The following is a 60,261-nucleotide window of genomic DNA, read 5'->3' as shown; positions in this document are numbered from 1 at the left end:
CTATTTTCGAAGGCCTTATTTGAACAATTTATTATAAGCATTTTACTGGAAAATACACGCTTGTGAAACCTAAAATCATTACAAACAAGGAAACGTGAACAAACGATGCTAAAATGTGTTATATAAGCCATTTTTGTATACTTATAAGTCATATAAGTACAATTGTCATTTAGATTCATCCAAACCTATCTAAATATTTTAGTGTAAATAGTTTAAGCATGTCATTTGTTCAGTTTGCTCCGCTCTTTTACGTCAATTTTATAGTGCGATTATTCATGAGAACGGCAAATGATGCCTTCACCTAGAGCGATTCGATCCAAAACAATTGTCGTATTTTTCCTAATAGAATCGAAATAATTCATGGGGCTTGAATATTTCGTGATTTTACCACGGGTTGTCCCTTTATGCCGATATTTTACCCCTCGCTATCACCTAGGGTAAATATTTGTCATAAAGGGACAACCCCGTGGTAAAATCACGATATATTAATCAAGCCCCCTTGAATTATTTCTTAAGTTTGTTTGGAGAAAATATTCTTCCGATTTTATTTGTTCGCGTTAACTTGTTCTTATCATTGACCTTTTGTTTCCGCAACATATCGAACATGTGAACATGACAGACGGACTGCATTGTTAGATAACTACATGGTTATGATTCTTATGTGCATTCTTTATTAGTTGTTTGATTGAAAGGAACGCTTGATTATCTATAGTAAGAATTTGTTTATTTTTCCTCAATTTTCTTCGAAATCTTATTCATGAAAAACCCATAAAATTGACTTGTGTATACAAATATGTTATGTACTGTACGTTCCATCACCTTCATGGTGTCGGTCTTTTGTGAACAAAATGCAAGTCAATAAGACCATGATACTATCAACGAAGACGATATGGCCAAAATTATAAGTTTCCCGTAGATTTATTGCCCTTAACGGATGACGTTTCACAAACAATTGTTAATTTTCTTTGTTGACTCTAAAAAAAAATAGATATAAATTGTATTTTACCAAAAAGAAACATAAAGAAACATAAACAAAATTGGTTTAATTATTTTCCATGGCAAACAAGTATTAATGTTTGGGGATTTGTGGAAAGTTTTACCGCCACCAAATTTTATTATAAAAAGTATTAATTTACTCTATCGAAAAACAATTAAAAAAAATATATCCAATAAAAAAAAAATCTGAATCCATGAAATTTGTTATCATCGATCAAATATGAATATACAAATCCACAGTAAACCAACTCTTGATTTAATTCATACAAGCTAGTCATTCAACTAATAAATAACAGTTTGGGTTAAATATTTGATTTCTGTGAGCCCTGTTACATGATATTTGAATAATTCTGTATATTTGTATATATAGTTATATATATTTATGATTAATAACTTACGATTCTTATATAATTTTACCTACATATAATACTTCCAGATATGGCATGCAGCAAACTATCTTCTGTGGATGTCAAAAGCGATAAACATGCTTCATCTTCGGGTAAGATTGATTTCAATAGGTGTTTTCTTTCTCATAAATATCATCTCAAGTGCATTTGTACTAGTGTTATGTGATTAGGTAGGTTTTCAACTTTAATGCGTTATACAATGGTATAACCTTTTCATATACTAATGTTCATGAATAAACTCGTTAGAGAAATATTGCATCTTGCACCAAATGTAACCAGGTTCAAGGACGGAATTACATGTTTCGTCTACATGTTAAGGATGTTTATTCAAACGACATAAATAAATAACCCAAAAAGTACACAAATAACAAAAAACATATTAAATAATTAGACATGACGGTGTACAAAGGGATATAACTAGAATTCTTATAACGGAAAGTACATGTATGAAATATGATAAACTGGCTCGTTTTTATAGGCATACAACCAATACTAATGTTTAAATTTTCCAAACACGGCGCAAAGACTACAAAGATATGCCAAAATAAAAATAGTTATTTACGATGTGAACTGGCACAACTCTAAATTCCCAAAGGTGGTGACAGTTGAGATGTTAAACAACTGCGTGGAAATACAGTTCCCATAAGCAGTGTTTGTAAATTTTAAAAATTGTTCCAGCGTTGTCTCAAATTGTATAAATTTCAAGATTTTGATAAGAGTCTTCATTTAAATTGACATGATTCATTTGTAATCGTGCAATAACCGAGGAAGGATATCTGTTATCTGAAATATCTAACATATTGTTCGTTTTATTGTGTTTTTTTGTGATGTTGTACCCTTTTAGACTTGTTATATATTATATTTTGTGGTGTAGTGTAGTGTAATTAAATTAAAAAACAACGTTCAAACTTATGATGGCGTTGGATAAAAACCTCAATTTTCATAAGTGTGCATGTAAAATATTACGTTGAAGTTGGGTCTAAATAAAGCACAAACAACATTTTCAAAAAGATCAAAATAAGAGAATAAATATGTTTTAACAAAACGTATATGACTAACAGGTCAAACTACTGATGTTCCTAAACCCTGCTGACTGCCATTTAGGATTGCTAAAAACTTTAATCACAAGGTGTCCCAAAATGGATCTCTATATTAAATTAATACCAAATAGAAAACAATAAACTTGCGGCAAAGATTATAAACCATAACATGAGGTGCTAATTATTTTACACCATATCCGGATTTTGACAATTAATGTCTCTTCAGTGATGTTAGGAATCGAAAAGTGTTTGGAAGGCCATTTAATTTAACTCAATTTAGGATAGACCCTTGAATTTTAAAGAATTAAAATAGGATAAACGGATTAAATTAACCGGAGGGAAAATATAATACAAGCCGAAACGAAATAAATATAATTTCCCGTTTAAATGGTTTTACACATGTTATTTTTCGGGCCCTTTATATCTTTCTGATCATTGTGAGCCAAAGCTCCATGTTAAAGGCCGTACCTTGACCTATAATGGTTTACTTTTATAAATAGTTAATTAGATTGAGAGTTGTCTCATAGGCACTCACACCACATCTTCCTATATCTATCTACTGAATTGAAAACAACCTTCAAACAATGATTGCGTTGGATAAAAACCGCAATGTTTATACGTATCATGTAACAAATTTCGTTGTGGGGTCTAAATACAGCACAAACAACATTTTCAAAAAGATCAAACGAGTGAAAAAAGGTAAATTTTAACAAAGCGAATTTGACTAACAGGTCGAACAACTGATGTTCTTAAACCCCGCTAACCGTCATTGATGATTGCCAAAAAAAGTAATTACAAGGTGTAACAATATGGATCTCAATATTATTTATAAGTTTGCTTATTCAAATATAGCGCATTCAAACATTGACACAAGCTTAATTGTAATGAACCATAACATTTATTATTACTTCAACCATGATATGAGTAGGATGAGGTTATCTTCATCAGACAATGCCTGTACCAAGTCAGGAATATGACAGTTGTTATCCATTCGATTGATGTATTTTGCCTTTTGATTGCGACTTTTCCGTATTGTAACTTATTTGGAGCTGTGTATTTTTGTGTTCTTACTTTTAACATTTAATGAATGTTGGCTGATAACGTCGACATGGCTAATTTCTTTCTTTCTTTATTTAAATTTGAAAAATATTTATTTTACCGCTTGTTTTAATGTGCAGCTTGTATAAGTATACGTCTTATATATGGTTGAAAAAATTGTTGATTTATCATCAATTTTGAATGATAGAATGACGTCAAATGTTATAAGATGAAACCAATTTACCTTAGAAATCATCAAAGCTATAACAGCGACAAACAAAAATACATGAAGTTTTATCAAATTATTTATGCATCGTTTTTTATTCAAATAAGGTTAAGGTTAAATTTACTGATTTCTTTAAATGCCATCTGGTATAAGTTTACATCTTTTATGTTTGATTGAACAAATAAGGATGAATCAACAATTGAATGACTTCTTATGCTATAAAATAAAACCAATTTACATTTAGATTGGACGCTGCAATGACAGCGACAAACAAAATATATGTGTAATTGATATTCATCAAATCCTTTATGCGTAAATGCTATATGGCTTCTTTTCACATTTGCATTACATTTGCAACATATCCAATCAGGGCAATTTACTTTTTTATATTTATACCATTAGTTGAACATAATTAGTTATCACAAATTAGTTCAAGTATTTTCTTCTTAATTTCGTCACAACATTTTACTTTGAATAGTTCTTTAACATACGTTCACAGTTTTTTTTTTTAACAGTTTGGCTAGCACCTATACCAGTAAAAGTCTAAAATGGCCTATATATGCACTCCACTATACTGATTTTACTGGACTAATCTGATTTTGTCTAACATTTATTTGATAATACTCGACTTTAGTCTGAACAATATTTAACAGTCTGAACCTGTACTCTGCCCCTACTCGACCAGTACCATGTTCGACCTTGTCTGAACCATACTCCACAAAGTTTGAAACAATAATCGACCAAGTCTTTACCAACCTGAACCTATTGTTCGTATCTGTATTTTTTATTTCAACAATTTAGGGATTGTTTTAACAACAATTAATTCCCCTGTCTAGACATTTTAAATTTAGAATGTATTCAAATTGAATATTAAAACCAAAATTTCACAATAAACTTAATACTACTTCAACACCATATTCATCAACTCTTATTTTTATATATATATATATATCAGTCTAAAGATTTGCACAACGGTACTGATATAAGATGTTATAATACGAAAATGTTGTTATTAAATCGTGTTGACAAATATTTCGGCTCAACAAATGGCCTCCTTCAAGTGTCACAAGTTTTAACTATACTGATACATAATGTACAAATGATGTATAAGGTGTAAATATAGATCAGTAATAATACAGGTAAATTTTGGTCGATTGATTTTAATCCAAAATCCTGAATATAATAATATAAACAAAACACTATAATTCAATATACGTCACTGTGTATATTAACAATAAAAATGAGTGAAAAACAAAACTGTTAGTATTTCTTATTGATGTCGTTTGGATGATGTACATTAAGTTCCTTTATCCAAAAGCTTTCCCGAACCTGTCGCTGAACATCACTCCAGTGAATGTTCTGTTCAATCACTAGAATTTTCCTGCGGTTAAAGTCATCAGGTTTGTGACCCAACTGTCTGCAGTCCTGAGAAACTGGGAGAAGTGGCTTCTTATAGATATCACTCCTATGGCCATTGAGGCGTTTGTGGAAAGGCTGCTTTGACTCACCAACATATTGGAGGCCACAAACCGAACATTCTAGTATGTAAATAACATTCATAATTTTGCAGGTAACATTGCAAAATATCTAATAGTTGTTTTCGGTTGCCTTACTGTGAAATGTTGATGAATGCTGCATCTGTAGGCAGCATTTGCAGCGTTTTTCTTCACACGAACGACATTCTCCAGAAGTACTTCTATTATCAGACACTTCAGCCCGCACCAGCAGGTTCCGCAGACTACTAGGTTGCCTAAAAGCTATCATTGGAGGGTCGGATAGTTTGGAATTCTTTTCAACTGATTTCCAATGCTCACGAATGACACCAAAGCTGTTTTTGAGAGATGGATTGTAAGTAAGAACACATGGAGTCCTTTTATTTTTCTTTTTAACTTTGTATTCCAATAGTTCACTCCTCGGAATTGACTCCGCTTTCTGGAAGTTTTTTTTGATATTTCTGTGTTTGTAGCCCCTTTGCTTCAAGCGAGTTTCAAGTTGACGTAATTGTCTTTTAGTTGTCATTGTGTTAGTACATATTCGCTTGACTCTAAGCACCTGACTGTATGGGATGCTCTTGGTAAGATTAGCAGGATGGCAACTTTTAGGGGACAAATATTGATGAGTGTCAGTAGGTTTAAAATATAAATCTGTAGATATGATGCCCTCTGTGAGCAAACTTGAAGTATCGAGGAAGACGATTTTGGATTTAGACTTCTCATGAGTAAATTTGATACTAGGATGTATGTTGTTGGCATGAGTGATAAAAGTATCTAAATCCTTGTCGCTTTTATACCATTTCATATCCACATCATCTATAAATCTAAACCAGGAAAGCGGTTTTTCGATGGAAGTTTTAAAGACCAAGCAGCCTATTCATTTCTATCAGTGATTTTTCCTTAAAATTTTGTGTGAAGGTGTTGCATGATTTGAGGAACAAAATATGATGAAAAAAATTGGGGGTCACCGACTTAGTTTTGTCACTATAGCAACCTCAGTTTCGTGTTTTCCCGAATATTAACATAATATTTGCTTGTTATCTAAACTCTCAAAAAAATGCTTTATATCAAACCTACAAGCATAATTCTTGTTTCACGTTAAACAGTAGATTTGTATCTTTCAAATAGAGGTTCAAGAGTTTAAGGCTCATATTGATTTGATCTTTAAAAATATGATTTATCTCATTCCCGCCAAAAATTAAACGTAAAACTGAAAAACGTTTCCAGTATTAAAAAATATCTACCAGTGATTTCTTCATAAAAATTAAAAGAAGGAAAGTGACATATGTACTCTTCAAAATAAAGCAAAAAAAAGTGTATGTCACCGACCTTTCAAAAAAGTTAAGAGTAATTTTCACGTTTTTTTCTCGTTCGTTTTGAAGAAAAGAGTTGTCTTTCTTCAGAACATTGCATCTGACGTCATAGTACAAACTTTCCTTGCTGGTGCACTATTTGAAAAAACAAATCGCAAATTAGACGTTTGAAACCCACATTTAAATTTCCAAGAATAACAACTATATTCACCTCCTTTGTTTTCTGGTAATACTAGAGATTAAGCATGTATCAGTTTCAGATCTTTATGATGTTGTTGCCGCACAATATAAACCTTCAGAAACACCATCCGCCGGAATGGAAAATTGTTTGAAATAACCTTTCACGCCGCTTTTGTATTGAAAGTCTGTTTTTGTCCTCTGTCCCACATAAGCCAAATTATTGAAAATAAAAATAGAAATGAAAGATGGCACTGGTTAACTTACAGAGTATTTGAATATACCAGACTAGATGTGCTTGTTTCTTTTTCGGGTCAATTTCAGAAGTTTGCCGTAACGAACTCATTCGGTACTGTTGAAAGACGGACAAACAAAAGCATGGACGGAGTTCTTTATACCATTATTTTTCCCGACTAAGACGAACGTTTAGAAATTATTCCATCGAGTAAATTCATTATTTTAGAATATTTAAGATATAAGGAAATTAAAAGTATAGGTATAATATATGAATGAAAGTTTTGATTCTAAAACGTTATACATCTATCTTAAAATACAATCCTTTTATTACTACCTCATGTGTTTTCAATAAACAAGACAGTATTTATAAAATACAAAAAGTTTTGATTCAAAAATTAATTTAGAAATACTTTTCCGTTGAAAACTACAAAGTAAGATTTCTCCAACAGGATAAAATATAATAAATCTAAATTGCTCATTTTGGAAATTAAAACAAAGAAAAGGTTGTTGCCGGCATTGAAAATCGAAATTTGTTTTCAATCTTTCCGGTCACAGTTGTAGCTAAATGAAAGGGAGCGATTTTATGTAAGATATTATTCTTGGAGCAATTGTTTTTGTCATAAGTAAAATTTACAACAATTTAGTTTTAAACACCGAAAATTTTGATTTTAATTCACATTCGCAGAGTATTAGTTTTATTAATATTTTTTACCTTACAGCTAATTTCCTAATGCATGTAGGGTAAAACTTTGGTTGGCTTCCTTGCTTTGTTTGTATAAATGTTTACTCAAGCTCTGTAATTAAGATTGACATCTTTATATATAGGTATGTAAACCTGTATATATGCTATTTAATTGAATTGAACGTTATCAAAATATATTTATACAAAATATACAAACAAAGCAAGCAGACAAACCAAAGTGTTGATCTACATACAGTAGGTAATTAGCTGTAAGCTTCAGTGAGATTAGACAATATGTTTATCATTTCTCCTTAAGACAATTTGAAATGAAACAAATGACAAACAAAAATGACCCTTTGTCATCATTTTATTTTTACTATAAGATTTTAAGCAGTATAAATAAATTTAACTTCATTGCAAGATCGGACATTATTTTACGAGAATCATCCAGACATCAGTTACATGCACATGTTGCCAGTATGTCAAAACGTTTAGGAATACTTGATTATCGGCCTAACCTTGTGAATACTCAATTTTTTAAAAAATTTTAAAATTGACACTAAAATGAGAAGGTTCATTGCATAAGGAACATGTTTACTAAGTTTTAAGTTGATAGGACTTCAACTTCGTCAAAAACTACCTTGACCAAAAACTTTAACCTGAAGCGGGACAGACGGACGAACGAACAGACGCACAGACCAGAAAACATAATGCCCATAAATCGGGCATAAATTTTTTTTTCACCTAACCTGTACACAATCGGCGCAAACGAAAGACAAAATCTACGCAAGTGAAGAAAAAAAAAATGAAATGCAGATAGCGCAAATATAAGACAAAATCTACGCATGTGAAAGAATAAAAAAAATGAAATGCAGAACGGCGCAAATGCAAAAAGTCGAGATCAAAATTGATATTTTATTATTTTTATTAGAATGAAGGTTAAATATAGTGTAGTATCTTATGTGTCCATTTGTGTTAAATTTCCACAGGATATTAAAGTAGCGTGACGCATAATGGTTCCTCTTTTCTTGGGAGACGTAGCGTACCTACGTAGCGTACACCATGATGGAATCCGCGAAATAGGACGTTATAATTTGACGTTTTTTCGTTGCTAGAAACAACGTCATAGAGCTTTTATGTCACTACCAAGTTGCGTTAGCTGATGCGCATAAACAATAGGCTGTTTGGTCTTTAAGGAGTTGTTTCTCTCATTTGCCCATGAATATGTTGGCATATGACGGAGCCATTTTGGTGCCCATGGCAGTTCCATTTACTTGCAAATAATGATCTCCATCAAAAGGGAAGTCGTTTTTCTTAGGTACCAGCGTGAGCATTTTGACCAGGCATTCAGTAGGTGGATATTTCACTGGTCTGGAATTCAAAACTTCTTTATATGCATCGATGCCATCTGCATGTGGAATATTAGTGTAGAGGGAGGTGACATCCATGGAAACAAGAGTCGTGTCGGAGGGGAGTTGATTTAAGGCCTGCATTTTTCTTAGATAATCGGTTGTATCTTTGATGTGAGATGGTAAGTCCTCAACATATTGACGAAGATGGAAGTCAACAAATTCCGATATTTTTTCCGTCGGATGACCGTTCGCTGAAACTATAGGTCTTCCTGGGTTATTGGCCTTATGAATTTTAGGTAAAAGATAAAATCTGCCCGGTTTTGGATTTTCTGGTTTCAAATATTCAAGAGGTTTGTCATCGATGAAGCCATCGTTATGCATTTCTACCAAACTATCAGTAATTTCTCTGCTAAAAGATGTTGTAGGATCAGAGTCTAGTTTTTGGTAGAACCTTGCATCGCCAAGTTTAGTATAGTTGTCGTTCAGCCTCTTGAATATAGGCAGATTTATTCATGACAACCACTGCACTGCCTTTGTCTGCAGGTTTAATGACGATATTGTTATTGGATCTTAAGTTTTTCAGTGCAGTCCGTTCTTCAATGGTAAGATTGTCAAAAGGTTTATTGTTATTTTTAGTATTTCTAATAATGTCCGACTTAAAGTTATCAATAAATGATTCCAGGGTAGCATTTATATATATATATATATATATATGGTTTTGTATTATCATAACTGTCGTCACCGTTTAAATATTATAATTGTGCTAGTTCATATAGCACATTATCATTTTAATTTGAAGCATATACTTGCAGACTCTGTTGTAATTAGCCATATAACCTATGTCATGTTAAACAAACTTTTAAAATGGTGCTAGCGTCTAAAGTGATGTTCGGTTTAACTTTTTTTATTATATAAGGATTGTTATAGTTTAATAAAAGTAGACTGATATGATTCATTTTACATCACAATCATACTATGACGGGTATCTGTTATCCGCAATACATTACATTTATAGTTTCCTTTTTTTTTTATGTTATTGGTGCTGTTTTGTACACTTTTAGGCGTTTATATATACCTTTAAAATATAATTATATAATTAATGTTACGCCCGTCGTCTTGTGTGTGAGGTTTCATACATGGTCGAATATAGTTCAGATATATACCATTTCAAACGTTAACTTGTTTGTAGTATAGAACATCACACAAGAGATTCTTAATTTGCGTCTGGTTCAGTAATATCGCTATCATTAATGTTATGTAAACAGATTTCTATTATATCACTACAAACCAGTAAAAGTCTGTAATAGCCTATATATGTACTTGACTGTACTGATTTTTACTCGACCGGTCTGAATTGGTCTGATTTTTATTATATCTAAGATCAATCCAGACTGGTCGAGTAAAAATCAATACAGTCGATATAGATATAGGCCATTTCAGACTTTTACTGGTTTGTAGTGATAAATCGAGGTATAAAGTATGTTTTTGATTATAAAAAAACTGCATTCCATCCTTAAGGTGTCTTTTTGTCATATGTGTTGCAAGGTAACAAAAAGGTTCGTTCTTCATATCCTCAAATATGTATAAGTTGTCCATAAAACAAAATGTCACAAACAATTTTTGTATTCAAAATTCAAATCATTATGTAGACAAAACGCGCGTCTGGCGTACTAAATTCTAATCCTGGTACCTTTAATAACCATTGGTATTGATGATCAAGATTTACAACAAGCCTTTATAGCGAACAAATTAAATGAGACACATATATACAAATAAGCACATAATCATAAGCAAAACAGTTGTTTCTGATTTTAAATGAAAAGTTTTGCAGACTTTCATCGGTAGTTTTACTGTCACAAATACCCGTTCCCTGTCTCCGCTACGCGTCGCCAGGTAAACTACATTTGCGACTGTACAGCTACCGAAGGGCGTCCGCAAAGCTTCAAATACAACTAGAACACACCCGCGAAATCGCGGGCATTCAGAGCGTGGTTGAAAGTATGTAAAGTGTTGTAGGAAGAATTTTGTAAAATATTTAATGACTTGAGAATTTTAGGAAAAGTATCAAAAGTCATAGGTACTTAGGGACAGGAAAACGTTTTTTGTATCCCTCCTCCTATTTCCAAAATTCCCAATTTTTGGTTTTCTATTTATTTCATTATGAACATACATTTAGTATATTATGAACATTCAAGGCAGGAGCCTGTAATTCTGTGGTTGTCGTTTGTTTATGTATTATATATTTGTTTTTTGTACACACATAAGGCCATTAGTTTTCTCATTTGAATTGTTTTACATTGTCATTTCGGGGCCTTTTATATCTGACTATGGGTATTGACTTTCCTCATTGTTGAAGGCCGGCAGGTGACCTATAGGTGTTAATTTCGGTGTCAATTTTAGTCTCTTATGGAGAGCTGTCTCATTGGCAATCATACCACATCTTTTTTTTTGTAATCAATGAATTTATGTAAAGGATTTAAAGACTGGAGAATTTCAGAAAAGGTATCAAAAGTCATAGGTACTTTGGGACAGGACAATTGTTTTTCTAGCCCGGCTCCTCCTTTTCCCCCAAAAAAATGTTATCTATTAATTTTAATAACACATGAATAATTTTAGCGCTTAACTGTATATTATGAACATTCATAAAGGGGGTGGTGGTGTCGTAGCGTTCCTGATCCCGATATCCCGGGCTTACATGTACAAACATGAAATCCCGAGGTCCCGAATTTAATAAGAATTAAATATCCCGTCATCCCGAAATTCCGATCTTAAAAGCACCCGATCCCGACGTCCCGAAAAGGTCCTGCCCCCCTCTCATTCATTACTATAAAGTGTATTTTGTTTTTACTTTTAATTCTCAGTTTAATAATCGATCCACGGCGGTCATTGATATATTATACAGACCATCTCTATCTAATAAACTATGTGACCGCCGTGGATAGTTAACTTGAAAATGATATCAGACAGAAAATGCTCTTTATTCGTAGTATATGTATGTTCAAGGTATACAGAAAAATGCAAACCGGAAGTCTAATATGACTTAAAATTTCGTCCAATGACTGAAACATATCCGGACGCCTTTTTTCTCGTTTTTCTTCCAAAATAACTCAATCTGAATAACCATATGAATGGATGACAAATATGACTATCCACTGTACCTAGACATAGATACATGATGATTGATTTATTGTGGAAGGAAGAGAAGCGACACCCAAAATGAGGTCTTCTGGTTTAATAGTATAGATACAGATATCTTTTAATTTTAACATGTGCACAAGCTAGTGTATATGTAACCCTGACATTTTATTTTTATCTCACCTCCAAGTTATAGTGAAATAAATTAATGAATATTTCCGGATATGAGTGACATGAGATTAAAGTAGGAATATTTTTAATCGTGGTATCAATTCCATTCAATGAATTGTCGTCAACATAATTAAGTTTTCTCTCTATTTATTTAATTCAAATTAGCTTAGTGTATATTTTACCGCCTACTTTAAATTACATATGTACAGCTGGTATAAGTTTTAAAATTCTAAAATACGACTGAAAAAAGTGTGAAAGAAATTAACATTTTAAATGAATGAATGACGTCAAATGGTATCAAATAAACCCATTTACATTTAGAATGAACGCTGGTATGACATAGTGGGTACGGCAGATGAAAAACTGATAAGTGACGTAAGACGTGGCATTGAGGAGACGTGAGACAAGGTGCCCTCGGCAGTGCCTCAAAGTTCAGATAAACAACATAATATGCCATCACATTTAACCGACCTATACCAACGTTTAATAAACTCACTTGAACCTATTTAATTCCAACCATTAAAACTGAAAGCGATTAAAGAACAATTACAATAACATATTGATTAACATTTTGATTTTCACTCCTTCCTTTTGCATATGCAGTTATATTTGCAAATGTATGCGTTCTAGAAATAACCAATCTATTTAATTTACATTTTAAAATTAATTGATAACAAATTCAAGAACATGAAGACCATTTTTAAAGAATCATTACTTTAATTTCCGAAATTATAAAGGATATCTTGCTGACAATCTTGATATCTATAACGTTTTTTCGCCATCTTGAAAATGGCAGCCATATTAGATTTTTCTGAGTGGGTCCATAGCTGATATCAAAGGGTATACAACAAAGAACTACTGTGAAAAGTTTCATGTTTTCCTCATCAAGTGAGCAATTCTGCTCTATATCTGCACCAATCGGCCGGACTATGATACCGGCAATCACAATATATGTGTAATTGATATTTATAAAATCCTCTATGCATCAACGCTTTATGGTTTCTTTTCACATTTGACTTTCATTTAAACTTATCCCGTCGTTGTCATCAACTCTTTATATTTATGTCTATATAGGTACAGTAGTGCTTATTAGAGCAATATTATATAAAATTTAGGTGGTACAATAATAATTCAGTTATCGACATTTATGGATTAAAACACATATCGCGATAGAAGGTAAGTAATTCTTATCTATCTGATATAGTATGATCTGCAAAAGAAGGGAAGTGAAAATACGACAAGTAAGATATTTCAAAATGAGGATCCTTAATCGAGATGTTGTAAGACAAGAATGCTGAATTCAATAAAAGTAATACTAGTACTAGGCTAGATCATATAAATAAGTTACATAAAAGTCTGCTACTATGAGTTTTTTCTAATGAACTGTTACACATAATAAAGTGAGCAAGAGGTTATACTATACTAATAGCTTTTTTAGCGGTGTAACATGAATACCAGTTTGTAGCCGTTTCGATATATCTGTTTGGTTTATTATTATTGCAAAAATCTTAATATCAAGTCTTAAATGTGTATGGTAATGTTTTTTTCTATATTTACATATTTGCAAGAAAACCGAACTTGTTATGGATGTTTTATAACAGTTTTCAAACATTTTGATTGCTGTAAATATTTGTAGTTCATTTGCGAGAAAGACAACTTTCAGTCGAAATACCAAACGTAATCGCATCTCAAAAATATATGATTAGTTTGATCCACATGTATTTGTATCAGTTGGAACATCAAAATGTCATTTTCAATGCAATAACAAGAATTTATGTCAAGTGTCTGTTTATCTAAGGATATAATGATTCCATGTATGTATTTCCACCGACATATCCATTAGTATGTGTATAAAATTGGCTTTTCCTGGTTTTTTTTTAATAAAAGCATTGTAAGGCTAAATTCAACGTTTTTACCAAAAATTAATAACGGATTAATAAGATATTTAATCTTAAATATTAGCACAAGTTGTGTATACTTGTATATTAACTCAAGCGTCTATACCACGTCTTGTCAGAAAGGAAGTCTATTTGTTTACATTTTTGATCATAATCACTCGAAAAAAAGGTGGTCACACAAGAAAAGCCCGATCAAAATCACGATCCAAACCGGACACTATACCTACCGTGACGCCCGTTTCGTTTTCATAAGAGAATCTTCAATGATATACGATATTCAAATATCATAATAAAGACACCAGGAGTAAATTTAGTATATACGCCATACGCGCGTTTCGTCCACAAAAAACTCATCAGTGACGCTTGAATCCAAAAAAGTAAAAAAAAAAAAGGCCAAATAAAGTACGAAGTTGCAGAGCATTGCGAACCAAAATTCCTAAAAGTGTTGCCAAATACAGCTAAGGTAATCTATTCCTGAGGTAGAAAAGCCTTAGTATTTCAAAAAATTCAAAAATTTGTAAACAGTAAATTTATAAATATAACCATATCAATGACAATTCATGTCAGCACAAAAAGTGCTGACTACTGGGCTTGTGATACCCTCGGGGGAATAAATCTCCACCAGCAGCGGATTATACACTTATATTCAATATAGATTAGACCGTTGGTTTTCCCGTTTGAATGGTTTTACACTAGTAATTTTGGGGCCCTTTATAGCTTGTTGTTCGGTGTGAGCTAAGGCTCCGTGTTGAAGGCCGTACTTTAACCTATAATGGTTTACTTTTTAACTTGTTATTTGTATGGAGAGTTGTCTCATTGGCACTCACACCACATCTTCCTATATCTATTTGCAATCAAATTCAAACAAAAGTCAAACGATATTAAAATCACTCTAACAGGGAAAAAACGAACTTTGAGCAAAAATAAAATACAGCGGGTTTAAAAGGGGTAATACCATCATGAATTTCCCTCTATTAAGCCTCGGTCACACCTTACCGGATGCACGACCGATGCCTAACGGATGAAAATAAAAGTTGTCCGTTGACAAAATTGTTATCCGTTGGGAGTCCGTTTATGTACTGACCGAATAAAACGGACGTGTAACGGATGCATAACGGCCACACAACGGATATACAACGTACGAGATTTTATCCGTTATACGTTCGATAGAAATCCGTTTCTCATCCGTTCAACATCCGTTTTATATTGTTTTTATATCGTATTACTTTGATTTGTCAGCTTACTTGACATGGGTTCCTTTCGGTTAAGTTATTGTATTTACTGTTGAATCTTCTGTTTTAAACAAGCATACATAAATACACATTTTTTTCTTTCATTTAAGGTGACGAGAAGCGATATCCAATCACTCAAGAAACTCCGGTAAGGAAAATCTTTATTTTATCAAAGTTATTCATATCAATAATCTAATTTTGAATCAACGCTTCTTCTGATTGGCTGACAGTTTTTGTCTATCAGCTCATAGACGTAATTTATTCATGTGACCGTGACGTCATCAACGTTTTTTCATGATTCACTCCGCTTTAAAATGGAATTTAGAACTTTATCTACTGTAGAAGTGTTGACTGCTTAAAAAAAACTAGCAAACATTGGGGTTTTTTTTCAAGTATTATTCACGATTTTAAGATTTGAACAATTCGATTTGTTTGGAATTCGACCTTTTAGAACTGTTTTCATAATTTGTTCGACTTTTTTTAATGTCCCATACATTTGTAATGCCTCCGCATTTTTTTTATTGACATGGTCCATGTCTCAGCCTCTTCGTGTCATTGTGCAAGACTTTTTAAAAAGTCTACGGTTTTTACAGGAAATTATAACATATGTACCCCACCTGTATATCATAGATTAGACAGTTTGTTCTAACTTGCACATTACATCTTATATCAACCAAAGGGCTTCTCAAGTTTACATACGGTATGGGTGTTGCCAATAGTTTTTTTCCTTTAATAACTCATCATATATAACAGGATTGAAAATTGGTATTTGCGCCAGACGCGCGTTTCGCCTAAAAAAAGACCATGCTACGTCAGTCTTTAATGACTCAAATGTTGCAAAACACTTATCCTACCTCCATGACAAATATGTTGTTGTCCCGCAAATAAAGCCCAAACCAATATCGTTTTTATGTGTTAAAATCATTATATTAACTGCTATATAAATGAATTAGGTATTGACAACTCACTTGGAATTTCAACATATACCCTCACAACACTTACCAAAGAGGAAATCCAGAATAATCATAGGTCTGTTCTCTGTTTCTTTGGAATTTCAACCAAAGATGAAAAACTGGATCTTCCATCACTGTATTGGATACCTAAACTACATAAGTGTCCTTACACACAACGGTATATTGCTGGATCTTCCAAGTGCTCCACGAAACCTCTTCTAAATTATTAACTTCTATTTTATCAGCTATCAAAGACGGGCTTTAAAGTTATTGTGAAACTGCCTCTTCTACAGGTGGCGTGAATCAGATGTAGATACTTTAAAAATTCCAAGGATCTTTTAGAGCACATTCAATTTAACTGTCTTTCATTTTGTATTAATATTAAAACATTTGACTTTTCTAAATTTTACAGAAGTATTCCACATTCCAAACTAAAAGACAATCTGAAAGAGTTGGTATTGCTTTGTTTCATAAAAAAAGAATGCCCAACGTAGATACAAGTATCTTGTCTTAGGGAGGGATAAATCCTACTTTGTAAAGGATCACTCTAATTCAAACAAAAAAATCTCTAAATCTGACATTATCAAGAAGCTTGTTTTCCTGATTGACAACATATTTGTGCCCCTCTTCTTGCCGACTTTTTTCTGTATTATTATGAGACTGACATCATACAGGAACTTCTTAGGAAGATAGATAAGAAGTTACCGATATCCTTTAACTCTACTTTCCGCTATATAGATGATGTTCTTTCACTAAATACTTCAAAATTTGGTGACTATGTGGAACGCATCTATCCCATCGAATTAGAGATAAATGATACTACAGATACAGTTAAGTCGGCCTTATATCTTGACTTTCATCTCGAAATTAACAGTGAGGGTCGGTTGAAACAAAACTTTACGACAAAAGAGATGATTTCAGCTTTCAAATTGTGAACTTTCCATTTCTAAATAGCAACATTACAGCAGCACCTGCATACGGGATATATACCTCCCAATTGATACAGTGGAGATCACTTCTAACCTCTCATTAGAACTGTCAGGAGAACTGTCATAGAACTGTTCTAACCTGTCCTAGAACAGTTCTACCTAGAACAGTTCTACCCTAGAACTGTTCTAAGTAGAACTGTCAGAATCAGTTCTAGGTAGAACTGACTAAATCAGTTCTAGGTAGAACTGTCAGGGTCAGTTCTAGGGTAGAACTGTCTAAATCAGTTCTAGTTAGAACTGTCCAAATCAGTTCTTACCGTAGAACTGTCAGCAGAACTGACTAAATCAGTCAGGACTGTAGAACAGTTGTAAACTGACGTCACTGCAGTAAGGGCACTTTAGAATTTAGAAGAAATAAATAACTTCCAATTACTTTGCTATATAATAGCAGATTTTCTATATTTCTTTCTGATCATACGTTACATGTACACATATCGAAGTGAATAGGAGGTTATCAAACTCATCGGAGAAATATTTTTATAAGATTGCATAGGAAACATCATTGTTTACGTTTCTTCGTTCCCCGTTTTTAACAGTCTCTTCATACATGTCATAAATATATCTCTGCATTTAATTCATGGAATTTTAATCGTAATTTACCTTGTTTGCCTTGGATTTACATTCATGTAAGATTCTGTTTTGACAAATGTTCATACGAAAATTGTACAGTGGATGAATTATGGGATATTAATGATAAAAGTGTTGTATTATAACGTAAAAAAACTATATACATTTGCACCATCTCGTCAATTTAGCCAGACTTATCCATAACGATTATAAATGATATCTGGGAGTCTGAAACTCAGAAAAATATACTCATCTGAACATGAATGAAGCATTTGCTACTGGACGTTCGGCCGCAAACAAAATCATGCATTTTTCTTTGCCTTCTTCCATTTGTCTTCAAATTATATTAACAGTATACTATTCCAAGAAGAGAACTTCCCATACATGTACTTTTTATTTTAAAATAAAGTATATGAATCAGTCATGTGAGTGTTGGATGATGCCGTAAAATAGTTTTGTTTAAAAAAAAAAAACCATCACAAACTAAGGGAGCTACCATTTGATTTTTATGGGGGGGCTAGGATGAAAAATTTCGTCCTGCATTTTTTTTAGCTGTAATCTCTGTCCTGCCTTTTTATTTTTCACTCTGTTCGGTCTTGCCTTTTTTTTTTTAGTTTATCCTGACTTTTTTTTACCTAAATTGTCGTCCTGCATTTTTTTTTGCAAGTGTCTCATCCTGCCTTTTTTTCTCAAAACTCCTGTCCTGCCTATTTTTTTCAAATTTCATCCTAGCCCCCCAAATAAAAATCAAATGGTAGCTCCCTAACTGACTTAAAAAAGTCACTTTAGTGACGGTTCATTATTATGGATACAGAGAGAAAATAAGGGTGCGCTAAATTTTTAGATATGGTATAAATACACCTTACCGCTATTTGTCTGCCATTACTGGATATCGCACAGGTTCCAGTAAAAATTTGACATCATAAAACAAAATATCTGACGCCACAAGGGTATGTTCCTTACGTCGTAACTACAACCCCCTTCCTTTTCATGAATGTGACCTATAGCTACCAAATTATACTATTTACCGGATTTGTTATTACATATGCAACACGACGGGTGCCACATGTGGAGCAGGCTCTGCTTACCCTTCCGGAGCACCTGAGATCAGCCCTAGTTTTTGGTGGGGTCCGTGTTGCTTATTCTTTTGTCTTCTATGTTGTGGCATGTGTACTAATATTTGTCTGTTTGTCTTTTTTATTTTTAGCCATGGCGTTGTCAGTTTATTTTCGATTTATGAGTTTGACTGTCCCTCTTTTATCTTTCGTCCCTCTTTTATTAGTGACGCTCGAATGAAAATAAGCTAAAGAAGTCAAATAAAATTCGATAAAAAAAATTATGGTGCTCGATAATTACCTTTAATTTGTTTATACTCTTTCTCATGTGCTTATTTCTTGTTTTTTTATTATTCCAAGTCGACCCTCCCCCCTTTTTGCACAACTAAAACAAACAGTCATGACAAGAGAGTCACGGCTAATGAGAGCCCCATTAACCCGTCACCTCCCTCTTGGCCTTACTTTTTTCAATGTCCAAAACAAACTTTTGCACGACTCGAGAAGAATAGGACGTGGAAAGATTGGCTAAGTGACTCTGCGTCGACTCTGTTGTGTATAATGAGCTATAAAACAAAACAACATCATCACCTTTTTTTATAAACGTGTTTACAGATTGAAACGTGATTGGTTTTTTTTTCTCCTTTTCAGTGCTATAAATATATTTGGGAACAGCCGAATTGAAAATACATAATACATATTTTCGCAATTATATTTTTTTAACTTTTTTTTGTTCTTCCGTCGCCGGGATTTGAACTCATGCTACTATGGTCCGTGTATATCTGCGTCCATTCGTTTTTCGTTTTGAAATATCAAAAACAAAAAACGAAAGTGTTTTCATTTTTCGTTTTTGATTCCATAAAAACCAAAATGAAAAACGAAAGTGTTTTCATTTTTCGTTTTTGATTTCTTAAAAACCAAAACGAAAAACGAAAGTGTTTTCATTTTTTGTTTTTTATCTCTTAAAAACCAAAATGAAAAACAAAAGTGTTTTCGTTTTTCGTTTTTGATTTCACAAACAAAAAACGAAAAACAAAAGTATTTTCATTTTGCAATTTTGATTTCTCAAAAACTAAAATCAAAAAATGAAAGTGTTTTCATTTTTCATTTAACAAAAAACGAAAAACGAAAGTGTATTTATGTTATCTTTCCAACACAGTTTAATTGTCATTCAAAAAATGACAATGTTGTCATTTGTCATTCATTTAAAGGTCGTTCAAGTATACATGCACAGCGGTTGTCAGATCAATACTACTTTAATCGAAGATAATGTCGACGGATGCAAAAGTCTTTAGCAATCTAAACAATAAGGGTGCGTGATCTTTACTTTTAAGTTTGGTGAGGTTAATCCAAGATGATAATATTGTAGCGTAACTAGCCTCTTTTACAAATAAAGGAAACTATATATTGTTGGCGAGGGAAGGGCTCAAGGACTCCAGAAGAACTGGAAAAAATGATACAAAATCTTTCACACCCTTTCTTAATCTAAAGCGCAAGTTTTAATTTATCTATTTTATTATGTTCTGGTCTCGGAGCAAAATATATAGATACAGTGTAAGACTTTTAGTATTTACATGTATGAACAATATCAAAAGACATATGTAGGATGATGAAAAAAGTAATGTAATCCACAAAGTCAAGTGTGTGGCTATTGTTAGTTTAAACATATTTATTAATAGTGGATTGGAAATTTTCTCACCGGAACGGGGATCGAACCAGGAACTTATGTTTTTGTATAGTCCGATGCACTAACCTATATTTATTTTGTATAATGAGTATCAATGGTCTAGTTCCTCGTTGAAGACACTCCAGCTCCTTTCAAGATGAAGAACAGGCATAAAAGCCCTGTTCATTAATAATTTGTATTTTTTCTATATATTGTGTGCGATTTTGTCCCGTGTACATTTACTCCACATCTCTTTATTTTCTATTTCGGAACTTGGACAGACCTCCAATGTTAAAGGTCTTATGGTTTTTTTTTAAATTATTTGATGCCGTGGGATTGGGATTTTTAGCTTTAATGTAAACCATGTCAGGTTTTTAACTTGTATTAACAGCAAAGATAGCCAGTTTTGTGTTCTGTAATATACTGTAACAGTTTAATTTTACTTGTCCGGTCGCATCGGAACTTCTCAAAACATCTTCCGAACAATATCTGGACGTCGGTTTCGTGGGCATGTACAATTGCTAAACCACACATGAACGTTCTTTAGTCTTCGTAGATCTATTCCAACTTGAAGTCTTTTTGAGTCTACGACAAGCAGAATATTTTTTTTATACCATTAAATATTGAAGCCATAGTCATGAAGATCGATTACTTGATTGATGTTCCGTTAACGTAGCCACAGAACAAAAACTCGAGAGCTACTTTTGAATATTTCTACAATTTTAAGTAGTTTTCCACTCACAAACACAATAATATTTTCAACATTTATTAAAATATTTTTTTTATACACTTTTTAACTTTTATGTTGTTTTAAAATATCAATTTGACTTGAATTTGGGATCCCGCTAACATGTTTAACCCCGCCACATTCAAAATGTATGTGCCTGTCCCAAGTGAGGAGCCTGTAATTCAGTGGTTGTCGTTTGTTTATTTGTTACATTTTTGTTTTTCGTTCAATGTTTGTGCATAAGTAAGTTAGTTTTTTTTGTTTGAATTGTTTTACATTGTCATTTCGGGGCCTTTTATATCTGACTATGCGGTATGGGCTTTGATCATTGTTGAAGACCGTACGATGACCTATAGTTTATAATTTCCGTGTTATGTTGGTCTCTTGTGGAGAGTTGTCTCATTGACAATCATACCACATCTTCTTTTTTTATATTTATATGAGTATATTAAATAAACATGTATATACCAAGCTAAGTCAGTTTATATCTTGTTTTTCGTCTGACTATACAAAAGGTGAGGAGAGCTACTTGATAGATCAGGTTGACTGATAAGCTGTCTATATAAAGTAATGGGACAATGCATGGCATGAAGACATCACCAAATCACCGTATGCAATACTCAAAAAGACATGCAGAGCTTACCATATAGTCATCAACTACCCACCAACAGGCCGTGAGCTTTGGTTGGCTCTTTACTCCAATCCAAGAGCACAGCATAATGTCAAAATATTCTATTCAAACTGGGTGACCTGGGAGAAAAACATTGAAATTTTCCAAAGAAACACACACCCCTCAACTTTTAATAAGGAGATTTGGTATTAATGCAAATGAGTCAACTATCCAATAAAGTTCAAATGTAGTGGATGTAAGCAATTATATATAGGCAACCATATAATCTTCAACAATGAAAAAAAATCATACGGTATTGTCGGCTACAATAGTCCATGACTTGAAAAATATGAAACAGTTCAATTGAGAAAAATAACAGCCTATTTTAAAACAACATGAATTACGAAAAACTCATATAAAAGACATCAACAAACGAAAACCATTGAACTACATGCTCCTGAGTTGGAGCAGGCACATGCAATATATTGTGGCGTTTAACATGCTTGTAAACAACCGGGACAGTTTTGTTACAGCACAGCATAAGAACAAACTATGCAAATCAGTGGAGAAGGGCTTAACGTATGAGATCGATACAAACAGAAGGAAAACAAAGGTCTAACAAAAACACATACCGAATGTGGCAGGGTATTTTTACCTCGTTTTCAAACAATCAAAGTACTGAAGTACTGAACATCGAATGACTGCAAGTTCTTTTGGATTGTCACAAGCACTTGTCTCAGAAAAAAAATCACATCTCTATACTTGAAAGTGAAGTTAATGTACAGATATATATTTTTTTTAAACTCAGTACACATATTCTATATCATATGATTTTTTTTAATTTCAATGCAAAATATAGAGTTCTGACCCTCAATTCCACGGTCCACTAGACATGGAAAATGATAGTGCGAGTGGGGCATTTATGTGGTATCGAAACATTCTTATTCAAATCCTTTATTAAAGAAGTCAGTAAATTTACTACAGATAACACTACATTTGTAAATTAGACGAACTAATCTAATCAAAATGTATATTTCTAATTTCGTAATACTTATGTGTATGAGAAAATTAATATATATATTAATTTTAATAAGATTGTTGAACGAACGCGTTCAATCTTAGGATTTATTCTTGTCAATTTTTCCGACCGAGCAGAGCGAGTCGAAAACAATTAAATAGACGTCTTTCAAGCCAAAATTAATATGTTTGCTATACACACATATGATTTTATTAAACTTGGTTATCAATTGTTAATCAAAAATACAGTCCTAGATAATAAAAAATCATGAAATATTTGGTCTAGTAATAAAAAAATCACACAAAAAACAGTAGTTGTCGTTTGTTGATGTCGTTCTCGCTTCTCGTTTTTTTAGCTCACCTGGCCCGAAGTGTCAAGTGAGCTTTTCTTATATCTTGGCGTCCGACGTCCGTCGTCGTAACTTTTACAAAAATCTTCTCCTCTGAAACTACTGGGTCAAATTCAACCAAACTTAGCCACCATTATCATTGGGATATCTCGTATAACAAATATGTCCGGTGACCTTGCCAACTAACCAAGATGGTCGCCATGGATAAAAATAGAACAAAGGAGTAAAATGAAGATTTTGGCTTATATCTCAGAAATCAAAGCATTAAGAGCAAATCTGACATGGGTAAAATTGTGTATTAGGTCATTATCTATCTGCCCTGAAATTTACAGATGCATCAGACAACCTGTTGTTATGTTGCTGCCCCTGAATTGGTAATTTTAAGAAAATTTTGCAGCTTTCGGTTATTTTCTTGAAAATTTATGAGATAGAGATAAACTGTAAACATCAATAATGTACAGCAAAGTAAAACCTACAAATAAGTCAACATGACGAAAATGGTCAATTGACCCCTTAAGGAGTAATTGCCCTTTATAGTCAATTTTTTACAATTTTCATAATTTTGTACATTTTTACAAAATATTTTCCACTGAAACTACTAGGCTAAGTTCATTATAGATAGAGATAATTGTAAGCATCAACAATGTTTTGTAGAGTAAGATCTACGAACACATCACCATCACCAAAAACACATAGACCAAGGTGAGCGACACAGGCTCTTCAGAGCCTCTAGTTTATATAGAGTTTAAACCTTTGGTTTTCCCGTTTGAATGGTTTTACACTAGTCATTTTGGAGGATCCTTATAACTTGCTATTCGGTGTGAGCCAAGGATTCGTGTTGAAGAGGGTACTTTAACCTATAATAGTTTCCTTCTACACACTGTGACTTGGATGGAGAGTTGTCTCATTGGCACTCATACCATGCACATCTTCTTATATCTATATATTCTTTCGATATTTTTGATTGAGTCTGAAGCTGGCATGTCAGTTACTGCTAGTAGTTCTTTGTTAATTTATGAATCATATTCGTTTTGTGTAGTTTCTTTTGTTTACTATTTTGTCATCGGACTGGGATTTCTTTTAAACTGAGTTTCTCTGTGCATATTGTTGTGTGTTTGTTTATTCTACATGAGCTAGATATAATTGTATAGCGGGAGGGTTGAGATCTAACAAAGCATGTTTAGCCCCGCCGTATTTTTGCGCCTGTCCCAAGACAGTAGACTCTGATCTTTGTTAGTTTTTTTTTAGTTTTTTTTGTCTAAGTAAAGTGTGACGTCTATTTTTACATTACTAGTATATATTTTTATTTAGAGACCAGCTGAAGCCCGGATTTTCTCGTTGTGTTGAAGACTCATTGGTGGCCTTCGGCTGCGCTCTTTGGTTAGGCTGACTGTTGTTTCTTTGACACATTTTTTATTTCCATTCTCTATTTTATTTATTGATCAATTGATTGATTGATTCATTCATTGATTGATCATTTTACTACAAGCAAAAGTCATGATCATTTGAGAATTCTTTATTTGTATTGTAGTGTTAATTTCACCAATGAAACTCGACATTAATGTCTGTCTTAATATTAAATTTCTTTGTAAACTCTAAAATTACCGTCTGATTATAATAAGACACGCAAGAATAAAAAAAAATATTTGGCCTTCAATGTCTCAACCTTTTTTAATGTGAGTAACTTCATTGTTCACTTAGATTTCGATTTTGATATTGTTTTTGCAAGTTTCCATAATAGATTTCCGGTAATTGTTCTGCATAAAACCCTATGGGAAAGCACATTAACTAAATTTTCCAAACGTTTATTGGAACCTAATGATTTGGCAAGGTGTTGCAACCTGTAATGTAAAAAAGTTACAGCCGATTGCACTGAGTGTGTAGGCAAAGGTAGCCTATCCTTGGTTAGCTTGCTTGTATTATTAGGTTAGGTAAACTACCCTCCTTTAAGAGTAGACTAGTTCGACAAATAACCAATCAATCTGTCTGTAGGACTAGGCTCCTTCTACAGGAGGGTGGTATACCTTACCTAGTTACTTTATTTTTCAGCTAACAAACAAGCGATCCAAAGATATAACCTTTGTCTACACACTCAATGTAATCGGCTGTAATGAAAATGCGGAGTTTGTGAGCCAGGCTCAAGCAACCAGTCGGTAGCAGTCAGTTTTCAAATATATAAAAACAAATATTGCATAAGACTCAAACGTACTTAAAATGTTTTTATCAATATATAACCACTATATCATCAGTTTTCAAAATATAATTGAGCAGTCAAAGACACTTTTCAATGAATTTCAAAATTTCATTTCTGGTTTATTTAAGAATTGAATGCTTTTTTTTTGTTACTTCATTGAGGTGTAAAGCGATGACCGAAATACATTTTGTATGAAAAGCGGAAGCGCTTCATTATGAAAATGTACGCACGGTCAACGCTTTTACAACCCTATGAAGTTACAAAAAGAAGCATTCAATATTTATAATTACATGTTTTAGCTAGGATCATGAAAACACGATTTTTATCAAGTTTTTATTAAATTCACCTTTGCACTTTATTGTGGGACCTCGTGTCATCATGAATAATGATTTTCGTTGTGTAATGTAACATGACATGTGTAGTTAAGCCAATCAGAATATCGAATTATAATGAAACATACAAATTTTTTTGCCACTCAAAACTGTTTTTACAAAACATTCTACCTCTGAACTAGTGGATTTCGCTTAAATATGATTGGACAAAAGGTTTATTTTTTGTATTCAAAGTATGGTGGGCAAGTAAATTATTTATTACAATGATTTTTGTAATAATGTATATGCTTCTCATTTAATTTTTATATATTTCTCTCATAATTATCCACTGTCACTCCTTCATTGTATATATATGTTATTGTAGTTAGTCTTTAATTTGTTGCCATTACCATTTATTGTCAATGTGTTAGTGCTAATAAAGTTATCTTATCTTATCTTATCATCTTATGTTATTATTAGTTATATAAAGCCAAAATCAATCGCTTTCGATATATTACACAGCGTACTGCCCGCTTTACATTTTAAATAGTCAACACTTGGAGTGTTTATAGAATCGTAAATAATTATGATTTTTTTTAATGATGGCAAAATTGCACTTTTGGGTGAAATAGCTTTCCTTATTATCGCCATCCTGTCAAATAGTTCATAAACAGACATAATAATTCTGCATTAAAAGAAAAGGAAGTTGCACTCGTGCTTTAAATTTTTTTGCCACACAAAACTGTTTTTACAAAACATTCTACCTCTGAACTAGTAGATTTCGCTTAAATATGATTGGACAAAAGGTTTATTTTTTGTATTCAAAGTATGGTGGGCAAGTAAATTATTTATTAGATTAAAAAAGATTGATCCGTGCTATAAATTATCTTGTAATTTTGATCAAGTAGGCCCTAGATCTCTAGCTTACGTTCTCACCTAGAGCAGATAAAAGTATTGCCGCAGAATTTTTTTATTAACTGTCTGGTAAGGGTTTTTGTAGGGTATACGACCTCAACTTTAGACCTACTTTAGAAAAAAAAACTAAGCAGAACAACACTCTGGATTTTTCTACTGTAGACCCCAGCTACCCAGCTTCCCTTTGCACTTAGTGAGGACAATTTTTATTACATTTTCGGTAAGGATGGGGTTCGGTGTTCGACCCCAACTTTGGACCTATCTTTGAAAAAAAATAAGCTAAACAGCAACCTTGATTTTTTTCTCCAGCAGACATCAGCTACCAAGCTCCCCATTACACATTTTTCGGACAGAAGTATTTCCGTAGATATTTGTTTATTAACTTTTATGTAATGATGGGGTAGGGTGGATAACTGCGGTCCACTTGAAAAACATTTACAGGGACTCCAATGTGGTGTGGTCTATGCAGAACAATTACCGGAAATCTATGGTAGTTTGCAAAATAATAGTCTTTTTTTATAGTGTGATATGTAAAATGTTGGTAAATAATGAAAGCATGCTTCTGAATTAATAGACATAGAAATAAAGAGAAACCATATGATAACCAATAGCAATCTCCCAGAAAAAACTAACGTTCATTAAGGCAACTAGTATGATGGTCTGGATTCGGGGTTCTTAATTTCTGTATTCTGTGATATTTTATGCCATATTTCTCTATTCTTTATACTTTTTGACAATTATTCTCTTATCATTACATTTTAACACCATTATTCTAGCTACTTTATTTATTTCTTGGTCCATTGTCTCTATTGTTTATATTTTTTGTCCACTATTCCCAATTCCATAATCCCCCATCAACGACCTCTAGTTAATGTCACCTTAAAGTCTTCATAAATATGCAAACTTAATACGTTATAGGCCCCTAATGACAAACCAATTTAATATCCCAGTTTGAATTGTGAAATTGCGGAAATTTTGAAAATTAAATCAAGCAAAAACATTATCGTCCTCGTAGTTCGTAAAATACTGGCAGATGGATCTTTTCGTTTTTTGTTTTTTGTGAAATTTTGTTGTCATTGGTTCAGATGACTTACATATCCAGTGCACCTCCAAACAAATAATAATCGTCAAAAAAGTATCAGACATTATAGGTGGTTATATATTTACCGAGAAGTCGTCATGATTGTCAAGTCCTGTAAAATGTTACAGTGTGTATGTTTGATCCACTACCAAGCTTAAATCCATAAAAAGACTAACATTTGGTAAGGAGGGTTTTCATGTAATAATACTGCTTTTTTAAAAGACTAAACAACTGGTCAATTCAAAAGAAATCTTGTGTACACTGGGTGAGTTTTTCGCAATGCAACCTGTTACCATGTTGTTTTCTAGTCGTTTAAGTCTGCTATCAGTCGGTTCGATATTCAGAGTTTTTAGTAGTGGTTTAAAATAATTACAAGTTTATATTCGAAAACATTAAAAGCAAGGTGGTCATAATTAAAAGGTAAAAGATGTTTAAGACTCATCTTTGCTGTCGTTAAACTTTGGTTTCCATCAATATAAACCCTTTTGAAATTGCAAAATTTATCTTATAAAATATAAATCTTAACACAAAAATGCAATCAAAGAAGTACTTTTACACATGATTTTTCCAGAAACAATAAAAAGAACATTCGATCGCTCAATTAGCATTTAAAATACAAATATCAATTAAATGAAATTGCAAAGCCACAAAAAAGAGATCTTGTCACTTTATAGTTACTAATCGTCAAAAAATTAGGTAAAATGGCACAGGGAGATTGCTTGACCTCTTTGATATCTTAATCTTAATGATAATATGCAATAAGTTAGTTAATATAAATACAAAATGGCATCAACAGGAATTTCAGTATCCAAATGCCTGATGAAGCGATTCATTTCTATTTATTTAATATATCAATGCATAATATTATGAAAATTGAAAAATCAGGGATGCCCTAAGCCCTCGTGTTTTGACAAAGCCGAATACTAAGTCTTTCGAAAATATCTTTTATTTTGGCTTTCCATAATTGTGTAAATTAATATTTTTATATTGTATTATGATACTGTTAATACAATTCATAACTTCAAGCGAACATAAATTATTTACAAAATAAACTCAACACCGTTGTATGGGATCAGCTCGCCTGACATTGTGCAGCAAAGCTTTAGTTTTATTAAAGACAAATGCAATGTAATAAATGTTTACAAGAGAAAAATACATTAAGTTGGGTGGGAGGGTGGTAAACTTTACTGTACCAAAAGCGAACCTCGAATGACAATATCTTTAATTCACAAAACCGCCAAAAGTATAGCACGAAATATTTGAAATGACCTTATTCAAATATTATGGTCAGTTCTTACTCGACCAATGAAAATCATTTAACCTATTATATACTTTCAAACACGTGTAAATTCATAAACAAATAAACGTGGTAATGTTTACATACACAGGTCGAGAACTCTAGATTTTCTGACGTCAGAATATATTTGCATAGTAATTTCCAAAACACAAGGCCAATATGGCCTTGGAAAACTGACCAATCGACTCAATGAACTACAATGCATTGTGGGCTACTACGAGTAAACTACTACTTAAAACACGTGGAATTAGTGGGAAAACAGTCAATTAATATATTGTCTGGGACTCTCATTACCAAAGTTTTTATTCTGAAAGTATATTTAATGTAAAATATATAACGTAATCTTCAATTTGCATGCTCAGATTAAAAAAATATTGTTTATTGGCTTCACGATTTGACTTTCTTTTTCGCCTTGCAAAAGTAGTTGAACCGGTTTTGTGCATTGTTATGAATTGAACCTGCATTAATTTCACGACATGACACAGTTAAATATCCAATGAAGTAACCACTGTCCAGTAAGAAAACCATTTGAGCTCTTTTAAACCTGTATAATGTCATTGCAAAATCATTTCTGCCTAGAAAAACACGAAACTTTCATTAAAACACTTCTTTCTGTACTGAATGACGTGTATTTTTTTTTCAGGACCTGAACTAATAGTAAGAACATCATAATAATCAGTATGCTAAAAAGAAGTGTTATGAAAGCGGCAGGGGCGGGTCCAGCCATTTTAAAAAGGGGGTCCTAAGTTCCTAACCCTTGACAAAAGGGGAGGGGGTTCCAACTACATGTCCCCATCCAAATGCACTGATCGTCCAAAAAAAGGGGGTCCATCCCCCGGAACCCACGCCCCCTGGATCCGCCACTGAGCGGGTACGGTATATAGCTCAATACATTTTTTATAGTTTCATCCATCGATAATATCCGTTTGTTGCTAATTTTATCACAAAATATACCTCAGAGGTTTTTTTATCGTTCGGCTGCTGTCCTGTTGACATATGTAAAATATCTCCAATATTAAAAGTCTCTGGATCATAGTGGATGCCATATTACCTATTATTTTGTTTTCTAAAACGTGCTTTGTATATAGAAATAAGAAGATGAGGTATGAGTGCCAAATGAGACATCTTTCCAACAAAGACATAATTTAGTAAAGTAAGCAGTCATAGGTCCAATGCTGAAAAGTAAGCTATTAATGACCCAAAAATTACTTGTGTAAAACAATCCAAACAAAAAAACGGCCCAATTAAATATATAAAAGGACAAGAAATCTATCCCATCAAAAAAAATATATTGTATAGGAGCCTTTATTTCAGTGGTTGTCGTTTGTTTATGTGTTACATATTTGTTTTTCGTTCATTTTTTTTTTATATAATTAAGGCCGTTATTTTTCTCGTTTGAGTTGTTTTACATTGTCATATCGGGGACTTTTATAGCTGACTATGCGGTATGGGCCTTGCTCATTGTTAAAGGCCGTACGGTGATCTATAAATGTTAATTGCTGTGTCATTTTGGTCTCTTGTGGACAGCTGTCTCATTGGCAATCATACCACATCTTCTTTTTTTATTATAGATCCAACGCTGCAATTTTCACAAAACAAATAAAATTTTCCACCTTGTTGTACATACATATGGATAAAATCATTACAGCTTATTTCCTAATGCATGTGGAGCAAAACTTTGGTTAGCTTGCTTGCTTTGTTTGTATATTGTACAAAATATAAAATATACAAGTTAAACTATGCCTATATATATATATTGTTTAAAGATGTCAATCTTATTTTCAAAGCTTGTATAAACAACTATACAAACAAAGCAAGCAAGCCAACCAAAGTTTTACTTTGCAGGTTTAAGAAATCAGCTGAAATGATTTAATTCAGTTTGGCAAATGTCCGAGTCCGTTAAAAAACGAACAAACTGAAACTACAGATGCTGACTTCACTACCTTAAAAAAAAGGGAACAGTTTGGCAGTCCCATATACTGAAATGTGACCAACAAAAATACTTATAGATTTTGTTAACACTGCCATACATGTAAATATTTCTTCGCCTTTTTAACGAACACAAAATTCAAGGATCCCACATTTGCCTTTAATTATCTATACGAACATTGCTGTACTCTTGAATATCAGCACCGGCTGTTATCGACGGCTTACTTTACACCAGTAAGTTTGTCTCATGGGTAATTGGTTTTTTCGCTGATGTTTCGTTGCCTCTGGTGGACAAATACATGAAATCTCTGTGCCATCATCAAACATGTTAATGGCTATATATCGGATAATTCAAACCCTTTTTTCTTCGCATAGAAACAACTCTTCGTTAATCTGAGCATGGAAGTAATACTTTATATCACAAACTATAAATGAGGATACACAAAATGAAAAACTAAGCGAAATTGTGAATCCCGCATTGCACGAAAAAATGTGTTGTATTTCAGTAAATAACACGTGTTCTTGGTTGATTGTAAACACGTAGTAGTCCATCATGCATTGTGACTCATTTAGTGGATTGGTCAAAAACGTAGGTAAAAATAAATTGCGTCACATGTAAATACATAATTACATGTGCGAGAACATAAGTATGCTAATTTATGCATTTCCATATAAGGTAGTGGTCCCGACCTGATACAGATGTACTAACTTTATTAAATATATTTAGTGAGGTCAGTGTTTTTTTGTTTCTTGAAATATTATCTTTTACATGGTCATTCTTTGTTATATGCTACTGGTATAAATATATATGCAATAACGATTGACATACGGGTTCTTATTCGAGAACAACGAAAATTTGCGATAATTTGAATTAGTCACAAAAAAAGATTCCCTATATCTCCTAATTTTTACAACTATTAACTAAGAACAATAATGCTTTGAATGTTGTTTGATATTTATTTTTTTAGTATATTCAACATAAAATATTTGAATATTGAACCGATTGCTAGCAACCGGTTTGATATTCAGTATCGAATAACCATTAACGAACCAGTGGCTAACTTCATATACATTAATACCAGTACCTATTTGCTTTTCAAATGAATACAATTTTTTAGTGTCACTATGCCATGACCAAATATGATGAATTATATTCAAGAGACACGTGTCCCTCGTGATGATGTCGACTTCCTACCGTTATTGTGACAACTTCTCTTTTCTTTGATCTATCGATCGTAAATAGAATGATCATACATGATCATTGAATTTATATACATGTACTGTAATTGTACGAAGCTTTCAACATTTCAAACATATATGAGCTTAGGCAAATAAGGTTTTTCTTGAGGAGAGAATCAACGAAACAGGTTTATCCATAATATCATAAATAGAGACATTCTTTGTTAGAGTGCACAACAGTAAATGATTTATAACACAAATACTTTCAAATTTTGAAAAAAGGTATGCACAAATAGCATGGATGCAATTTTTAAGCCGAAAACTAACAAACATTACACAAGAGTGTTACCCTCTTCACAAACATATTTCACTCATTAAAAATCAACTATCAAGTAGGGAAACAAGTTTTATGTTATCTACATGATCTATTGAGGATAGTTGTATTTGGGTTTTTAATAATACCATTCTTTTAAATGCTTCCTGAATTTATGTTTGTCTAATGTTTGATGAATATACTTTGTGATTCAACACTTGTATTAACCTTTAAGAATGTGTATTGATTGTAAGATATCTTATCGTATTTTTAATGGAACCAATCTCTTTAAGCTTTGTTGGCGTTTATGGCGAACTTTCAATAATGTAATGAAGTTCATCATTGATATGACCCCAAATTCATTATCCTTGCGATCATTGATTGATTGATTGTTGTTTTGGCTTATTTTGTATATCATTATTGCTGTGCCTTTTAGTGTCCTCTGATATGTATCTTGATAGGGGAGGTTTTTATAAATAGTTTAAATCTTCGGTATGTTTCCTTTATTATCACAAACCGCGATAATATGGTTCTTTAGTTTTATGTTTTTACCCTTTTAATCCTATAAATTTTGTTCAATGGCCAATCTTTGTAAATATTAAAACACTAATATGCCATCAGAGTTTACATTCTTCTTTTCTGGTGATCAGTAAAAGAACTTTGAGTTGAGTGGGTGTTTCATCAATTGACATGTGCTCTACATATTCATTTGTACTGGTTACAACAACGAGTTTTTGGGTTTTTTTTTAAGTGGACTTTATGGCACGAACCACTATTTGTTATTGATAATCAGCAGTCACAAATGTAACTTCATATCATAAATGAATTCATCTTGTACCAATATCATCAGACATGTTTCGACATTTAACAATTTTACTGTATCGGTAAGAAGCTTGGCCGTGGATTTTTGCATACGAATTGTTTTGGGCTAGTCTATGAACAGTCACCTCTTCTATATCATTTTTCGCCGCTTGTTATTTGTTATAGCGTATATATAGACATTGCATGAGCATTACATATACTTTCATCGTTAGTGTATGTAACAATATTCTGTAAGGACTATTACACTTCGTTTTCTTTATACGGAATGGGATGATCTCCTTTATGATAAATAGTTAACTTTTGTTTACCCTTGTGTCAATTGTTTTTGCTTTATTACCTGTATATTTTACGCGTAAGGCCTGCATATTCGATACCGGATCATTTTTATAATTTAAGTAAAGTTAAGAAGTTTAGTCTCGATTGTTCATTTTCTAACACGCCTACTTACCAATATGTGAATCAGCAATAGAAACTGACGCCAGTGACATAATCATCCTTTCAGTATAATGTAAATGTCCGACATTTAGCATTGAAGACAGATGTATCTAAGTTTCCAAGGAGACTGGAACCCGCTAAAAGGGGGTCACTTCTGCTACCAAATGGGACAAACCTGAGTAAACAGCTACGCCACCCGTTTAATATAAATATCGTTCAGATGGATGTGTGTCTGCTGAAAAAATGATATATACTATGATCGACCTATATGTTTAACTATTCTTACTATGGTGTTGGTAAACTATTAACATGATTAACGTACAATAATGAATAAAATGCTGCGGGGGGTCTTCTGTGATTTATACTTTGTAGAACGTGTAGAATATTAAATATGTTGAATACAATAAATTATTCTTATTGGTTGTATATATGCTCTACGTACATTTGGAAAGAAAATCCTATTATTATCCACTAGCTTATCTTTGTGGTTCTCTTCACAGATGGATTAATAATGTTGGTTACTACTATTCCATTAAACTGAGAAGAAGAAAAATCCAAATGACTTATAAATAACTTCGCTATAATTTCGATAAAAACCCATTGAAGATACAAGGCTAATACTTTGGTACATCATACGAGCATTTCCTCTAGATTATACTCGTCAGTGACGATCGAAATTCAAACTAACAGTTTTTCGTCTGTTTTCATTTTCCTATACTTTTGATTGCCCATTGATATCGAACTCTTTTTTGTTTTGACAAATGATTCAGTACGTTTTGGATTGAATAGTTTGGATCTGGAAAATAATTGTTTTATAACCTTCTGCAATGCAGTTGGTTGCAGGTCGTCAAAGTACGGGTACCTTCAAATGTCTTACGAGATAAAGGTAGTTTGATTACAATTTTAATTGTATTCTTAATCAGAGAATTTTGTTTTAGGTTGAAGAGTATGCTAATCTTCCGGAAATAAGGGTTATATTAATTGGGAAAACAGGAAACGGAAAAAGTGCTACTGGAAATACTATATTAGGCTGGAATTTCTTTGTTTCAAAGGCTTCGTTAGAATCACTGACAAGTAAAGGAAACATGGGAAAAATGAAATGGAAAGGGAGAATATTTACAGTGGTAGATACACCCGGAATTTTCGACACTATAATGGAAGAAGAACCCCTTCGTTTGGAAATAGTGAAGAGTTGGGGTATGACGGCACCTGGACCGCACATTATTTTGTTTATAACTTCAATATTTAGGCAAACAGAGGAGGAAAAAAAAGTTCAGGGAAAACTTGCAGAGCTGTTTAAGAAAATTCCGTACAGCTATATGGCCGTTTGTTTTACTAGGAAAGATGATTTAGAGGTAGATGGAGTAACTGAGAGTAAGTTTCTGGGAAAATGTCAACATATCAAGGATTTAATTCGGCGATGCAATGGAAACAAGTTGTTTTTGAATAATCGTTTGACAGATGAAGACAAAATAACTGAACAATGGAATCGGTTATATTCTCTTTTTGGCAGAATACTTGACAATAACAATGACAGCCACTACAGTGACGCGCTATTAAATAAAATCGAGGATAAAATGGAAAAAATAGAAAATGAACAGCTGTTGAAATTATTAAAATGTTCCGCACAATCACCAACAAAGCAAGAATTGCGTGCAAAGAATCAATGGAGTATTTCTCAAAATGGTTTTGTATTAGGCCTTTTATTAGCGGTTTTCGTAGCTGGAGGTCCTATAATTGCGGCGATAATAGCAAACTTGCAGATGTTTTAGTATTGCATCTGTCATGTTCAGTATTTCGTTAAAATTTCGAACGCAATAGTTGAGGAACAAGCAACAAGTATTGATAGAAAGGGAAAAAATAAAAACTATACACCAGAAATAGTGTAACAAACATTTATTTGCAGTATCAAATATAAATATTTGTATTCATTTCCTCCTGACTGTTATGTTTACCCACCTTTTCCGGGATATATATCTTTGTTTTGAACAAAATAAGTTATTTATATTTTCAGTAAACACATAATTCAATCTTTACGCATCATTAATAATTCAATCTTTACTCATCATTAAGTGCGAACTACTTTCTTCTGTAGTGTAAAGATATCAGCTTGTTCTTATAATAAGCTTTTAAACATGTCCTTTAATATATAATTATATTATCTTGTGAGTTTCAACAGGTCTTCAATCCTTTCCAATTGAACATAGTTTAATATTCTTTTTGGCTTTATTTTTCTTGTGGTATCTTTGACCTATGAAATGTACTAAAATTTAAGATACAACAGTAAACATAATGATATACATTCTGTCTTTGAATTTTGAGTTGTGTAAGTAATAAAACGTTAATCTTTTTTATTTCTTAAGATTATTCTTATGGATGTTGAGACAAAATTGAATGCATTTGTTCGAAAAAGTTGTGTTTGTTAATAATATCTTATGTAAATACTGTAAAAGAAAAACAAAGCTTATGGGGTGTCCTCCATGACACAAAATTAGTATTTGCAGAAATTTTTTAAAGGTTTAACTGTGTCTTTGAGCGGAATAGTGACAATACAATGCTATTCGGTTTAATTCCTTATTTTTTTCTTTCGTGCTCAGTTATATTTGTCATTAGTTAATACACAATGAATTTTATTTGTTTTTACATTTGCTATTTGCACGATAATGTACGAGTATATGATGTTATTTGAAATATTTTATTCTAAAAATCAAAAAAGATCTGGTGTGAGTGTTAATGAGTACGAAACAAAACGACAGGTGCCATATTCAAATCAGGTTATGCTCACAATTCTGAAGCATCTGAGGTCACCCTCGTGGTTTTGGTGGGATTATTGTTGCTCAGTCTTTCTTGTGTTTGTGAATTATTGTTTGTCTGTTAGTTTTTTTTCTTTTAAAGCCAATATAATGACAATTTGTTTTCTAATTATGAGTTTAAATGTTCCTCTGATATCATTTGCCTCTCTTTTTTAAATGAAAGTCGACATTGCTATTAATTTAAACCAAGCACAATGGTTATAAGATATGGAAAGAAGGTATGCCTTAAAGACTAACCTTTGAATGTTCTGAAGATCACAAACTGAAAAACAGCAAAGATTACTAAAGCAACCGTTACGAATTGTTATTAAAATCTATTTGAATTAACAAGGATAATTAACTATCAGGAAAAAGTACTAAAGTAACTGACCTGCAATATATCGCAGTACAGTTCGAAATCACTATAATTCTGACGTCAGAATATATTTGTAAAGCAATCTTCAAAATAAAAATTGAAACATGCACTTTACAGAATTCGACCAATTAAAGACAAAATGAACAACAAGGAGTTGTTGACTACTACGAGTTTTTTACTATCATTATCAAAACACATTAAATTTCGCTGAAGAGAGTCATTTTGTATTGTAACTATGTATCTCATATTTGATTTTGTTTATGTTTAATTTTTTAATGGTATATGTTGTGCCAAAGCTATTTAACTGAATTTACTTTCGTGATAGAAGTTATTACGTTGTTTAATGCAAATAGTTTGTGTAGTTCATTTTTGTATTTCATAATTCCCGCAATATTTTGGAAATGATTTTACCGGGAGTTCGTAGCACATTTTAGGTTGTCATTCGCGACTCGGATGTTATGCGGAGTAATTTTCATAGGAACTGCATAACAAATCATTTATATATGTTAAAGTTGTATGGAATTACCTTTTACACATTCACTTATAACGATAATCTTTCATATTGTAGTCATTTGCTACACAGCGTTCATGTTTACATTGTAACCGTTAACCAGAAGTAGGGAATATCTATTTTTGTGTATTCACTTTGTAAACTAGGTCGACTATAGTCAGTTTCAAATTTGGATTGCCAACGATCAACTGTTTTTAGAAACGAACTTCAGAATATATATATCTTCACAGATTAGTTTTTTGATAGGTAATTAAACACATAGAGACTATTTACATACTATTTATTGTAAATTTTAATACATTTCACATTTATTTCTGTTATAATAAACGGAATATATTTTACACCAGTTTTTTCATTCATTGCTTTGAAATTGGTAAACTTAATAAACGGTCGGCGCTACAATTGGTGACAGCGGTGAACGCATTTAATTTTTATTAAATTGCCACTGAAATTCTTTTGATTTAAAAATTATTAATAACAAAAAGGGGGAGAAAAATAAATAAAGATAATTTTTAAAAGTATAAATAAAGAAACACAAAAAGTTAATTTTAGACTTAAAGTGTTAATTAAAAAAAAAAGAATATATTTTAGTGAACACTAAAGAGTGACTGACACTCAAAGGTGTAATATTTAAGTATTATTTAGTGAACACTAAAGAGTGACTGACACTCAAAGGTGTATTATTTAAGTATTATCTAGTGAACACTTAAGAGTGACTGACACTCAAAGATGTATTATTTCATTATATATAAGTGAGCACTAAAGAGTGACTGACACTCAAAGGTGTATTATTTAAGTATTATTGAGTGAACACTAAAGAGTGACTGACACTCAAAGGTGTATTATTTAAGTATTATTTAGTGAACACTAAAGAGTGACTGACACTCAAAGGTGTAATATTTAAGTATTATTTAGTGAACACTAAAAAGTGACTGACACTCAAAGGTGTATTATTTAAGTATTATTTAGTGAACACTAAAGAGTGACTGACACTCAAAGGTGTATTGTTTTTTCCATTTAAAAAAAAACCAACCATAAAGGTGAACACTAGAAAGATTTCTGATATTTTAAAGTGTAATAAACATTTTCATAAGTAAGAGTAACTGATACTCAGCAGTAAAAAAAACACCAACAACACACAAAACAACAACAAACAAACAAAACAAACAACAAACTTGGGCAAGATAAACCATCCTCTGTAGAGCACAGATTTATTAAAGCATTACACACAGTATATTATAAGATATAAACCTTGCTTTTGCCCTAGGTTAGTATGAATTTACGGAATAGAGGGCTACCATTGCCGATATTTTCAAGTATTGAGGGAAATTCTATTATGACGCCAAGCTTACATACATCCACAGTTCAAGCCTGTCCAGCTTCGTTAAATATGGGTAGTAGTAGTAATTCATTAGGCAGTGTTTCAATAAATAGTCAAAGTTCACATACATATAAAACTAGTCCACCTATTCAAAGTACTTATAGTTTTCCGTATGGTGCACAGAGCACACATGCCCCTGTTCAAAGTGCACTGAGCACAAATTTGTCTAATCAAAGTGTACAGAACACTTTTCCACAATCAAACAGTGCACTGAGCACAAGTTATCCATTCCACTGCGCCCCAAGTGCAATGAACATTCCTCAAAGTGTACTGAACACTCAAAATAAAGCAAGTATTGACATGACTTATGACCAGGCTGTTAAGCCACCAAGAATGGTACCACGCAGTGACACACATATCTACCCACCTAGTAACAACATGGATATTAATCAGATAGAAATGGCAAGACTGAGGGAGAAGATAATAGAAGTTTAAAGAGAAAGAGATTTCCTATGGCAAAACAGTCAAACAGACCAAGGAATGCCAAGTAGAGAAACAAGAGGCAGAACAGAGTCAATGTCGAGCACGCAGGATGGATATCGATCAAGATTGCCCTTTTACAACGGCAAAGAAGATTGGAGCACATTTCTTATGCAATTTGAAATCATTGCAGACAGAAACAACTGGGATCCAAGGCGCCAGGCTGAAGAAATATTGCTAATCCTGAAAGATGAGGCTGCAAATTTTGCTGCAGAGCTGCCTTATGACACCAGAAGTTCATTTCGACTCCTGTCCAGAGAAATGGAAAGTCGTTTTGGTGACAATAATTTGCTAGAAACATACAGAAAGGAATTGCAGACAGTCAGAAAAGGTTACAAAGAATCAACCAATGAGTATGCAGCACGTATACAGACAATGGTGAAAAAAGCATATCGAGGAATGAATCAACAATTGTTCAATAGCATTGCCATAGAACATATGTTAAATGGGTTGCCAGATCAAAGCGTAGCATATGATGTTCTGACGAAAAGACCAAAAACAATGAAGGGGACTATCAACCTTGTCGCATAGCATACAACCTGTAAAAATGGTATAAAGGGGAAAAATCAAATAAGACAAAGTAGAAACAGAGGACAGAGATGTCAATTACAGTACAAATGAAGAGTTAGATGTACGACGAATTGGCGGGAAACGTTTTGTGACTGAAGAGAGGCTGAATCAGTTTGGGAGGGACATTAAAGATAGCATAACTACTGAGGTTACCAAGTCCGTTGAGAGTATTATGGATGCCAAGTTGAACACCCAACAAGCACCAAAGAATTTTTATTATCATAAACAAAATCAGAGAAACTTTGATCCAAGATCAAAATGGCAGAATAAAGACCGTTTGCAGACACAGAAACAGAATAACAACAGATGTTTTAATTGCCAAGAAGAAGGACATTTTGCGAGATACTGTCCAAAACCGAGGCAGAACCAAGGACAAAATCAAGACAAAGAGGAAGATTTAAACTAAAGAGGGCTGAAACTGACGGCCAAGTGTCAGCCCACAATAGTAAAAGTAAGACAGAAGTAGTAAAGATAAACCAGACAAGTGATGATCCAATAGAAAGGATACTGCAATGTTTGTTGCTTAGAGAGAAGAAGGAGGAAATGTTGAAATTTGCTAGTGGTAATCAAGAGCAAGATTTTGTTGCTGAGTCTGTGCAAAAGGACCAAGGTCTTTCTTCACATGATGAAAATGGTCAGAATACAGGTGCTGATGTAGATGTGATATTGAACACTAAAGAAGAAATTGTGATTGAACGCATAACAGCAGCCAGTATAAAGGTACCAATGGAGGTCAGCAATCAGAAAATCAAGGCTGTAATTGATACTGGGGCAGAAGTTACTGTGTTAAATGAAGAGATATTTTTCCGCCTTCCAAAAACAAACAGATCAAAGTTAAAACCAGCACTGAAAAACCTAGTTGTTGCCGAAGCAGGAAAACAAATGGGAACCAAAGGGGTAGCAGCAGTGACGTTAACACTTGGAGACTCACAGTTTGTCTGGGATGTATATGTAGCACATATAGGTGATGATTTATTGTTAGGCTGCGATGTCCTTGATGAAATGGATATTACAGTTAACTCTAGAAAAGGAATCCAGTTGAATGGAAAATGGATAGAATGTGAAGTAAAACGCAAGTCGGACTTAATTGCGAGAGTAGTCTTGGATTCGATTTTCACCATTCCACCATCTTCAGAAGTTATTCTTTATGGTTGCGGTCAAAATCAAGAGTTGTTAGATACCCGGTATTCCATGATACAGCCTGTTATAGAAGACAGCAGGAAATTTATGGTGGCACAGATTTTAGTTGACCCCTTCATGAAAAATATTCCAGTTCGACTAATAAATTTAGATTCAGAACCAATACGTTTGAAGAAAAACTATCTTCTTGGTGAACTTCATCCTGTTGATTACATAGAAAACAGGTTTGAACTTGAGAATGACAGAGTCGATACTTTGACAAGCAAACAGTCCAAGATGTGTAAAACACATGAGTTATCCAAAGAAAACTTCACATTGTCTGAGACCATATAAAAGGCAAATATACCAGAAAAGTGGGAATCAGAGATAAAGATTTGTAAAATCAATGAGCTGCATGGTGAATCAACTGTTGCCAGAACACCTCAAAGATCTTTATGAAAGAAGCAGTAAAGACATAGAGAGTGAAAGCATAAAAGAAAAACTAGCTGAAGTTTTACAGAAGAACAGTATGGCTTTTGCCTCTTCAAAAACAGATTTGGGAACATATTCCCTAGTCAAACATAGAATTGATACAGCTGGGGCTGCTCCTATTAGACAACCACTAAGAAGAACACCAGCAGCATTTAACAATGAAGACAAGAAGAACCTAGATGAACAATTGGAACAGGGGATAATCCAGCCATCTAAATCAGCATGGGCTTCCAATGTCGAACTTGTTCGGAAGAAAGACAACACTGTTAGGTGGTGCTTAGATTTCAGGAAACTTAATGATTTAACCATTAAGGATGCCTATCCGTTGCCTAGGATAGATATGTGTCTGGATTGTCTGGCCTCTGCATATCTATTTAGTTGCCTTGATCTTCAGAGTGGTTATTGGCAGTTACAGTTAGAAGAAAAAGATCAGCCAAAAACAGCGTTCATCACAAAATATGGATTGTACGAATACTGTACAATACCATTTGGTTTGTGTAACGCACCAAGCACGGTCCAGAGATGTATGGAGCTTATCTTCAGAGGATAACAGTTGAAGACCCTTCTAATATATCTTGACGATATTATCATCTTCAGTTCAGACTATGAAGAGCATTTGTCCAGACTAGACGAGGTATTTCAACGACTCATCAAGGCTGGTTTGAAACTAAAACCATCCAAATGTAACCTGATGAAGAGCGAGACACTGTATCTTGGACATATTGTAGGAAAAGATGGCATAAAACCAAACCCTAAGCTTATCGAGAGTGTAAAGAACTGGAAGGTACCAACATCAATGAAAGAAATACAGAAGTTCCTGGGCAATTGAAACTATAACAGGCAATTTATTAAAGGTTTCAGTGAGATAGCTGCTCCATTAAGTCATTTGACAAGAAAAGATGTCACTTTTGAATGGACAGAAACTGCTCAGAAAAGTTATGATAATTTGAAAACAGCCCTTTGTACCAGTCCAGTATTAGCATACCCACATCCAGATGGAAAATTTGTCCTTGACACAGATGCCTCCAACATTGGTATTGGTGCAGTGCTTCACCAAGTACAAGACGGGAAGGAAAAAGTGATCACATATGCCTCAAAGAAATTAGATAAGACTCAACAAAGATACAGCGTCACAAGAAGAGAACTCTTAGCCATGGTAACATTTGTCAATCAATTCAGACACTATTTACTTGGCAGAAAGTTTATTGTCAGAACGGACCATGGGTCTCTGAAATGGTTTTTTGGATTCAAAGATCCACAAGGGCAACTAGGCAGATGGATTGAAACCCTTTCACAGTATGATTATGAGATACAACACCGTCCAGGCTTAAAACACCAAAATGCTGATGCATTATCTAGACAATAACATGATGATCCAGTATGTAATCATTCTACAAACAGTTCTGAAGACACCTGTAAAGCCTGTGAACAGATAAATGAGCAATGGAAAAGTTTAAATGTAAAGTAGATGATGTAAAGGAACTGAATTATAAAGTCACAGTAAGAGCTGTGGTAACAAGATTTCAAGAACACCCAGATTGGTTGGCCAAATATTCAGTTAAAGAAATGCAGGCGTTCCAAAAAGAAGACCAAGATCTAAAATACTTACACCAATGGAAAAAAGAGGGAAAAATACCAGAAAGAGAATTGTGTGCTAGTTTAAGCCCAGCCACAAGGAGATATTGGTTAAACTGGGAAAATATTGAATTGATAGATGGTATTGTTTATCACAAATGGATAAATGCTAATAGTAAATTAAATCATATACAGTTGATTGTTCCACAAATATTAAAGAAGGATATATTGATCTTGAGCCATAACACCCCTTATTCTGGACACATGGGAGTTAAGAAAACCATAGAGAAAATGAAGACAGTTTTTACCTGGTACAAGATGAGTCAGGATATAACAGAACATATACAGAATTGTACCATATGCAACAAAATAACAGGAACGGGGAAAAAACCAAAAGCACCGTTGATGGACTATAGAGTGGGATACCCATTAGACAAAATTGGCATAGATATCATTGGTCCACTGACATTAACCAAGAAGAAGAATAAATTTATACTGGTTATAGGCGATTATTTTACCAGATTGATGGAAGCCTACCCTATACCCCATCAGCATGCTGACCTGGTAGCACAGAAACTAGTGATGGAATTTATTGCTAGGTTTGGCATACCACTAGAACTTCATACAGACCAAGGAAAGAACTTCGAAAGTGACCTATTAAAATCTGTTTGTAATTTATTTCAAATTAACAAAACCAGAACAACTGCATATCATCCGTCATCAAATGGTTTAATAGAAAGGTTTAACAAGACTCTTGGTGGTATGATCAAGACCTTTGTCAACAAGAACGTAACAAATTGGGATGAATACATTAATCTCCTGCTAGCTGCTTACAGAAGTACCACTCATCCGGCTACAGGGTTTTCACCAAACTACATGATGTTAGGTAGAGAGGTCAATATCCCTCTAAACCTGATGTTCAGAAGTCATGACAACAGAACACAGAACAACGAAGATTACATTTCAACAATAAAATCTCATTTTCAAAACGTCTATGAGATTGCGAGAGAAAATCTAAAAAGCAATGCAGAAAGACAAAAACGTGACCATGACACACGATTGACTGACAATAGATATGAGTTAGAGGCCTTGGTATATAAATTTGACAAAACCGTAAATAAAAAGTTTCACTCTCCATGGCTTGGTCCTTTTGTAATAACGAAAATTCTCAGCCCCGTTGTATATGAGATTCGCGGTGAATTCCGCACTGAGGTAGTTCACCATGATCGATTAAAACCCTGTAATGAAAACATGCCAATTTGGGCAAAAGCAAGTTACCAGTAGAATATTTAAAATGTGTAAATTTTAAAACAAATTTTTAGTTTTTTGATATTTTTTTTATTTATAGAATGTCAGACGTCATAGGAACCGAAGTATGGCAGTGTAGGCTTTGTGATTTTAAATATTTAAACAGAAAAAGAGCTGTGCAACATTTTATGCTTAGGCATACTCCAAATAACCAAATACCATTTGTATGTAATATCTGCAACTTTAAGGAGACTGGTTGGTATAAAATTTTCAGAAAAAAATTAAACATTAATTTTTCATTACAAATTTTATCTATTACCTTTAGCAGTCAGGGGCGTTACTTAAACAAGTAATTTTTTTAAGTTACTTATATAAGTAATTTTTGTTTCTAAAAATAATAAAATTACTTAATAGAGTTATTTTAATTTTCAATATAAACATAGACTAAATGTAGTTTTCATGAATTTTTACATCACTTTATATCATAAAACAAAGAATTTATTCGATTCGAGCGGAGTATAGAAATATAGGGTTAATTTAAAAATAATGACAAAAATATGACTTGAATAAGTTATTTTATACATTTTAAAATATTTTAGTAATTACACTTATTTTAGAAACATATGTGACTGATTTTGATTACAAACTATAAATAACTTCAAGTCTTAATTAATTCTCAAGTATCTATCTATTTATATCAGTCTTCCTTCAAGATTTTGGAGGAAAATGATAAGTTAATAGTCCCAAGAGACCAATCTTTGACCAAGAAGCGTCGGTATGAAAGATAAGTGCGTCAGAAAGTTAAATAGTGTTTCAGAAGAATTAGATTTTATATTTCATGGGAAAAATAACCAGATGACTGTGAAAATTTGTTAAAGTTAGTAAAATCTGTATTATTGGAAACCTATAAAAATATTATTCAGAAAAGTTACTTATATAAGTTATATTTAAAATAGCCTCGTTTTCAACATTACTTGTATAGGTAATTTTAATTGTTACTTGTTTAAGTAATGCCCCTGACTGTTTAGTAGTTGTTACTTTATCACATGGTACAAAAATCATTCCAAAAAACAACTCGTGTTGGCCCCAGGTGACTTTTAAAATGTAGATATCATTGAAAAAAGCTCCAAATTATCTCCCTTTGGTGCAAAAATGCCATTTTTTGGCATTAAAATTGAAATATCTTTTTTAACTCATCGGTGACCTATATTTTTTATTGTTGTTTTCGTATAAGCTGTTCATAAACTAAATAATTTTAAAATTTAAGCGATTTCTGTAATTTATTTTTTTTTCATTTCGATATTACCGCTATTTCTCCTATTAGTTTAACAGAAAAAAAGGACATTGTGAGATTGTGAGCGTAAATGAACGGTGACCCCATTTTTTTATTTCACTTTTCTATTAACATGATTAAGTATAAGATAAAGTTCATTTATAGAAAAATATAGAGAAATCCTATATTAAATTAAAAAAAAATGATTTAGACCCGCGAGCCCCCTTAAGGCACTAACTGAGGGAAAATGGAAAAACCATGCTAATGCCATGCCAGGAAAGCCTCGCAGAGAGGATTCTGCTGTACATAAGTCCACAAAACCATACAATGTAAAGATTGGAAGTGACATTTTTATTAAAACAACACTAATTACACCTTCAACACAAAAATCAGAAATTAAAGAGAAATTTGAGGAAGAATTCATCCCGGATTATGATGAGGAAATCACCATCAGTGAGGAAGAAGTTGCCATTATGGAAGTAGAGGTAGACGAAAGAGATGAACAAACTGAGGGACTTAAAAACAAAATAAAAGAAATGGAGGAAAAACACAGGGAAGATAACAGAAGTATGGAAGAAACCCACAAGAAGCAAATTAAAGAATTGGAGAAAAGTCACAAATTTGAATGCCTAAGACATGTAAGATTCGGAAATTTTATACAAAGACTGGAAGAGAGAAAAGAAGAGCTAAAGAAAGAGCTGAAGTCAGCGGAAAAGAAATTAGAAAAAGAAAACATTTGCACAAAGAAAATTAAGAGTGTAGTGACACTTCCAATAAAAAGAAAACTTAACTTCAGATAAACATTTTATTTTCATAAAAATTGTTGTTAAATATTGAATATTATTTTATTGCGCATGTATATATTTGTATATTTGTATGAATAAGAAAAGTTTCTTAAAATGTTTAAGGAAGAGGTTAATTAAATTTTTCATTTTAATGATTCCTTTTTGGTTAGTGCTAATATTGATTGAATTCATGAATAACTTTTTTCAAAAAGCTTGATAAATGTTAAATGTTCATTTTTAATTCTGCGGACAGAATTCTTTATTTGACGGGAGGCAGTGTTGTGCCTAAGCTATTTAACTGAATTATATTACTTTCGTGATAGAAGTTATTACGTTGTTTAATGCAAATAGTTTGTGTAGTTCATTTTTGTATTTCATAATTCCCGCAATATTTTGGTGATGATTTTACCGGGAGTTCGTAGCACATTTTAGGTTGTCATTCGCGACTCGGATGTTATGCGGAGTAATTTTCATAGGAACTGCATAACAAATCATTTATATATGTTAACATTGTATGGAATTACCTTTTACACATTCACTTATAACGATAATCTTTCATAATTGTAGTCATTTGCTACACAGAGTTCATGTTTACATTGTAACCGTTAACCGGAAGTAGGGAATATCTATTTTTGTGTATTCACTTTGTAAACTAGGTCGACTATAGTCAGTTTCAAATTTGGATTGCCAACGATCAGCTGCTTTCAGAAATGAACTTCAGAATATATATATCTTCACAGATTAGTTATTTGATAGGTAATTAAACACATAGAGACTATTTAAATACTATTTATTGTAAATTGCAATACATTTCACATTTATTTCTGTTATAATAAACGGAATATATTTTACACCAGTTTTTTCATTCATTGATTTGAAATAAACAGTCGGCGCTACAGTATACGTGTAATATATACAGCATTAACTTCGAATTGCATGCTAAGATTTAAGACATATTGCTCAACACCTTCAATATTCAACTTTGTTTTGGTCTTGTCAGAGTTATTAGAAATAGGTTGTGTTTATTGTTATACAAAGCACCTGTGCATTCGTTTCAAACCTACCTGTACTTCAGAACGTGTTATTTTTCCATTTCATCACTCAAAAACATAAACTTCTTTTAGCGCCATTCAACTTGGCATTTGACGTCAACATGCGAAAAGTTTTTAAAATCCATGTATCTGTCTGTTGTAAGAGAGTTTGATTGACACATTGGCAGGTATCAATCCTACACTCCTAAGTGCACATAATTAAATTGTTTAACTAATATTAGGCAATAAAATATATTAATCTTTAGAACATTTAAGTTTGTTCGGTTTTTTTTCTATTATGGTTTCGATGTTCGTACTTTGTTCTGAAATAGTACATCATTTTGATATGAAAACCATGCTTTTTTATTTAGACGTTTCAATTCATAGGTACTATTCATTTAATGATTAATGTCAGCTATTTGGATAAAAAAAAAAAACATGTTGAATGAGAAAACAAAATCCATGCTGGTTTGATATTATTTTTCTTTCGATAAAGGTGTTTTGGTTGTTATTTAAAGTATCCCTTGCAGTATTGTATGGAAAATGATTCTTGACCATTGATCATAATTTTTATTTTTACGATTAAATTTAAAAAAATGGTTTCTATGTTCACCGGGCTACTCTTTAAAATTGTAGACCACATTTTTGTAGACTCTTTGTCTTCGAGTTGACGGTCGTCTTTAGTATGATATATAATATAATAATTATGTAAAGTACTTTATAACTTCATATAGTAATTGCTTTAATTAGCGCCGATTAATAAAAAAGACCAACACAATAGTTTTGTAGCTGGTTCCTTACCGTCTAGGTTTGGTAAACAGGCGGTAATGGTTTTAATTTTGTTTTCAATTTGTCTTGAATTTTTTACAACTCGTCCTACGGCCAACTCGACCACATAAACACTCTCACTGATTATTAAAACTTGCATCACTTTATCAAACTTGCAGCATTTTAAACAGAAATATAATTTATATATCAATAACTAGAAGAAATATTTCTCCTTTCGCGGAGCACCCGTGTCACACAGAGACAAAACCCGCACCACTCAAAAAACAAGTATTACAAACTCGCACCGCCGAAGATATGTTTAAAATCATCACAGAGTTCTAGATTGTTTTCTCTTTGTTATTTCCTCTGTTCTTGGAACACCCGTATCACACAGAAACAGGACTTGAATTGTACCTTTCGAAAAACAAAAGAAATACTACAAAAAAGCACCACTGAGAAATATCTTAATCATCAGTGTTCTGGGTTGTCTTCTTTTTCTCTGAGTTATTTTCTCCGTTCTAGTAACAACTGTGTACCACCAAAATATGAGCTACTGACAGGACATTCAAAATCATATGGGAGAAGAACTGATAAACTATTTTATATACTTCAATTATTGTATGCTGGTTCATATTCTGGACGCCAATCTTTGCTCCTTTATTATATAATTCACTAACAAAACAATTATGAAGCTTAGAAATGGAAAATTACTAAATACTAAACTTGTTCAAATGGTATCCACACGTCTCAATCTTCAAAATCGGTTATCTAAAAATACTACCATCGCTAACATTTTTAACAATAAAAAACGTGGTTACCCTTCTATCGATAAGTGTCATGCCAAAAAATGACTTACATGTCCCCGTCTTTCAACCAACAATACGGTAAGGTCCACGTTTAATGGTCGCACATTTTCTTTAAATTTTGAAACTGATATAACTTGAAAAACAAACAGTATTATTTATTTACTCACATGAAACAAACCGGGGTGTGGTATTCAGTACGTAGGAGAAACTGGACGATATTTATCTAAACGCACTCAAGAACATCTGTATCGTTTTAAAAGACCCAATAAATTCAAAAGTATCATTTACCAACACCTTAAGAAGCACAACCATCCTTTTAAATATTTAGCAGTTCAACCTTTAGAAGTAGTAAATAAGCAGCCTGGTGAATCGCATTCAAAGTTTGTACGATCACGGAAAATAATTGAATTAAATTGGATTAAAAAATTACAGACAGTTTACCCTCTCGGTCTAAATGATAATATCATGGGAATTGGTAATATATCTAGAACCAATTCCGTTAACATTTTGGATATAGTTTCTAAAACTGTTCGTAAAAAACGTTCTCACGGTCGTAGAACACATCGCAATCAAAGAAGATTTCGGGCCAATCATACCAATATTTCGGACCTAATTTCTATTTCAAAAAACAACGGCAGACATTATCTGTTAACAAAACTCTGTTCGTTTACGGTTAATAAGTTAAATAAAATTTTGGAGGATTGCAACACAATTTCATATAGCAGTCCTAAGTATGAATTTGTTCAAATTATTATGGCATATTGTTATTCTAAATTATTTCCCAAAATTGATCGCCCTGAAGATCATAATTTTTTTTTTATTAAAATTAAGTATGTCAATAAAGGCTTTGATTTTGTAAATATTGCCGGTATATTTAACGACCATTCTGTTAAAGAACAAATTCCTGGATATTTTGACAATACTGAGCTACCTCTTATTTGTTATATTTACAAGAAATCTAACCGGAAATTTGTGTTTAATTATAGTCAATTGTGTAAAGATGTTAATATCAGTGAAAATACACCTACTTCATGTAATTGCAGTAATTCCGTATATATTTATGGCCCCATTTCCCATGTTATAACAGGAGATCTTAACATCGTTCAAGACCGAGAGTTAAAATCATTCCTCAGTGAAGGACCTAAATATCGTCCCCCGTCAATTATTAATTGGAATGAGTGTCGTAATATCATCCACGACTCACTCCATACTTACTGTATGAAATGGATAAAACGGGAAAAAGCTGACAAAAAATCTTTGGACTCTTTTTTTTAATTCAGTAATGAAGATAGTTGATATACGTATTCAACATTTTAAAGAACATTTTACTATAAACCCTTACAACAATAAACCTATTTCTCGTATCAAACATAAACTAAAAGAACTAGCCAAGGAATTTGTTTTTGTCCCGGCAGATAAAGCTGCTAATAATATTATTATTGTTTGACGTAAATTTTACATTGAGGTTCTGAAAAAGGATTCACCAACATTCCAACTGACTCCATTTTCAGAAAACGAAATCTGTAACAAACATAAACTTTTAGGCACCGCTTTACAAGCAGAGCCAAATACAATGAAAGTCCCATCTATGTATTGGCTTCCGAAGCTACACAAAACCCCTTACAAATATAGATTTATTTCGTCTTCAAGCCATTGTTCAACTACTAAATTGTCTATTCTTCTTACCAGCACACTTGGTACAATTAAAAACCTGATAATAAATTGTTCAAATAAGGCCTTCGAAAATAGTGGAATAAATTACTTTTGGAGTGTCAAGAACTCGTTGGAAGTACTTGATAAATAGCATGCTTATATTGGTGATTTTCAATCTGTTCAAAGTTTTGATTTTTCTACCCTGTATACCACATTGCCTCACATTCTCATTAAGAAAAAATTCACACACCTAATTAAATGGGCATTCAAAAAATCAGAATGTGAATATATATGTTCAAACTCTTTTAGGTCATTTTTTAGTAGCAATAAACAAAAAAACTATGTTAATTGGACATGCTTTGATACTATATATGCCCTTGAATTTTTACTAGATAACATTTTTGTTTGCTTTGGGGATTCCGTATATCGTCAGATTATCGGAATTCCAATGGGGACTAACTGTGCACCACTTATTGCGGACCTGTTTTTGTATTGTTATGAGTTACAATTTATGACAAAAATAAGCAAAGACCCATCGAAACAACATCTGATAAACAAATTTAATAATACTTTTAGATATTTGGATGATATTTTGGCTCTCAATAATGACGACTTCAGTATGTATATTAATGAAATTTATCCTGTTGAACTTACTTTAAATAAAGCTAATACTAACAATGACCACTGCCCTTTTCTCGATCTTGATATCTATATCACTAATGGAAAGCTGAATACTAAAATTTATGATAAAAGGGATGATTTTTCATTTCCTATCGTTAATTATCCGTTTTTAGATGGTGACGTTCCCTTGTCACCATCTTACGGTGTTTATATATCTCAACTTGTACGATTCGCTCGTGTATGTAACAATGTTTTAGATTTTAACGAGAGAAATTTATGTATTACTGAAAAATTATTACACCAGGGTTTTCGATATCACAAACTAGTCAAAACATTTACTAAATTTTATCATCGGTATAAAGACATTATTCGTAAATATAGCTCAACATGCAGACTTTTAATACGTTCAGGTATTTCACATCCAATTTTTTATGGTAATATTCTTTATAAAGCACAAAGGTGTCAGTATTCACCTCAGAAACTTACAAAACCTTTGAATAGACTTATTAAGAAGGGATATAATTACGATATTGTTGTCAAGTCATTAAAGATTGCATATTTTGGCGTTAATATTGAGTCATTGATAAGGTCTTTGCATCGGAACTAAACACATTTATTCTAAAAACAGTTGTTGGCATGACACGGGTTATGTTCTTCTCATATATGTTATGATGGTATGATACTAAACCCCTAACGGGAAGGATTGTGCCTGATGTTCATATGATGAAATCATAATCTTTCAGTCAGTTTAGTTGAAGTCTGGAGCTGGCATGTCAGTTAACTGCTAGTAGTCTGTTGTTATTTATGTATTATTGTCATTTTGTTTATTTTCTTTGGTTACATCTTCTGACATCAGACTCGGATTTCTCTTGAACTGAATTTTAATGTGCGTATTGTTATTGTTTACTTTACTACATTGGTTAGAGGTATAGGGGGAGGGTTGAGATCTCACAAACATGTTTAACCCCGCCGCATTTTTGCGCCTGTCCCAAGTCAGGAGCCTCTGGCCTTTGTTAGTCTTGTATTATTTTAATTTTAGTTTCTTGTGTACAATTTGGAAATTAGTATGGCGTTCATTATCACTGGACTAGTATATATTTGTTTAGGGGCCAGCTGAAGGACGCCTCCGGGTGCGGGAATTTCTCGCTACATTGAAGACCTGTTGGTGACCCTCTGCTGTTGTTTTTTATTTGGGCGGGTTGTTGTCTCTTTGACACATTCCCCATTTCCATTCTCAATTTTATCAAAAGTTTAAACAAAATATCAGACTCAGTTCATAAAAAAAGTTTGAGAAACAAAACCCCAATTTGTGTATTACTATAAACATTTCAAAAGTCTTAAGCCGCGTTTGCGCAGGTTTTTTCTAGTAATAAATATGTCTATCGATGCTCAATATAAATAAGAAGACGTATTAGTATGCAATTACTTTGTATCAAAGGTTCTGATTGGATGACAGTAAGCGTAAAACTCTCCATCTCCTTGTCTGTAACTAAGGAAGTCGATATTTTGAATTGCGGAATGTATTGACATGTTATTTCTGCAATAATAAGCAAAAACACTCACTTGTTGCACCTAGAAATCTTTTTTTTATCAAATGTTATTACATTCTCAAGCGGTCAAGACGCAACAAAATGCACGGCGTTAACTTTTGACACCGAAAGCAAACCTATGACGTCACCAACTTTTCGGGCCAAAGAAGATAAAATATTTTTGCGGAACTTTTTTTAATTTTAAACTGAAAGAATGATTGAAGTTGTACTATGTAGTTGTTATGCGTTTGAATGGAGATACTGTATTGTATTTGAAGCTTTGAGGACGTCTATCTGTATGTAACACTGTCGCAAATGCCAGTATACCTGTCTCCGCTACGCGTCGTTAGGTTAGGTAGCAATACACAGAAAAGAAAAAACTTTAAATTTACAATCTTAATTCCAACACTTTCTTTTTATTAACAATACGGCTTAATATTTGTGTTATGCGTGTGTATATTAAAGGAAAGAGAATCTTTCACATATCTGATATCCAATAGTAATTAAGTGTGACCATGGAAACAATCTGCATTTATTTGATACAAAATATTGTAAAAAGGGGTTGAAGCGGTCACAAAAGTTTCCAAAATTTGGTCTAAAGGAAAATTTCAATCAATTAGAGTGATACCTTTCCTGACACCATAGACATTTATCTATCAAGAGGTCCAAAAAATCATATGCCTTTCTGCTTGTTTTTCCCTTAAATTGAATTAAAAAGATCGAACGTCAAATCTTTCTTGAAAAACATTACAATAATTTCTGAAACTGATCGTTACGGATAGGAGAATACGTAGTGTCAAACAGAAAAATGTCCTGTAAAATATGCTAAAAACAATCTAACTGTTTATATAAATCCACTTTGAAGGCTATCTTATTATTCAACTGTCTAAAAATCAATTATATGGCACTAAAACTTTTATATCCAAAACACTCACCATGTCCATATTCTACCTAAACTACATGTGCGACAGTAAAACTATCGATGAACGTCTGCAAAGCTTAAAATACAACAGCGTTATCTTTAACGTATGCATATGAATGACATGGAAACATCTCTCAACCCTATGCATCAACAATAAAATAAACAATTCAAGGTCAATGTACGGCTACAAACGAGGAGTCGTGGTTCACACCGAACAGCAAACTACAAAGAGCCCCAAAATAAGTAGTGTGACAAAAATCAAATAGGTCAAACAGGAAATCCAACGATCTTATATATGTATAAAAAAAACGAGAAATGAGAACATCTATTAACCATACCAAAAACAAAAACCACTGAAAATAGGATCCTGACTTATTACAGGTCCATATAAATGCAGCAGGTTTAAATAATTTAACAGACATCAGTTTTCACCCTAGCCTGAGACAGCAATCATAAAAGGCACACTTTAAAATATCAATTGGAATGGCTTAACTCAATCCAAAGGACATTTCAACAAATAAAACAAGCAAACCTACACTGAAAGAATAATTTTACAGAATGAATTTAATTTTGTACACTAATGAAGATAAAAAAATATTAATGGCATGCCCTTATCTTAATTTAGATATTTTTAGTAACTGTTGAAAACAAACAAAAAATTGTAGAACGTTATATGTTAAAATTCGTAGAATATACATTCGTCAATATTATTTTTACTCAATAACATTTTGTTCTGTATATTTTTCTATTACAGACGTATGACACATTTTATTTATGATATATAAAATTATTGATTGTAATTTGCAGGTAGACCTGGATACTGAGATAAGAATTGTTTTAATTGGAAGGACCGGTTCTGGAAAAAGTTCTACGGGAAATACTATTATGAAAGAAAAATATTTTAAGTCGGGAACTTCAAGTTCATCAGTAACAAGAACATGCAGAATTGGTAAAGCGGAGAGGAAAAAACACATTTTGAAAATCGTAGACACTCCAGGATTTTTTGATACAAATTTTTCAATGGGGTCTGTCCAGTTAGAAATACTCAAATGCTTAAATATGCTTTCTCCTGGACCAAATATAATCATGTATGTTTTAAGGGTTGGAAGATTTACAGAAGAAGAAATAAAGGCAGTCCAGCATTTCTGGCATATTTTTGGTGGAGATCCTTTCCGTTATACAATTATAGTAATCACCGGAAAGGATGATTTGGATCAAGATGGTACTACACCTACGCAGTTTTTAGAAAACATACCGGACTATTTTCGGGAGTTTTTATCTAAATGCCGAGACAGAGTAGTAGTTCTAAACAATCGTTCAAAATTTGATTCAGAAAGACAGGTAGAAGAAATGTTTTCAATAATTTGGAAAATGATCCATGAAAATGCAGAAGTCTCGTCATTCTATACCAATGAAATACTTGAAGAAATCAAAAGTGGTATATACAAATCATCGCTTGATCATTTAATTGGTCTTGGCGCGACTTCTATATTACAAAAATATAAAAGGTTTTCTTCTTATCTTATGATTGTTGTGGGAGCAGGACTAATTGTGTGTAGTCGTAATCACGTACTTGGTATTTTTTGCATTGGGGTTGGTTATATCTTAACTAAGATAAAATCAACAACTCCAGAATCAAAGCTCGCTAGAATTGTTACACAGCTCGAAAGGAACAATTCCCGCTGTATCATTTCGTAAATAAATGGAATAGATTGTACTTGTGTTCAAAATTACTTACATGAATGTTACAACAAATAATTGACACACATATTAAAATATAAACCATGTTTTCGTTAAGATGGTTTCTTAATGTGTGCAAATTGTAACTTGACATGCAAAACACTAATACATTCAAGAACCCATACCAAAATATCATTTGTGATATATTTGGTTATCATATACGAAGCAATTTCAATAAATGAGCACAGAAGGTTTGTGAAATATGCAGTTCTCTGATGGTGGAAAATTTTTTCGGAATATCAAACTAATTTAGTGCACAATTCTTTGACATTTTCAAATATAAATTGTCACGTATGCATGTTCATTTTTATGGATTTCATTATTAATAGGAGTATGCTGATAAATAAAGGCAACAGTAGTATACTGCTGTTCAAAACTTATAAATCCATGGACAAAAAGCAAAATCGGGGTCACAAACTAAAACTGAGGGAAACGCATTAAATATAAGAGAGAACAACGACACAACATTAAAATGTAAAACACACACACAGAAACGGACTACGCTTTAGACAAAATCCTATGAGAATAACAAATATAACATCAAAACCAAATACATGAATTTGGGATAGATAAGTACCGTGACACGTCTTATATCAATGTGAATTCAGACTCAAAAATAAGAGAAAACAAACGACACAACGGAAACACAACGTTAAAATGTAACACACATAGAAACGAACTATAATATAACAATGGCCATGTTCCTGACTTGGTACAGGACATTTTTAAAGGAAAAAATGGTGGGTTGAACCTGGTTTTGTGGCAGGCCAAACCTCCCTCGTTTATGGCCATGTGTGAAATATAACATTAAAATGACAACACAACATTACAGGACTACAATATAAATAAATAGGAGATAACCTTATAAACTGTTCTAGCTGAGTTCTGAGAAAGCATTATTCAACTCCACATTTTACATTTTGTACCTAAAAAATGTTTATTATGAATTGTGTGATTTCGTATCAACCAACGGTTTTAAATCTTAAGATATCACCTTAGTCGTCTAACAAGTTAATCAACCGAATTTTTCCTACATCATATATTAGCAATTGTGACATCTACATTGAACGTTACAGGTGTTTCATCAATATCAGACTAAACAGCTTTTTCATTGTTTTTGGTTAAAAATATTTATAAATATATTATAATGTATAATAAAATTGAGAAGGGAAATGGGGAATGTGTCAAAGCGACAACAACCCGACCATAGAGCAGACAACAATTTGGATACTAGTAAGTGTGTTTATCGACCCCACGGCTAATCTTTTTCTTTATTTATTATCACACCCTAGAATAGCCATTCGACGATACACGTTCAATAAAACTACTTCTGGTAAGGTAAGTAGTTGTTATACTTTTCTAACATATAGAAAGATGCATTTTGCGAAGTCACAATTGCAAAGAATAGTTCTATAATAAATCATCATAGGTTGTGTTGACTAATAATAAGGTACCAATTACCATGTGGATAAGCCATGACAACACTTGCAGCTTGGATATAATTCCTTGATTTCCTTCTTTTATATATATATACATACATGGTATATAGTAAAAACAAAAGAATCAGATTATGAATTCAACATTGTTCCTGTTAGAGCTTTCCCTTTTTTCATGTTGTAGACCGATTATAATACCGCGTGAAGCTACAAAACATTTTTATATTGAAGTGTACACGCTGACTTTAAATAGGATGTGAAATTTGGTCCGTCGATATGATTCTGTAATATATACAAAAAAACGCAAGATATAACCATGAGGTTACGTCACAAGTCGTTACTTATAACAAAAACACGTCTGTCTGATGAACCGTAGGAGATGCGTTGAAATCGCTATCAGAAACAATGGTAGAATAATATGTGATTTTTTAAAATATTTAAAGGCCTCTGATGTAAATTTCTTTGATTCTTGTCAAAAAATTGCTAAATTTCTCCTCGCTACAGAAAATATATGCTGAGTACGAGGGTTGTGTGTGACATTCAACGGTATCTTATCATCTTCGGTAGATCTTTCACTAGTTGCCCGAAGTTGTTCAATTGAGATTTGTACCCATAGTATTTCCTCTCGCTTGTGTATAATTTTTCCCAAAAAAAATGTATTGTTTTCTAAAATAAATTGTACGGAATCTAAAATGAAATCGATGGTAAAAAGACTGGATATTGCTTCCCTGTGTTTTAAAAGCTGCAATACCCAAATCATGCGGAATATTTGTATACAAACTTGTTAAATCGAAACTTATAAGGCGGCATTCTCCATTATAGTCATTTGTGCATTTTAGATACGATAAAACTCGATGTCATCGCTTAAATAACTAGGAACATGGGGACATAAAGGTTTTAGTATTATGTCGATAAAATTACTTAGGCAGTGAGGCGGACATGTTGAACAAGCAAATATGGGACTCAGTTTAAGATCTGTAGGGTTTTAAAGTTTAATATATTCATTATTTTACTCCTTGACTGTTTTTGTATTTCTCTGGATTTATGTATTTTTGAGGACCATAAAAGTTGCTGAGGGTTTTTTTAACATTGGTTAAGTAGTCATACTCTGTCCGTTGTGGCTGATGTATACTTGGCGAATTATTTGTTCAATCGCCTCATGATCACATGATCAATATTTTTCAGAAGTTCTGAAAAACAGTTTGATTTTTTAGTTGTCAATTAATATAGTCATCCAATGGTTTATTTCTCCCATTATTGGGTATGAACATTGATTTATTTCTCACTAATGATTCTCCATCTTCTCTATCTTTATCGGTGCAATATTCTATTACAGGGAGCTCAAGATGCAGTTTGATATTCAAAATGTATAGTGAAAACCTACCGAAGACCGATTAAATGTGAAATTTAACACCCCCTGATTTTTCAACGTTCGTTAAACTGATCTTTTACGTTTTAGACTATATATACATACAGATCGTTTAAAAGGATTTCCAAGAATAATCTCGACTTCGATATCTATGTCACTTTTCAGTTAAATATCGTCGAAGATAAAAATGTTTCAGTTTTTTCAGCGATCTCCGGTAGGTTTTTACTACAAATTTTTAATTTCAAACTGGCATTTTGAGCCCTCTTTTAACTTAGAAGACGAAAATGATTACCAAAATTTATTTTGATGTCATTTATATCTTCATAATAACTAACTGTATACATAATATTATGAAGATTGAGAGATCCGTTTGATCGAAAGTTTGGTTGTTGGTTTTTTTTTTTTGGGGGGGGAGGGGCGTTCCATTGTTGTTTCTGTTAATTCTGTTAAAATCTTAATAGAGGAGTTGGCTTTGTCTTTAATACACAATCAGTTCTACTAATATTTAAACATGTTCTGCTAACAGTTATGTTTTTACATATTATAAATTATAGGCATGGCGTCAAATGACAAAGAGTCGATGAAAGGTGAGTTACTTCGTATACTAATGTTCATTTGAATAAAAATAAACATATACTCTGAATTTCTTTGTAAAATATATGGAAAATCGTCTTTTTTTGCAAATATTGATACATGAAAAAATTATATAAGTCATCAAGTTCAAATAAGTACCAAAAAAAGGACATAATATTGCTTTTCGTACAGTGCCAATACGGAAAATGGCATATGAGCTAACAATGGACGTTTACTTCCGGTTTCAATTTTTCTTACTTAACAGTTAATTTTGAACGAATCTTTATGCATAAAATACATTTGTGTTCATATTTCGGATAATTTGTGTTGGCTCTAATAATGATTTGATCAGAAAGGATGTCAAGCACACGTGACGTCATTACTTAGTATTTTTAAGAATCAATTCCATAATCGTAAAAAATATATTAAGGCAGTAAGATCGAAATAAAATTGTTCACATTTCCGATAATAAGAGTATCTGAGAAAGCTGAAAAAAGAAAAGAAAAGGACATTTATTTAACTATTTCCGACTCTGTTCAATATGAAATAAATATTGTAAATCCATATATACAGTTGTTAAAGTATTTTTTTATCCATTTATCTTTAAAAAAAATCAAAACTTGCTGTGTTTGATTATAACTGCAAGGACACATTTTATTTCTGTTTAGTTTTTTTTTCTTCCGAGAGGACAAGTACCGACAAAAATAGTAAAATATCTGGACACGAAACAATGTCATGTTAAAATTTACAAATCCTTGGTCTTTGATAAATCATAAAAAAAAATATATTTGTATCTATCTGCCTTTTTCAAAAATATTTTGTGTGCTTTTACTTGGATGTTAAATGCCAATATTTTCATATACACTCGTCATTGCTATGATTTTAATTCTTGCAGCTATTCGTGTTTTTTTCCGGTGACGAAAGACGATATCCAATCACGAAAGAAACTGAGGTAAAAGTTTATTAATAATTATCGTTGAAATTTACACTAATTTTATTTTTCTTAATTCACCATGATTTAAATCACGCCAGTCCTAACAAGACAACTAGAAAATCTAATTTGTTCGTAGTTCTCTCTTGTTCAATTTGATTCAAAGCAATCGTGATAATTCTAGCATTAAATTGGTGCTGTCCAGACACGTCGCTTGTCTTAAATCCAGCACTGTTCAGGACCATTTGACGCAATTCAGTATGATCTTTATTTGTACATGTGAATAGCAACTACTGAACAATTAGCAAATCTTAATAAGCTGTTAGCTAATTACCGAAACGATGCTAAATGTATAGCAGTGGATTAGCATTTAAATAAACAGAGACTAAATACTACAAGTAAATAGTGTTCGATCTGACTCCAATTGGATTATTCGTAAAAAATCTGTGTCATTTCTTTTCATAAATATGCGTTCC

The 60,261-nt window shown here is 32.6% G+C and overlaps 4 protein-coding genes across 4 annotated transcripts; 3 read left to right on the top strand and 1 right to left on the bottom strand.

Annotated features, from left to right (window-relative positions):
• Positions 1 to 1,436: 1,436 nt before the first annotated feature.
• On the top strand, positions 1,437 to 55,497 carry LOC139496114 (GTPase IMAP family member 4-like). Its single transcript, XM_071284578.1, has 3 exons — positions 1,437 to 1,495; positions 15,508 to 15,545; positions 54,544 to 55,497. Exon 3 carries the CDS (start codon positions 54,622 to 54,624, stop codon positions 55,432 to 55,434), a length of 813 nt encoding a protein of 270 aa, XP_071140679.1. The 5' UTR covers positions 1,437 to 1,495; positions 15,508 to 15,545; positions 54,544 to 54,621; the 3' UTR covers positions 55,435 to 55,497.
• LOC139494505 (uncharacterized) lies at positions 8,818 to 9,342 on the bottom strand. Its single transcript, XM_071282665.1, has one exon. It carries the CDS (start codon positions 9,340 to 9,342, stop codon positions 8,818 to 8,820), a length of 525 nt encoding a protein of 174 aa, XP_071138766.1.
• Positions 34,092 to 35,829, top strand: LOC139494504 (GTPase IMAP family member 4-like). Its single transcript, XM_071282663.1, has 3 exons — positions 34,092 to 34,100; positions 34,743 to 35,178; positions 35,819 to 35,829. Exons 1-3 carry the CDS (start codon positions 34,092 to 34,094, stop codon positions 35,827 to 35,829), a joined length of 456 nt encoding a protein of 151 aa, XP_071138764.1.
• Positions 45,891 to 46,421, top strand: LOC139494503 (uncharacterized protein PF3D7_1120000-like). Its single transcript, XM_071282662.1, has one exon. The coding sequence runs from the start codon at positions 45,891 to 45,893 to the stop codon at positions 46,419 to 46,421; it is 531 nt and encodes a 176-aa protein (XP_071138763.1).
• Positions 55,498 to 60,261: the final 4,764 nt, after the last annotated feature.

This window comes from Mytilus edulis, chromosome 11 (assembly GCF_963676685.1).
Source record: "Mytilus edulis chromosome 11, xbMytEdul2.2, whole genome shotgun sequence".
NCBI classification, from domain to species: Eukaryota; Metazoa; Mollusca; class Bivalvia; order Mytilida; family Mytilidae; genus Mytilus; species Mytilus edulis.
This window is presented reverse-complemented; position numbering and strand designations above follow the sequence as displayed.

Coding starts and splice junctions, on each gene's coding strand:
- LOC139494505 (XM_071282665.1), bottom strand. CDS start 9,342: ATGCATAACGATGGCTTCATCGATGACAAACCTCTTGAATATTTGAAA.
- LOC139494503 (XM_071282662.1), top strand. CDS start 45,891: ATGCCAGGAAAGCCTCGCAGAGAGGATTCTGCTGTACATAAGTCCACA.
- LOC139496114 (XM_071284578.1), top strand. CDS start 54,622: ATGAAAGAAAAATATTTTAAGTCGGGAACTTCAAGTTCATCAGTAACA.